Raw genomic sequence first — 61,945 nt, forward strand, 5'->3', positions numbered from 1 at the left:
GGAATCGCAGTGATCCTGGACTTCTCTCCCAGTATAAACTGAAACGATGTGTCATAACTACTGAAAAAAGTATAGCCACGTTATACCCATTGCTGTAAGTACCGAGCACTGTTTAATGCCAATACAAGCAAAATTCCAGACACTCTGTGGTTGTTAAATACAGCATATCTGGATCAGGTAAACCAGTCTCAGGGCCCACGACATCCGGGTACAAACACACACAATGAGCCCGATCACAGAGCCTGGCATTAGACAGAATCAGCTCTATAAGCTTAGTATTCTTGTTTGCAAAATAACACTTATTTCAAAGAAAGCAGTAATGCTATATTTACACTCTCTGCATGTTGTAATATTTTCATGTGTTTGCGACAGGCACGTAGCCTAACTTACAGACTTACACAGTCATTTGTGAGGAATACACAGGACAATTTCACCAGCCAGGTTCGAATCCAGTAATCGAACATTTAAGTAAATGTCTAAAACAAATGTCTAGATGTCTGAAACATTTCTGATTCTCTTTGTAACGTCTGACTGTTTGTACTTTCTGTCTCTTGTCGCCATCACCTGGTACCATCACCACGAATATGATAAACATGTGGACACATGTTGATGACAGTTGGCGGTGGATAGAAGCAGCTCGATATGCGATTGTTTTGTTTGTTATTTAACCCCACATTAGGCAATATTGTAAGTAATCGAATATGGAAAAAACAATTTAGTGATCAACAGCAAGAGAGTCGATAAACGTAACTAGAATGCGACATGTATCAACCAAGTCAGCGATCCTGACCATCCGATCCCGTACTCCCCTTTCACCACAACCACTGGTTGCTAAAGATTAATTCTATCCTCTTCACGGGTACTGATATATAACAACACATATCGCTTAAACACTACATCCCCGACTATTCCATTAGCTACCTGTTTTGAAGATGTGTTTGACAGGATTTTGGTCAGGAAAGAAATGACCGAATGAAGAAAATACCTATGAACAGAAAATAAAAATTTACCGGAGTGTTGAATATCTGTGCGAGTTAGTTAAGCGGTTGAGTTGACGTGACTGTGTCAAATATAGTTGCTTTGAAAGAACGAACATGCCTTAGCTCACAACAGGTGTACTATCCTGTCAGAGACAAGTCGAATAGCTATACATCTCCGTGCAAAATATATAGATGACCGTATAACACAGTTAGACACTCGTGGGGCTTCTGTTGGAATGTCTATATGAATACACGAGACGTCTATTAATACACATTTTTCGTTCATCCAGAAATGGGTTATCTCGGACGAATTCGCTGAGGACGGTAACGCCCAGACAGAGAGGGGGGGCATTGTATTTGTGTTTGCGAGGTATTCTTAGTTTCAAAACACCATTTCGTCCTGATGCCAGATAATATCGCTATACAACCTATATTGTCGGGATAGATTTGGTTATCACACGCAGCCTTAATAAAGGCGGATTGTTGTTATCTGTATTGTAAAACTGTATTCATCCGTTCCCTCATTTCCTGAAGTTTGTATACGTTTGGCGTGACAGTGCATCCTTTGGACAGTGCTAAGCCATCATTTGATTAGATGTATCTGTCATTGAATACATTTGGTGTAACTTTTCTCTTCATGTTTCAAATGAAAAAAAAAACAAAACACGTGAAGATGGTTTTACAAGAGATACATATAAACCATACCATATGTAAATGCACATTCTAACCTGTTTTCATAACTTACATATTGGGACAAAGAATGTCTGAAATTATTATTCGAAACATTGCCTTTTATTGAAAGATTATCCTTTATTGTAAATTTTATTAAAATATTATTATTGTAAACATATTATTATAGCTTCATTGCTGTTTAGCAAAATGAACTTAATTGATTAGTACGTGTGAGGTGTGTGTTATGAAACTCGTTCCTTTGAGGCCATATTTTATTCTTAGTAAATGGTTCAGAATGCATGGCGTGGTCATTCGCTCTCTAAAACCGTCATTCATTAACACGAACATGAAGTGACAGTCACGTGTCGATGCTTTATGCCTTTCAGATACAAGTGTCTTTTGAATTAAAATTTAAGCACCAATTACCTTCATGAAGACCTGTTTATTTTCAAAGGATATAAAAAGTAATTGGATTTCCGTATTTTCGTGAGAAATTGCCAATAACTGCTTTTTGTACGTCAATACCGCTTTTCCATATTTTACAGTTTTCAGGAAACTAACTTAAGCAGAAAATCTGACAGCTGCTTCAGATACGAGAGGTGAAAGTTCAGATGCACGAACTGCGGCTATTTGGATATTATTTTATACCTTTTTTATGAAACAAAACAGGAATACACCGTGAATAATACGAGTGGTCAAGGCAGTGTCATGATGGCCAAATGGACCAGTCGCGTGACCAGTGTCCAGCTTCGGCCAGCACTGAAGCGAGATAATGAAGCGAGCGGGTTGTAGAAAACTTAGTATGTTGAGTACAATCATTGAAAGAAGGTATTGGAGACAGGGGAAGAATAGCTGTGAGAGGATCCAAACAACACTACATGAATATTTCATTAAAACCGACAATAGAATATCAAGGTTGGACCTCTGTCAAGTATTATCGAATAAATTATCTAAAGTCGTATCCAACCATGGCTTAATAGGGCTACTGGTGGCACTACCCTGAGTTGTGCTTCAGCGATTCTTTTGACGAACAATAAGAATCAGACTTCCTAACGAACAAAAACCAACATGACAGTCCCGTTTCCAAAGCCCTCAAAAAGTGAACTGGAGCGTGGACACGGGGTGTCATTTTGGACGCAACCCCTGGAGATTGGGCTGCGCCTGGGTGAAAGGGGGCCGAGGGGTTATTAACTGAGGGAGGTAATTTGTGTCAACAAGAGGACAAAAAGGAGATTCCAAGTAAGGCGAAATCAACTGGGATTATCTCGCATGGTATCATTATGGCTCGGCTTTTTTGGTTGAGGAAAATTGCTTATTCTGAAATGTTGGGCTTTGTAAACATATTTGAGGCTTTAGAAAAAATGGGCAGGTCAACGGGTGTCATAGCTTGTTTTTCAGGTGGTGATTTTCAACGTGTTTATTATCTTGTATACCAAGATAGGTAATAAGTAGGAAAACACCTAAACAAGGATACGGATTGACCCAGTGCATGAAACCGCTGGACAATGACCGTGAAGACACTCTTGATGCGATTGAGTTATTTACTAAGACATCACTAACTTTATTTAAGATCAAAAGATAACCACCTTGTATTTTTCTTCTTTGAAGCTATACGCGGTATAATGGTGTCATAGGAATCTGGTTTGAGAAGCATGGAGGTGCGTGGTGGCTGCATGGCCCATTGCTCTTTGCCTTCTCTGGAACGTCATCTCAGAAAGGTCATTGAATCAGCTGCATTACTACACGTATCGCGCGATCATTCTAGGTCAGTAATTCGAGTCTGTTAGATAGGCGCGTAACACATTTTTAGAATGTTTTTCAATTGTGGCACATATCGTATTTTGATTTTCATAATTTGTAATACAATTCTTTTGGTAGATATTACATGTGTACGAACGTTATTAACAATATTCTATGTTTTGCTTTATGGTCAAGAACGCAACCAATCTATAATGAAAGTACAGTATTCCCAGAAATTATTGAGAAAATCTTTGTTTTTTTTTCTAATGATGCTAAGAGTGGAAAAAGGGCTTTCACTATGCACTAAGCATACTAAATAAGGGAGACAACTCTTGAAGGCTTAGAAGGCAGCTCATTACGTCAATAGTTATCTCCCTTGTCTGAGCAGACGGCTTCCAGTGTTGACATGGCAGAATTTACAGCAAGAGAGAAAAGAAAGCTCATTCTAGATGATTTTGAAAGGGGTGAGGCTGATGCTAAAGTGTTAGCTTGTAGACATGGTATTCCTCTGTCTACAGTATACAGAACTTTGAAGAATATTCAAACAGGAACCGGGATAAAGCACAAAGCAGGGGCAGGTCGGCCTAAGAAATTCAGTGTTGTGGATCGCCGAAGACTTGGGCAGATTGTGAGTAGGGGCAAATTGAAAAGTGTTGAGAACATCAGAAATGAAATGATTAGCAGAGGAAGTCCTCAGGTATGCAATGAAACAGTCAGGCAGGAATTACAGAGACTTAATTGGGTGAAAAAACGTGGAATTCCCTCGCCGTTGATGAAAGATGCACAAAAGGAAAAACGTTTAAACTGTTGTCGGGCTCATGAAAATCAAGATTGGGATAATGTTTTCTTTTCGGATAAAAGTTCTGTTTGGCTTTTCCCTAATTGTGTGAAAATTTGGACCAAAGATACTGTCAAACCTATCTACCAGCGACCAAAACATAGCCCGAAGTTTCACATGTGGGGTGGCATATCGGCTCGCTGAGTGACGCCATTGTGTGTTTTCACGGGAAACTTGATAAAAGAAAGATACGTTGACATTCTAAATGGTCACCTTCTTCCGACAGCACAAACATTGTATGAAGATGATTGGATTTTCCAACATGATAATGACCCAAAACACTGCGCGCTACACAAAACAGTGGTTGTCGGGCGAAAATGTTCAAGTTTTAGACTGGCCCAGTTACAGCCCAGACCTAAACCCAATTGAGAATGTGTGGGGAGTCATGAAGGACAGAATAAACCAAAAGGGACTGAGAAATATTGAAGATATGAAGGCCGAGGTGGTCCAATATTGGGATACCCTGTCACACGATTACCTACAAACTTTGATGGGTAGTGTGCCTAGGCGTATTCAGGCATGCATTGCTGAGCGAGGAGGTCGAACAAAGTACTAAAACAAGATTGAGACTGTAAAAGGATGATGTTTTAACATGTTTATGTAAGTAAAACGCCAGAAGTTAATAAGCGTAATGAGTTACATGACGCAACATGATTCTCAATAATTTCTGGGAATACTATACATGTAAAGACAGGACACACTGTATGAATATATTGTGAAGTCACATTCATTGGTACAATTTAAATTTTCTGTAGTCCAAATGCACAACAGGGCAGCATATTTTTGCAGGCTGGCTATTTCGTTTCCTGTACATAAAAATAGGCGATCTTGAGATCGCAGAATAATGTACTTCTGACTATATCGACAGGATCTCTCCATGAATGACCATTAAACAGTGATGACAATAGGTGTCAACGAAACAGTGTGTATATCCCGCCCCACAGGCGGCACCCGAGATAAGCATATACAAACTATATTCAGATTTTCGGGCCGCCAGAAAAGGGACTTGCATCGGACTTCATTTGGTCACTGATGCGACAAATATGCAAATGTTCTCTACGCGTCTGTCATAAGCTCCTTTCTGAGCCTGAATCACTAGTGAAAATACACCCAGTAATAATCATATGACTCTCATTGTAGTATGTTTCGTTGTCAAACGATTGTAGTGAGTGTGTGAGTTAGGTTTCATCCCGCTATTCCAGCAATATGATGGCCGGGAAGGCCAGGAATTAGCTTCTCACATTGTATCCATGTAGGGAATCGAACTCGAGTCTTCAGCGTGACGAGTGAATGATGTAACCTCTAGGCTACCTCACCGCCCTGCTCAACTGCACCCCGAATGTTATGAAATGTACTGACCAAAGCCTGAAGCTACTGGAATATTGCAATTGTTGCACGAGTATTATGGCCATACAGACAAAAAACAAACATGGATTCCTTCGATAAAAAATACGTGCCACTATGATATGTTTAAAATGACGCATGACGTATATCTGTTATTGCACAAATTTCTGGCACAGGCGGGTGGGTATTCACTGAAAATCTACGACCAAGTAGTTCGGGATCCGTTGACCGTAGGCTCCAACCCACCATTGACCATTGAGGAGTAAACGCTCAGATCCAGTCACAAGTGTCTCTCCGATAGCACTAATTGTCCAATAGTTGCGCGGTTGCGCGGTTGCGTACATGAGCAACCGGACCTACTACCAAAACCGATGAGTGAGTGGGTTTTACGCCACTATTAGCAATATCCCAGAAATTGTACCACGGGGAACATCAAAATTGAGCTTCACAGATTGTATCCATTTGGGTAGTCAAACCTGATTCTTCGGCCTGACGAGCGAACGCTTTAACCACTAGGCTACCCCTCCGGTCCCCTGAAGTCAATGAAACAAAATCAGCCACGTCATACATTCTGACCACCACACCCACTTACGTGGGCTCCAGTTACTGAGGACTAATTTGGAATCCACAGTGATCTACTTCAGTCAATACATGGATCACTGACGCATAATTTGGTTGGTTGGTTAGTTGCTTTTATGACGCTGGTCAAGGCAATATGCTAGCGATGTAGCGGCGCTATGTGAATAACGGAATCTGAACGAGGCAATCCAGTGAGCAACAACATGAGCATCGATATAGGAAATTAGAATACGATGACGTAAGCGAGTCTGACCATGCAATCCCGTTAGCGGCCTTTTACCACATGCCTGGGTTGCCGAAGACCACAAGCCTGGGTTGCTGAAGACCACAAGCCTGGGTTGCTGAAGACCACAGACTAAATCTAACCAGGTTCTTCACGGGTTATTGACGTAATAAGTGGACGCCAGCATTTTCATCTATGACCCCACTGCAAATTGAAGGTCAGATGCTGGATTTGAACCAGTAACGATCGTGATATGAAGGGCCGGGCCAGTCTTCGACTTAATGGCCCCGAAACATGCACAAACACACGTACGTCCTTAACCCTACTTCACCTCACGTCAACGTCTGCAACGTTTGTGTAAACAGCACTGGATACACGGAAGAGCGACACATAACTTATCACAAAAACAGCCGATAAACAATGCTATGTTGATGCTTACATTCCATGATCAACTCCCAGAAAGATGTATGCATGCACACTGGAAAATCTAAATAAAACCACTGACCTAAAACACTGACAATGCCTCTGCTGGTGTTTTTCTTTCTGTTATAAGTAATGACGTAACATACTTGGTATGCACATGAACTTAGAGAGAGCTATAGCTGAAAATGACAAAGGATTGTGCACGCAGAACATAATACAAGAAGATAAGAATCCACCACTGTAGATCGAGCATTGTTCATTTGTGAACGTAGTTTGTTATGAAAAACACTTCCTCGTGAGGTCCTCTGAGAATGGGCTCTAAAATATCCTGACGACTTGAAATGTTTGATTGACAGATTAAAGAGAAAGGGATGTAAATTACAGGGTAGATGCCTCATCGAACGCGATCAAAGCGATATATATATTTCACATGTTAAGATTCACACGAAGAGAATCTATCATAACTCAAAAACAACCCTTGGCTCCGAACCATGGGAATTACTCTCCAAATACTCTCTTCATACTTTTGCTTGTTATATGTGTTATCTTTGTATCCGTACAGAGCATCCAGCTTCATTTCAAGGGGAGATCATTTTCAAAAGAGGCATCTTATCGCTTTATTTTTTGCAATAAACAAGATTAGGATGTTGTCGAGATCTTGCCTCAGTCCTGAGCTGTAAAGCCTGCAAAAGTGCTGTTGTACTCATCACGTGAAAATCAGGACGCACTTCAACCCTTACAATACAATAATTCACAGTCCCGTATTATCAGATGGACAAGATAGTTTTGTGTAAAGTTTGTTGGGTTAAATTTGACAAGCACCTCGCGCTTTGCCCAGAGTTACGATTACATTTCAGACTTCTTTATCAGACACTCTGATCGGAACTATATCTCATAATTTATGAAAACGGATTTGCCTAGGTCAGTCCTGAAATCCCCGTTTGACTGCCGCCAAAAGATGGCAAATACACATTGCCTGATCAACACAATGGCTTTTTACTAGATAGTGGGGTCATCTTTACGGTGTCCCCCTATGTTGCATATTGTGTTCCATTCACACAGGAAGTATATGATACGAACACAGTGTTTTTCAGCTGGTGCATGCGTGTTTGCGGGTATATCTAAAAGGCATCTGTAAACTAAAGCGGACAGTGCATTTAAGAAGGGATCTGCACGAGATCAAGGTGGAGTTAGCATTCTCCTTCTGATGAAGGCGAGATACTCTTTGCATATGAGATACCCCATCTACTACGTATTCTACTGCTACTACTACTAATAATTCTGCTACAATTCTACATCATCATCATCATCATCATCATCAAAAACAACAACAACAACAACAACAACTACTACTACTACTACTACTACTACTACTACTACTACTACTACTAGTACTACTACTACAACAACTCCTGAGGAGCCCAATAAAGGATATTGGGTTGCTGGGATCGAATGTGGTTAAATAAATATTCCGCAAAGAGGCAAAACGTTACTTGCTTTATTTAAGTGTTTTATGAATAGCAGTCGAACTCGCCGTCTGCTTCTACCAGTTGAGAAACATTTCTTTGTCCCTAGAGGCGATTCTATGTCACCAATGTTTAAGCCTTTTGCTTAACAAAATAAAGATTATCATTTAGTACCTCCTTAGCCCAGATTCACAACACACTTTACTAATCTCCACACAGTAAAGACTGAGTGAATGAGTTAAATCGCATCGGCAATATTTTAGCCATAATAGCGACGAGATCACATCTGCACATATCCACATTTCACTGAAATGGATTGATCATATACATATGCCCAAAGTTATCTATTGTCAGTAGTTTGGACAGATATGTAGTCTGTGTATGAACATCTCAATACCCTGGGTGGAGCTCAGGAGTGTCAAAAGTTTCTGTCGTTTTAGGAAACGTATTGGTCTGACGTGTTATCGTTCCAAACCAAAACGGGCAATGATCCGCAAGTCGAGTGCACAACGACACTAGGGATGGTAAATACGAGAATGTCCTAACGCATTTCCTGTGTCAACGAAGCACCGTTTCTGCCCAGCTGCCATGTTATCAAGACACTGTAATATTGCTGACTGCCAATATGCCAAGACAGGCCTGATGGTGACCAGTGACCCATCTCTATCAAACGTTCACGACTGAAGGGACCACTGCTTTGACCTTTGCTTTACAGAGCCTCTGAGTCCTCACGTCAACAAGTTACGTTTCACGCCGCACTCATCAATATTCGCGGTATATGGCTGGAAACGATCATGTCCTGACCAGACAATCAAAATACTCAACAATATGAGCATCGAAGTTGTATCTTTCACCTCGCCAGTGATCATACATGACATTGACCACTTCGGCTTCACTCCTTCATCCAGCCGACACGATGTCGTATACATTAAACACTGGCGATTAAACCTAATGCATTCAAATTGTATTTCCCCTTGCCCAATGATTACTATCAATCATGATCTCAAGTAAAAGTCTTTCTTGTGTACTTTCGGGGATATTACGGACGCTTCGTCTATTTGCATCATGCCGGTCAATAATGAACGTCATCCAGGGTCAGGATCCAAGAAGAATTCGGTTTGTGTTTAAATAACCGACCGTAGACCTGACAGTGGGGGTTTGAGGAGTGGGGTGGAGCCTGGTGGTTACTTCGTTCGATTCCCCACATGCAGGAGAATGAAGCATTTCTAGTGTCCCTTGGCGTCATATTGCTTGAATAATGATTTTAGAGGCGTAAACCTCACTCATTATCAAGTGGACCTTAACCTGTTGAAATCTTCACTCGCTTTGCTGAATTGACCAAGGAGGCGATACCTTCCGATCATACGGTATCCCGATATTGCTATCTAAGGAGAAGACGACACAGAATTGTCTAGACAGAGCTGAGGGATACTTTCACATTCTTACGCCCACTCTGTCCGCCATTTGACAAGGTAATGTCTACCTGTCGACTAATGAAATATGTATTGTGAGTCATCGTCCTCGGTCAATAGTTCTTTTCGCGGGTCCATAAAAACAGTTACTGACCTCATCACCAGTCTATAATTGTACATCGCCGCCGAGTACAATAACCAATGGGAGAATACAATAAACAGTGACGGAGTAGAATAATAAGTTTGTATAAGTAAGACACTCAGGGACGGAATAAATAAAAAGTGTTGAAATACATATTAACCATTTACCAAGTACAAATAATCAGTGACGAAGTACAATAATCAGCGTCTGAATACAATAACCAGTTTTGGAGTACAACAGCGAGTGTTGAAGTACAATAATCAGTCTCTGAGAACAATAATCCAATAATCAGTGTTGAATTAAAAAAATCAGAATATAGTAACAAGTGTCAGAGAACAATGGTCAGTGGCTAAATGCATTCACCAGTGTCGGAGTACAATAAACAGTGTCGGAATGTAATAATCAGTGTCGGAGTAAAATAATCAGTGTTGGAATACAATAATCAGTGTCTGGATACAATAATCTGTGTCGGAATACAATAACCAATGTCAGCGTACTATAATCAGTACAATAACCAGTGCGGGAGTGCAATCGTTAGCGTCTAAATGTAACGAAGAGTGCCAATGATCTGTTTTGGAGTATAATAAACACTGCCGTCATTGTGGGTAGCCCACAAGGTTTGATTCCATACATGATTCCGATAAGTGAAAACCATCTCACCTATCATTTTTAGAAGGATAAAGTTTTGAGAGGTATTTTAGTTAGAGTGAGTGAGGTAATATTTCGCATCACATTGGCATTACTGGAGCCATATCGTGACGAGAACAATATAATCTATATCAATAGTAAAATCACTAAATTGAGTCAAATCAGTCATCGAAGGACAGCAGTAACACTAGACTTTAACAGATATGAACATCAAACTAGCATATAAAATTAAAACATCCTAATTAAAAAATGTAATTAGAACTCGCCTTGGGACAGAAGAGAATGTTTGACATAATATTATATAAATACACACACGACCTATAATCGGGAGTCTTTTAAACATGTTTATGCGTTGATCCTCCTCTCGGGGGAAGGTAAATAACCCTAAGATATGATTCCCATTTCCTTCGGTTCAGATCACACATTGATGAACTTTAATCTTTCAGCACCAATCATCCATGAAGTTCGAAATGTGACTCGCCATTCATGAGTTTGTAGAAAGTACCCATAAATGTCAGATGTATCCATCAAACTCCTATAAACATAATATTCAATATCCGACAGGTGCTTTGTCTTCTCAGTTACCCTATATAAAGAGAATGTTTATAGGAGAGGCAAAACGTGTAAACATTTTTTAAATTGCCAAGGTAATAGAAATGGCATGTGCAGCTGAGAATAGAACTAAAAGACGTAGGAGCAGGAATAAGTTGGGCAAAGGTTTTCAGCTAGTACATTTTGTGCCTACTTCTTCAGGGCGTTCAATGAAGTAACTGAGTGAGCGAGTGTAGTTTTTCGCCGCACGTAGCAATATTTCAGTTACATGTCGGAAGTTTGTAAATAATCGAGTCTGCACCAGAAAATCCAGTGATCCAAATCATGAGCATCGATCTGCGCAACTGGGATCTCATGACATGTGCCAACCAAGTCAGCGAACATGACCACCCGTTCCCATCAGTCACCTCTTACAATGCAGTAAGTGACATATTTTGTAGCTATAGACATGTTATTACGCGTATCTTGTGTCGTAATGAAAACGTGTCCTCTACAGTGGTAAACTCCGTCAAAATGAATGTGAGTGAGTGAGTGAGTGAGTGATACTGATATCATCAGTGTCAATCTCCAGCACTACCAGCGTGCTTGACTACCATCCATTTAATTTCCCGGATCCACCTTAACTCACTGCAGTCCGGCTTAAGGTAGCCTTGTGGCTAAAGCGTTCTTTTGCCACTCAGGCCTGAAATTATAATCTCATAGACAATCATAGTTGATTCTGTAATAGAGCATTCTGTTGAAACTATTTATACTATTCAGAAACATATACCAGACAGGAAAAAAATCAGGGCTGTATAACGGGCACACACTGCGAATTCTCCAAAAGTCAGAGGGACCCGTTGACGTTGACGTCAATTTAGCTTGGTTGTGTTTGTGCGAAATAACCATTAAAAGCCTGTAACTACCTTCACCTATGTTTTTCTGTTTTTTTAAGAGTGCATGTAATTTTGCTTCAACGTTCAAGTGGCTTTGGAACAATATATACTATGCTTCGCACATTATCTTAAAATAATATAAGTACACCATTTTGTAAATTGATTTGGAAACGTTATACCGTGCAGAATAGAGCATAGAATATGTACTGTGATTCTATCACTATTGTCATCAATAAAACAATATTCACCTTGCAGTGCTCGAGTTAATGAGTTAAGTCACCTGGGCAATATTCCAATCATATATTGACTAAAACAAAGTATACATTTATAATGATTATAAATGAAACTATTTACGCCAGCCAACGGAGACTAAAACAGATTACCCTATATATATATATAAACCCAAAAAAAAAGAAAAGAAAAAAGAATCGCATAGATAATAGTTTTCCATGTAACTTTTCGAATTTGAATCATCGGTGTCTATGTAATCAGTATATATATGGTGAACGTTGTCTGCAAACATTTCCGAGTTTAAATCCATAATATTGTCACTGAGGACAACTCGCCAAAACGCACCAAAATCTGTGTTCCTCTATAAATGCAATAAATTGTGAACGGGATGCGCCACCGTCATTGGACCCATCTGTAAATAAGGTTTTGTATGTATTATATTTGTTTTTAATTAGAAGAAATTCTTGTTTATATTGTAATTCATTAGTTTCAGATTTTTAAAATAGTGTTGTTTGAACAAGGTACTGTGCCTATGTGAGTCAGTCCATCCAGCTGTGAATGGGTACCTGGTTCGGAAGAGAAAGCCACAAATACCTCGGTGCACCTAGAGGCAGCACGATTTGTATAATCCCAAGTGAGTTGAGATTGATGGGCCGTGGAGACTGACATCCAATGATCGAGGGAAAGCACTAGTTTGCAAGAAGCAAGCACTAGTTGCCTGGATATATGCGCTATAGAAATATCCTATATTGATGAAAGGTAGACTTCTGGCCTAACCAACTGCCAAAGAAGGAGACGAAAAAAGAAGGAGATATATTTTTTAGCTCAATGTCGGCAGCGGAAATGAACAGAGGGGATTGAAAACACAGTTATATACAGGATCAGATTTGTTAGAATATACTTTTGTAAGATATTGTAAAGATAATTTGATACGACGATGTTTTAAAGATGGCTCATCCGCGACGACGTTATGGCTGTCGATAGGACAGGTCCTGAAAGATCAAAGGAAACGTCATGGACCTTGGAGGTGGACTGAATCAAGAAGATGAAGGTGGCTTTTGCAGGCTGCACCATTTTGAACGGATCAGTGCAGTCTGTTCAGTTGGAGGAGGGTCACCTCCCCACTTCTCCCAAAGTACTCTCAATATATCGAATTTTATTTTTTAAAATGTTTTATATCTGGTCGAAAAGTCAAATGTTGATCAAAAATCATCCCAGGAACTTGGCAACTTTTACTGTTGTAATAGGAGTACCTTCCAAATATAATACCGGGTCATTGTGACGATTACACCGTTTCGTAAGCATCATTTATTAATTTTATTCAAATACAACTGTAATGGTATGCATGTTTTTACCGCAACAGGAAACATTAAATAAGGTTTCATCGATTGAATCGTTTTAACCTGTGATAGACCATTTATCTAAATACTAAACAGTGTGACGGACAGTATGCTTTCTTACGGCACACACTGATCCTGATTGTAATGCTATGACAGGATTGAACCCACACGGACTCGAAATTACCTGTCATATAAAAACTTACACATAAACTGAGGCAAACGGCCTTTCAAACCAAACCAAAATTTTTCAGAGGTCCAAATATCCTTAGAAATGTTTAAGAGGGTCTCTAAACGTGATTCCAGGTAAGTGTGCCAGCAGCTGATAATGTATGTTATAAGCTCCTATAGCAGTATCGTGAACTTTTTAAAGAGCGGTATGAAACTCATGAATAGAAAATATTTCATTGCAGTCTCCCCATTATCTGAAGTGAAATTAATAGTTTTCTTTTCCTCCTGCTGTTTATATTTTTGAAATTGAGGTACATAATTCGACCAGGAAGAGTTTTGGGCTAAGGTTTCTCCAAATTTATTTGCAAATTCCAGATTTACTAGTTAATAATTTGTCTCCGGCATTGTCTCCTGAAATGTTCTTCGGACACGTCGATTTCCCCAAGCGATCCATATCTGTTGAATAATAGAATTTATCTTCTGACCCTTCTGTTTTTTCAAGAATCTGCCTTTCTTAGTTTTGATTTAACGAGACCTCTGAGACTTTAACGGTGATTTTGCATATAGTTCTTGATAGATATGCTTGTATTTGAAGATGTACCAGGAAGTGACCCTAATGCTTGGGTAGATGTAACGGCCGAGAAAAGTTTAGGAGAAACGTTTTACCTATTGTAAGTTTGTTTGACAACTTGCAGAACTAATGTTTTGCGTGAATTTTATTTTATTGATTTTCATTTGCTGTTTCCATATGGGACTTTCCTGCGCAGTTTCTTTGACATTACTGTCACAATCTTCTGTTGTGTGTGTGTACCACAGTGAACTCGCACAACAGACAATGTGTAAGTTTTCCGACATGTCAGTGACAACACCCCCCTCCCTCCAAAAAACAAAACAAAAAACAACTCCCCCCAAAAAAACCCCAAACAAACAAACAAAAAACAACAAAATACAAGAAAAGAAAAAGAAAAAAAAAACAAACCCCAAAACCCCCCCAAAAAACAAACACCAACCAGACAAAAAAATCTAACAAACAAAAAACAAACAACCCCCCCCAAACAAAAACAAAACAGAACAAAAAAAAACGAAAACAAAACAAAACAGCAAAAAAAAACCAAAAAAAAAACCAAACCAAACCAAAACAAAACATAGAACGTGGATCGTGGCTGTAACCAGTTTGTATAAGCAGTCTGAGGTCGTTGTCATCAGGTTAGTGTTTAGACTTCAACTTCAGAACTCCCCATCTACCACTGCGTTTCACAATGCTACATACTCAAACAGGAATTAAATAACTAAACATTAACAATTAGATTTACAACCAGACTGGCCCATCAACCACTGCCTTCTCAGCATACGACTCCAGGCAATACATGAAATATGTAACTGAAATTCTGTGATCAAAGAATTCTGCCAGGACTAAAAAAAACCCATGTTATAAATTTCAAGAATTTTGTAAAATAGTACAAAAGTTGTAGCACAGGGCTTGGCGTGATAAGCCGATAGATTGAACGGTGGTCATTTTATCCACCCGTCTTGGTGAAGTAAGGGCCAAAATCTTAAATAACTTCCAGAGGCCCGTACCATGTGGGGTTAACATGTTGTTCTATACGAGATGCAAAAGGTGATTCTGAAGGAAATTCTATCTGAATATACTACACACTATCCCATTATTCGGTAAAAGACAATGTTGTGGTGTCCCTTTAAATACTACCACTTTCATTGTCAATATATGTATTTGCAAAAAACCCCGCTTCATATTGTACCCATTCTTAACAACTGACATAACATGGCTTGACAAGTTCACTGTATTATAAGGCATGTACATTGGTATTATGGATTCGATAAAGGACTTACATATAACCAATTTTGATATTGTTTTCTAGGTCTATGGAATCTAATATTCAGCAATATCCGACATTCTACGGCAGACTCGGGCATATCCTGATTAGAAATGGTCTTCAGCAAGCATACATGTCGTCAGAGGCCACTAACGGTATTGGGTGGTCAAGCTCGCTGACTTAGTTGTCATATGTCATCCTTTCCAAGTTATGCAGATTGATGCTCCTGCTGTTGTTTGAAGACCAATTCTAACCCGTATGTTCACAGGTCTCGTTTCTCATGTCAGCATTACATAATCATCGTATCAACAACGCTTCCCGACCACAGCACATAGACGCACACGTTTTTGATAACAAAATACTGATATGATGCAAGGTATTTATTTGCAGAGATAATTACAGGTAATATCCTGCTTGCTTCTTGTTAGCTTCTAGATTTTGTATCGTTTGCATGGAGTGACGGCATCTTTGGCCCAAGTCAGGGTATCGTTTTCGTAGATGCTCCTGACATGATCAGGGCCAGAAGAGACCAGCTTCGCTGTAATCTGATCTACTTGCGATGTCACTGTCACTACAAATACGTCAGCTTTTGATGTCAAATGACTGTAAGATGATTCAATACTCGCCCCACCGTTGACTTTTCCATCGGTGAAAATCAAGACAACGTTGTTCGCATCTGGACGATCACCATTGGAGGGTGTGAAGACATCAGATGCTGCCAGATTAACACCATCACCTAGGACAGTGCGTCCTCCAGTACCATGTTGTGCATCCATAGCTGTTAGCACGTCAGATTCGTTTGTGTACCTATTCAAGTGGAACCCAATTTGCGCCTCTTTCGATACTGACATAAAGGCGACATTTGTACCTTGCGGGCGTACGTCAAGGCCGCTGACAACCTCTAACCCAAATTGTTTCATCTTCAAAAAATCCTGTTTTATTACTGAGGATGATACGTCCTCTATGATAAGAAGATCCAGAGGGTATGGTGTGCATTCTAAAATAAATCAAAACGAAACATTATTATTTTGTTTAATAATGTGTCAAATACCTCGGGAAATAAATCGGGAAACGGTATTTTACACGAAGCATTCGTTTGGCCAAAGATTCGTAATACCAGGCTTGTCACTGTCCAGTGACTGTTGCGCCTTTCTCGCCCATTGGAGTCTCACATGACTGATCTCAGGAGCAAAGCTGCGTGGCAGATTTGAAATGAATTATCTAGTATCTTTATACGAAGTCATTACTGACACACGGTACACATGTATGCAAGCAGCAGAATATTCCAAACAGTTTAGGTTCACCCATGATGGTAATACAACTTGAGATGAAAGTGTCTGCGTTCCGACTTCCTGAATTGTGTCTTAATCTATTTCTTTGATATATTGATACAGGAAAACATAGACGTTTGCTTAGAAGGTTTGACAATGAGTGAACCCGGAGTGATATTGTCTGGCATAAAACATGTTCCACCAATAGTCGGACTTATTACTGATTCGCGCCCTTTAACGCGATGTTTCAAGATCTTCAGTTAATGATATATTTTACTGTATGTTTCATAACAGCAATCAAGTGACAGGTACCCCGAGTTCTGAATTTAGTATGCATAGTTTAATTGATAGATGTGTGTGGTGTTCCGAGAGGGATTACCTCCGAAAGAGGGATTAAATGATGTAAGAGTTCAAGAACACATCTAAACAATTACAGAGAGTTTAACTTGTGACATCATGATAGCATAATATTACGTTAGTCGTGTAGAGATATTGAGAGAGATATTTCTCATCCATGGTACTGTCTTCAGACAACTTTGAAGAACGTCCATGTAAGAACATACCAAAGCAGTAAGTTGCTCTATGATGGACGTTGAAGATTCCATAGAGCGTCTCGTTATTTCTTTCACAGGTCATTGTTTCCATGATGAATGCTAAATAACAACGGCCAGGGATTCTATATGTCACGCAGATAAGCATGAGATCTCCCTCAGTCGCTGCAAGTAAAAACAATCTATCTTATTACACAGTTTTGAAAACTTGTGCGATGGGTGCCATTACGGGATATGAATGACCATAGTAATTCCCGCGCCATCCGTTCCAGATCTTGAAAGTGAAAGCAGGTCGTGAGCATGTGTTTATTAATCAAATTGTGGACCCGTGAAGGTCCTGGGGTAGAATAGGCCTTCAGCAACCTATGCTTACCATATCAAGGGACTGTGCTTGTCGTAAGAGGCGACTAACGGGATCGGATGGTCAGGTTCGCTGACTTGGTTGACACATGTCATCGGTTCCCAATTGCGCACATCGATGCTCATGGTGTTGATCACTTGATTGCCTGGTCCAGATTCTATTATTTACAGACCGCCGCCACATGGCTGGAATATTGCTGAGTGCGGCTTAAAACTAAACTCACTCACTCACTGTTATTACACTTCAATAAAATGGTGTTTTCCTTGTTTTCCTCTTTCAACAGAAGCATGACAACATCAGTCTCAAAGATGATTCTATTCAGCTATTGATATTGAATACATATAACAACATTAAGAAGTATCTCGTTGATCTGTTTATAATTCGAAATGAGACAAATACTTGTCTACATGTTATATGTGGGATCTTTTTGGATTGTGTTCTATCCAGTTCGAGTAGAGTAAGTAATAAGGGCTCGAACTAGAATCTGTACTTTACTGAGGGAGCGTTAACACGTCAACGTTTTGCTAACGTTTCTCTAGAGTCGAAAGATAGGGTTTCCCATTTCGGATACATAGATGTATCATCTGAGAAAAACATATTCCTTATTTTTTCTCTATCTCAGTATATATATCCATTGTCTAAGTGTTCTTAAGCGAGGTCTATTAAAATTAACAAATTCTAATACACTTCACGTTGAATTGGCTTGTATTTAGTTGCTGATGACACAGTAAATGTAAAATCATACATACATTTAATTTATGCCTTGTTGTGGGTATTGTTATCAATCTAACATAAGTATCAACTCACAAAAATAGTGAGTTAAACTTTAAAGTCACATTGCCAATATCGTGACTAAAATATGTTGAAAATTCACCATTTGTACATGTAAATTATAAAATCTGCCAATGAAGGACAGTAAAACCAACTGGACCAGTTACGACCAACCAGTTAAGAAGTAAAACTAGCATCTCTATAATTTAATTTCAAATGCGGACAAGACATTATAAAATAGATCGCCAAGAACTGATAGTAGATCACCATACTAGGGACCATGGGTACTTACAGTACATTTGCTTCCTGTAGCCGTAGCTGGACACTTCAACTGTTAGCAAATTAGACACGTCTAGCCAAACATTAACAACACACATATCCTACGATCAAAAGCTGCAGAAAGATTGAAGGTACTTTGAATGTTTAGGGACTTACTTACCTTCTCAGTAGGATAAAAAGCTTACAGTACTTAGATAGATAGACAGGATATATGTATAGAATAATACAGACCTTTATTATATAAAGCCGAATCTGACCCACATCCAGACCTTGGATCCGTAGTAGGCATCTTCCATCCTTGGGGTGCTGCATACCAGCCCGGAGCAATTTTATCGCTGTAACTGTCAGGCAGTTTGTTACTTGGGGACCTGAGGTCCATGCTGGGCAACATTTTGTAGTTCTGGCACGGATCTTCAAGCAAAATGTATTCATCATAAACAATTCGTTGCTAAACCCATCATATTATGGTAGAGAAGATATATTATCACATTATAGAAATAGATTAACTGTAATTGATATATTTTAATTTTAACTGAATCAGATATATTGTAATCACAAAAGTTTATAAAATATGAAGGTTTTAGGTATATATAGTTATAGTATATAGTTTTTAATATGTTGCCATGAATAACCCATGAAGAGTCGAGAAGAAGGAGCAACCAATATTGTTCATGACATTATCATCGAAATGCATGCTATTTTGTAATCATTACTTAAGACTTATGGAGGAATTGTTACTCACCTCCTTGACATGTAGGACCTGAATATCCTGGAGCACATATACATCGATGGCCGTACCGTTCGTTAATACATGTGCCTCCGTTCAGACATGTATTGAAAACGCAGAAATTCGGTTCTGAAAAACAAATATTACATCACTTGATCTGTATGACAGTAGGCATAGCATGTCTGATGATCCTGAAGTTAAGAAGCGTTGGGCGCGGACAGTCCTTTGGTGGGTGACCGCGATTGACTGCTTGACTCCTCAGAGTTTCTAGCATTTCACTCCTGCCCTAGAGCGAAGCACATGTGACACAAGTAGTCCCACCTTAGGCAACACACTCCGGCGATGACTTAGCATAACATCACTGCCACAGGCAAATTTGCATATTACGTCACCGGACTTTTTTCTTGTTTTGTAAACAAATGCGCATTTTCATTAATATGCATTATGCAGGAATGGTTACAGCAGTGCACCACATGAGTGGATTATCCGATCTTGGAGGAGAGTTCATTGGTCGGATGAAAGCCCGTTTATGTTACACATGGTTCATAGCTGGATAAGGCGTCCACGAGGATCCACCCACCATATGTATTATAACATCCAGCGAGAAATTTCATTCGGTGGATCTGTGACGGCCTGGGGTTGTTGTTCTTATGATCGTAAGCTCGATCCTGTCCAAATCCAAGGCAAACACGTACAAGGTAATCATGGATGATAATGCCCGGTCACACAGTATAAACGCAGTAAGGGATTATCTTCAAGGTAATGCCACTGACACTCTTCCTTGACCGGCGAGAAGTACCGACCCGAATCTCAATGGACAATTATGGGATATCATAGGCCGTACGGTGCGAGTATAGGACCCAAATGTTCAAAATCAAGAGTCTGTCCAAGAGGAATGGAACAATATTCCTCAAATGCAAATCAGAAGACTGATTACCAGCATGAGTGAGTGAGTGAGTGAGTTTGGTTTTACGCCGCTTTTAGCAATATTCCAGCGATATCACGGCGGGGGACACCAGAAAATGGGCCTCACACATTGTACCCATGCGGGGAATCGAACACGGGTCTTCGGCGTGACGAGCGAACGCTTTAACCACTAGGCTACCCCACCGCCCCGATTACCAGCATGAGGAATGCGAGTTGGGGTTATACCTGATACTGACACCCATTTTTGTGAACAAGGACAGATGAATTTGTAGGTGGTTTCACCACCCTTGTGCTAATGAACAGTTGACTGGTTATTGTACAACAGCAAACTTTCTATGCTACTGACTTTGTTCAGAAATACCTCCATCGAAACGTTAATAAAACATGAACTATTCTATTCATGTCTTTGTTTGCCATCTGTATTACGCTTTTACTGTCACATACAAGCAGATTTTACATTTTACCTGGACTACATGTAGCAAATACTGATTACCAGTAATGTTCATCTCAACTATGACAGTAACTTCTGATGGTGCTTAACTTTTTTGAGCGGGTGTCAGTATGTGCAATTGCTATTATTGTCAACACTATTTCTTAAAAGTTGTATAATCTTCATTTTTCTATACAACTTTCTTAACAGAATGGAAAAACACACCAGGCCTTAAAATTTCATTGTTACGAATTCGATACCTTCTCTTACAAATGGTACATATTTTTATTCAAATTGACAATATGGAAAATATGTGTATAATATAAAACACCTGCCATCAAAAGACAGTAAAACAACTAGAATATCACAATTAGAATTAAAACTAGCATGTAAAGTTAAAACTAACAGCACTATTTGGACAATACAACATAAAATCAGGCTATATATAGACGTGCGTGAGAGTGATATTGGTAGACTGTCAGAGATTTCAATCCAGTGGGTTCTTGGAATATTCACAAGTCCCAGATGATAACCACATGAATAACTCATGTTCTTAATAATAATAAATAATAATAAGAAGAGTACTTATACGACGCCTCATCCACATCACTAAGGGACATGCTCTAAGCGCATAACATACTGATCATCATTACCATTACCCCGGATAACCCAAGCAGCAGAAGTCTTCAATGCTGACAATGTATGGGTATCTAGGAGCATCGATCGTCGACATTTCTGGGTAGCAGGACTGCTGAAGGCGACCTTGGGTACCACCACCACCAACACGTCACAGACGGGCGCGTATCAGATGGTCTAGACATAAATGTAAGCAGATTCAATTTGTCCTCACATGACGGTCGGCAAAGGATTTACCGTCGCTGTGGAGAGCAAATCACTGTTGCCACGCATAGCCGGTTTTGCAGAAGGTCGGTCATGGTTTGGGCAGGGATAACTCCTACTGAACGTACGCCATCCGACGTGATCGACGGTTATCTCAGCGGACAGCGTTATCGGGACGAAATTCTGGCTCCTAACGCCGTGCCATTCCTGCAAGCTATGCATGCTTTTTTATGATCGACTCACTTTACTATAAGACGACAGCGCTCGGCCTCACTGGGCCAGGATTGTCACCGATTTCCGTAGGCAACATGGTGTAGAGCGGATGTTGTGGTCAACATGCTCGTCAGATATCAACTGAATTAAGTATTCCTGGCATGAAGTAGGTCGACGTGTGTACACACATCACCCAACACTTGTGGATATCCCATGACACCGGAGAGCTCTAGTCGAGTGAGTGAGTGAGTTTAGTTTTACGCTGCACTCAGCAATATTAGAGCTATATGGCGGCGGTCTGTAAATAATCGAGTCTGGACCAGACAATCCAGTGATCAACAACATGAGCATCGATGTGCGCAATTGGGAACCGATGACATATGCCAACCAAGTCAGCAAGCCTGATCACCCGATCCCGTTAGTCGCCTCTTACGACAAGCATAGTCGCAGAGTTCTAGTCGATGAGCGGAAGGTATGAGTGTGTTCAAATTTATAGTCAGTTTGGTATAATTTCAGTCGTAATAGGTCATATGAAATATTTGAAATAATTTATGCTGGCATCTAATAAAATCTATCTGCGAAGGACAGTAAAAGAACTGGACTATCACAGTTAAAAATCATATATAACTAGTATGTGACTTACAAGTATATAATATTTAGGACATTACAACATAAATGGGTTATAGATCGACAGCAACGGATGGTAGATCGCCTTACTGGGGACCATGGGGATTTTCTGTGTCTTTGCTACCTGAAATAATATTTACCTATTTAAATTTACCTCATAATTCTATTTCCTTTAAAAAGCAATTAGTAAACGATTATTAACATTACAAGAAAACTTTAATTGTCTTGACAATGAAATAGTTATCCTTTGTGATGGAAAACTTGACCTCCTGGACAACTTAAGCCAGTGAGTGAGCTAATATTCAACGTCACCTTGGCAATATTTCACTCATATCATGACGAGAACAATTAACACTGAAATGGAACATACGTGTATTATAAAAACCTGTAGGCAAATGATAGTGAAACAACTAGGATATCACAATCAGATTTACAACTAGCAAGGAAAGTTAAATCTAATATCACTATTTGGACAATACAATATGAAAACAGGCTATAGATCGCCAACAACTGAAGGTTGATCACCAGACTAGGCACCATGGGTACTTACAGTACCTTTGCTACCTGCATGGACCCTAGTTGGATTTACACCATCCCTTCAACCACTAGCGACTGTAAGAAATTTTAGCCAAAATTAAAATAGCAAGAATACTAAAAGCCTGGAAAGTTTACATTGACTTGAAAGTTTTGGGATTTACGTACCCTTGATAACTTTAGTTGGCGTGCCAAAGTCCATATGTGGTTTGTATTTACTGCACAACTTGATGCAGTTAGTTTTCGATTGAGAAAAGTTAAAGCCGTTTTAAAGCCGTTTTTCAACCTACAGGAAATATTAAAATCATACACAAAAAGTGCTCCATCGACTGAATCCCAGTTGAAACACTGGCTAAACTGCTGATTTTAAAAACAGATTTTACAACATATTTACTGTGACAGGCAAAATCCTCGCTCGAGCAACACCCTGATCCTGATTGTAATGATCAGACAGGGTTGAAGCCACCCGGACTTGAAATTGCTTGTCTCTTTAATATTGTGATATAAACAGAGGCAAACGGCCTTTCAAACCAAAATCATGTAAATCCTTCAAACTGCCATGGTTCCAGGTGGTATCATAAGCTTTCTTGAGATCAAACAAAAGTGATACAGCATGTTGTTTATTTACTATAGCATTGTGATCAATGCTATAGTATTGGTACCACGATTTTTTACCTGAAACCATGCTGGATATTTGTTACAAGGTTCATGGTTTCAAGATACCACGTTAATCTACTATTCACCATGCGTTCCGCGGTTTCACTGACACAGCTAGTTAAAGACGTCGACGAATCTGTAAGATCCCCGAGAGGTTTTGGTATTGGGACTACACTGGTATTACGATTTGAGGGAGGAAAGTCTACAGACGTAGTGCTTCAGTACCTAACAATGTATATTATCACCATCCGTTGCAGTGTTATGAGCTTGCTCAAGAGCAGTATGCACCTCATGTAATGAAAAGACTTCTCTATAATCTTCACCATTATTTGTTTCGAAACTATTCCATGTCTTTTCCTGTTGTTTCTAATATTTCTGAAACTCAGACACATGATTTGCCGATGATGTATTCTTGGCAATAGTTTCGCCAGTTGTATTTGCAATTTTAGACTTATCAGTAATTTTGACTTACTTTGGACTTTTGCGTGCGTGAATTAATTTTGGAGACATAGTTCCTCCAAACAGCTCTATTGACAGCAGGTTGGTTGCTTGATGTAGGAATTCGAGTAATAATAAAGCTCCTGTTTAATGCGTTTAATGTTTTTAATTTTACCTGCTATGTCTTGGATACTTTGGATATTACAAACGGATTCAGTTACGAGTCTGAGAAATTAGAAAATCAACGGATTTTGAGTAAGTAATTATTCCATCAAATCGGGAGATTGCCTTCTGGACATAGGACTCTAAGCTAAATACTAAATTGGATTAGTACTATCAAAATACAAATATACTGTCATGAAGCCGAGACAAATGACATTTTTTTTCTAATAATTTAAAAAATTAGCATGACCAACCCATTGATAGAACCGGACTCATTCTACCACCTGTTTAGGTAAAGTGAGGTTCAAAGTGGTGTGTTGAGCAAAGGGACGCTGTTCCTGGAATCAAGCACCAGGACCCGTCCTCCGACGACTCAGGGGCGCTACACAGGGCAAACAGGTTGGTGGGCCAAATATAACCCACAAATGGGTGTTGACGAGATTTTAGCATTATGCTGCACCCACCACTAGGAGTGACGGGTGCCCGTCCTTTTTTGCTGAATCCACATTGAATATTTGTTTCAGGTTGATTGCTTTCTATCTTCCAAGGTAATCTTTTATTTACCATTCGTTCTATGGTTTTACAAACACAACTCGTTCACAATTAGAGATTGGTCTGCAATTAGACGGATTAGTATGGTCCCGCTCAGGCTCTGGCATAGGGACTACAAGATCATTATGCCATGAAGCCCTCTGTTTCTGTTTCAAGACCAGCTGACTGCATCCAGGGAACAGTGTCCAATACCGGTTTTGAACGCCATCATGCCCTGGAGCTGTATAGATTTGAACTTGTTAGGCAATTTGATGGGACGTAACAAATAAATGACATGGTTATTTTCTCGTGCATGGCATGATTCAGATAATGAACCCATGATGCCTTAATGTTACAGTCGCTATGCACAGACTACACCTGTTTCCAGAACCTTTCATTGGCGTCAATGGGAGTCCGTTAGCATGTCCACCACCACCCTTTGTTTTGAGTTTCCTGTATAAACGCTTATCATTTTTTTCTAATGACTTACTTTGTTTCATAAATTTGTTCTTTTCCCATTTTTTCCCATCCAGTCCAAGTCTTTAATTCAGCCTTAAGGCAATCGACCATTTGGATAAATACCTTTCCTGTCGTTGTGTTGTACGGAAGTTTGAATCGTCTCCAAATTAACTATAAGGCATTGGGTTACCTTACGATCTTATTTTAAGGCACACTTTTATGCAGGAAATGTTTCTTTTAGTTTCATGAAGTTTTCTAGAAACTATTTTTTAAATTATAATTAGATGTATTTTTCTGGAACATGTGAGAGGTTCGAGCGGCAGCAGAAACATAACAATTAACTTCATAACACGAACAGAACCTCTGAGAGAGATAGCTTCATTACGTAAATCAATTTCAGTTTTGGGAAAAGTCACATTTTGTACCTTTCCGAAGGTATATCACAAGTGTCCCAGTAAATGGAATAAAACAAAAAGTATGCGGATCTTCGGATGCACCTAAAATGTTTCCATCAGAAAGAGGAAAAAGATCGAAACGGACGTCCACTGGAGGTTTTGAGTTTGCAACCACTGGACCATTCTTTTCATGCAAAGGTTCCTGACTTGAAGCAGTTGTGGGTTCAACTTGCTCAAGGCGCATGTGAGTCTTAGGTCACCTGAGCTAGCTTCGGGGATGTTTTTCTCCGCCACGTAAGCATGCGATAGCATACAATTTATGGAGTAAACAATCTGTATGGTAGTAAAAATACCATGTATTGAAATAAGTTAGTACACTTCAATATTTGTAGTAAACAACACCAAACACAACATGCGATAATGGAATAAGCAAGTCACAGGGGTTACCAAGTAATGAATTGCAATCAGAAACTTATACAAGAAACTTATGAGACATAATATCCACAATTGTATCCAGTTAACAAAACTTGAGGTTTCACTTTTGACATATTCTACCGAAATTTACTTCACATAATAGAATTAATCAAAACATACTTACGGAAACAGAAGACACTATCTTCAACATCAGTTCTCAGGGAATAGAATTCTTCACCTCCGCATAAAGCGGTTTGTAGTTCCATTTCCTTGGCACATGTGCTGGTCTCATTCTGGACGCATACGACTGACATGGTCGCTGTAAGTTCTACAACAGAAAAAGAGTCATTTACAGGAAATCCCATGACAAAGTTTGATTTGTTTGTTTATCAGTATACCTTGTTTGTTTGCTTACAGCCGCACTGATCTGTATTCCAGCTATTTGGCGGCGGTCTGTAAATAATTGAGTCAGGATATGACAATACTGTTATCAACATCATGAACATCGATCTACGCAATTGAAACCCGACTGACTACCCGACGCCGGTAGTCGCCTCTTACAATACGCCTGGGTGGCTGAAGACCAATTCTTACACGAATCTTAGTTGGTGGGTATTGTTTGGTAAGTACTTATTACTTGCAATATTTATGTCACTTCGACCCCCACCTTGCTTCCGTGGAAGAAGTCGTTATGTTACAAGTTGTGTCATGCAAAATCCTTTTGGCCATTATTCAAGTACATATTTAACTAATAGTAAAAACTAGCTTTGATTTTCTAACTTGATGAAAAGAAACCATAATCTCAATAACTCTAACGGACTTTGGCGGCGCACACAAGCAACCAATTTTATCACAAACTACGGGGTCCGGTGGAAATCTGTGCATAGTGACACCAACACCCGACCCCATGGAGCAGTTGACGCTAACACAACAATTCGGCATGTCTTTGGTGACGTCGAGAAATCAGCAAAATGACGAGCTTCCTACACATTTCGTATACAACTAACTGGAAATCGTTCAGTCAGTGACGTCACTTCCGGTTCTCTGGCGAGTTACGTAACCTGTCTGTGGTTTCGTTTGCGGGCGAGAAAGAAACTAAATATCACTATTATTATTATCACGAACCACAAGTTTTTTTTGTTTTTTGTTTAAAAAGTTGTGTTCCGTTTATGACTAACCAGAAGCCTTTCATATGCACTGGTAAAAAGTATACCAAAAATTGAGTTTTCTTTAACTTTCCACGCTAGCTTTAAGTCCATTTGTTACATTCTAGTTTTTTTACTGTCATTCGTTGACAGGTTTTTATGATATACATATATTCCACTTTAGTGTTAAATGTTCTCGTCACAATATGGCTGAAATATTGCCAATTTGACGTTAAATAATAACTCACTCACTCCAAGTGCCAAACAAGTCGATTGTTTATCATGCGTTCCATGGTTTTGCAAAGACAGCTAGTTAATGAAATGGGTCAATAATTGGAAGGATCAGTCGGATCACGTCCAGGTTTCGGGATGAGAACAATTTTTGCATCACACCACGACGAAGGGAAATTTTCACATGCGCAGATGTTATCAACAATATAAAATAGCGTCTCCAAACGTGAGTCTGACAAGTGCTTCAGAAGTTGATAATGTATACCATCAGCTCCAAAAGCTATCGTGAGACTAATCAACAGCAATATAAAGTTCATGTATCGGAAAGGGCTCATTGTAGTCCTCCCCATTATCTGAATTTAAATTAACAGATTTCCTTTCTTGCTTTTTAATATTTTTGGAATCCGGGAACATAATTAGATGAGGAAGAATGTTTGGCAAAGTATATTTGCAATATCTGATTTATCAGTCAATAATTTTCCCCATCTTTTAGACGGTGGATGCTAGATTCAGAGCCCTTACCCTTCATTTTCTGGATTATATTCCACACCTTAGATATCGGCTTGCGAGAATCAGTTTTGGCGTTTACTTTGCTTGACTTAGCATTCAGTTTTCTAAATTGTGGACCACAGGAAAAAGTGGAAGTGGCTCGCCGCGGGTGCCAAGTATTCATGGAAAGATGACCATACCATTGGCACGTGTTAAAGACACAAGTGAAGAGCTAGTCAACGATTATCTTGAAAAGGAACATGTAAACGTATGGAACAACTCTAAATAGAAATTTACATCATATACTTTTTTGGTATTAATGGAAACTTGGAGCTGCTGCAATATTGCTAGAAGAGATTTTTGTGTTTTGGAACTTTGATGTCATCCGTCATGGCTTACAGGAGAGGTTATGTCACTGTGTATCTTCATGATCAGATCAAAGTCCTGATCCCCCGCAATCCAACAAACCAAGTCACCTATATACATCAGCGTACCATATGGTTGAAACAAGAAGTGCAGGATATGGTTACCTTTCCTCCAGATTGGGTATCGCCCACCGCACTTATTAAGTCCAGGAGGATATTCCAGCAGATGTCCACGATCAGATGCAATATAGTAACCTGACTTAAGACCACTGTCATCAATGCCAGAACCCTGACCAAAAAAGGGCCATCGCTGTTCAATGTTGTTGAGGTATCTTAGAGGGGGACAGAAGGCTGAAAAATGTGGATGTAAAATACTGAATAATTTTTGTATATATACTGTAACATGACATAGTTGTGAATGACATTGACTTTCCGCTAATTCGTGATTTGAATTATGTGGGTGAGTTAAGATTTGAAGTCACATCGACAATATTTCATCCGTGACTAAAACAAGTTTTAAATACATGATAAATACAAAGTTCGATTACAAAGAAACCAGAAAGCCTGTCCACAAAGGACAGTTAAAACACCAGATCACAGACATGAATACAAAACTACTAGTTCCTAAATCTTGTAAGCTGCTTCTATTAACACAATACAACATAAAACAGGCTATATATCGCCAACAACTGAACGTAGATCACCGTCGGGACAGCGCTTTTGCTGCCTGCAAGTACCCTAGCTAGATATACACCATCCCTTCGGTCGATGGCGATTGCAATACAGTTTAGCCAAATACAAAACAACATATATTCTATAATTTAAATCGCACAGCATGAAAATGAATGAATGAATACCGATAACTGCATGGATTGATGGAAATTTCCAAAGCACAGGTTGCATACAGAGCAACATTTACTCACTCGGTAGTGCGGAACACAATGGCAGCATGCAAATAGTGAGGAGGAATCTTGCCACCATTTTCTGCAAAAAAGCAAAACTAGTCTCGTTAATAACGTTCATAGGAAGGATATAGTTAAAATGATCTCAGCCCGGTGAGTGCGTGAGTGAGTTTAAATTCAACGTCACAGCGGCAATATTTCAGCCATATCGTGACGAGGACATTTAACACTGGGAAGGAATATATGTACATTATAAAAAGCTGCCAATGATGGACAGTAAAAATACTAGATTATCACAGCTATAAACATAAAACTAGCAGGAAAAACTAAAACGCAGTAATAAACGAAGACGATACAATATAAAACACGTGTTATGAATCGCCAACAACACTGAAGGTAGATCTCGATACTAGGGAACATGGGGAGTTACAGTACCTTTGCTACCTGCATAGATTCTAGCTGGATTTACACCATCCCATCAGCTGCTGGCTTTTGTGGGAAATGTCAGCCAATATTAAAACAAGAAGAATACTACGTTTAAAAGGCCTGGTAAGTTTTAATTTTACTTCGAATGTTTTGGAACTTACGTACCCTCTCAGGAGGACAATAATTTTACAATACTTCAGCCCCCTTTGAGGGTACAGCCACTAACAATCTCAGTCACTAAACAACCAATAATAAACTAATTAATTATTTACAAGTCATTTAATAAATCTGATTCTTTTAAAAACGCAATGATTAAATGATAACTGACATTATTAAAAAGATCCATCATAGTTCGGGATTTGATTTGAAATATGTATCGCTTGTGATGAAATATTCAACACAGTCAAGCAAGACATGCTATATCGTGAGTCTTTCCTCACACGGGATACAAAACGGAGGATCCTCACCTGTTAGCAAATATGCACGGGTATATCTTGTATGGCCAATACGACATCGTCGCATGATGACCTCCTCAAATGTGGACCGACAACCCAAGTAGGTGCAACCAATATAGGGTTTCATAGCATGTAATTTATTGATACCTACTTGAGTGTCCCATCTGATCACGGATAAACGTTCTAATGCTAGCTTTGTAATCTGAATATGGAATAAGAAGTGGTGTCACAGATTTGTTGAATGCAACTTTTCGAGCAAGATCGTCCATCGTATTCCCAGAAATACCAACGTGGCTGGGTAACGAACAAAAGACGATGTCGCACTGGCCAGTAGCAAGATCTTTATTTAAAAGTGGATGTTTACATGATCAATTTTTAATCGCCTGAAGACGAGAAAGAGAGTCTGAATAGATTATGCATGTATATTGTTTACGTTTAGGGTGTCATTGAATACATTTAAGGGCTGTTAATACAGCATTTGCTTCAGGTGTTAAAATAGAGCTGTTATCTGGTAATCTAGAAGATTTTGTTCTGGATCCAGTGACAGTGACACAAGCTCCTGCGCCACCATCCTTGGACCCATTTGTAAATAATGATTTGTAATTGCCATATTTACTTTTTAATTGACTATATTCCTGTTTATATTGTAACTAGTTAGTTTCTGCTTTTTAAATTATTAAATCAAACAGCCAGGGAGGAGGAGAAGAAAGAAAGTCGGACAGGAGCTATGTTTTCCAGGTCAATGCCAGCAGCAGCAATAAATGGTTTTATTCTGAGCCCAAGAGGCGGAACAAGAGACGACTTTTTGTTATGCAAATCCTCATGGAGAGGATTGAAGACACAGATATATGCGGGGTTAGATTCGTTAGAGTATAGAGTTTTGTGATATTGCAAATTGTAGAATCATGAAATTTGTTCCTCAGTGTACTTGGAAACCATAGTTTTGTCAGAGTCTGTTTATGTAATACGTTTATGTATATAATGTATATCATATACAAGCATACTCGTACACACACACACACACACACACACACACACACACGCACACACACACACATACATGTATATATACACACAGATATATAGAGTATATATATTCGTGTGTACATATGTACATGTGTGTATCTATCTATCTATCTATCTATCTAGATAGATAGATAGATACACACACTTGTACATATGTATATATCTTGCGTTTATATAGTCGAGAAACATTTAAATTAAAGACTTCACAAGCAAACTATATTGACGTTTACTTTACATGAACTGTTGTTGTTGGACATTTTATACTAGTTTCTGGTATGCATCGCCGTAGCAACCATAACACTCAAACATGCAACTGGGGTATGAAAAAGATGATAACATTTTCGGAACATTTTACTCCTGTTATGTAGATAATAGATGAAAACGGGCTTTATCCCTCAATGGTCATAAACAATGATAGTAACTTACGTTTCTGAGGCTGAACTCTCCGTCTTCGGGTCACGACTGTTCACGACATTCAAAGCCTTATTTGTATATATATATATGTTCGTTTTCCAATTAAAGTATGGACTTACTGAAACGTCCATTTAACAAAGAATACCATGATCACGATCTCTCTATGTCTGAGAACGTTAGAATACGCTCAATGTGAGAACATCGATTATTAGTAATTACATTTTATTCGGCGGTGTCATTTAGCACTAAATTTTCATAATTTTTGCAGTCTTGTGCACATGGTTTAATAATATGTTAAACGAGACGGATAGCTTTCGGTTCTAATATGAACAAGTAGATATTCTTTAACCTTGTTGTCATGTGAAGATGGCAATAATCAATCTTTTGATGCTTATTAATTAATATAAAATATTGTGGTATACCACTGTAATATTACCCTAAGGGATTGCACTAAAGTTCCAGTCACACTACGCTGGTAGCAGCTGACTTGTAACATTGAAGGAAGTTGATCTGAGTACGTGTACAGTTTGCATATTTATTGCAAGATGGGTAACTTTTTCATCAAATATATGGATAGGTCATATATTGTGATGATGGACAGGCCAGAAGAGCTGCTATACCAACTCTTCACCTCGTACAACAACTACAAAACTGCAACAGTAAGTGACGTTTCCGCGTGGGGTGGGTTGATTGCACCCGTGTCTTCATCGTGACGAGCGAACGCTTTAACTACTAGGCTACCCCACCGCCCCAAACTGTAATAAACGTAATTAACGGAAAATATATTTCAGTGACGTCATTCGGCACTCTGACTGTACTTCTGAATTAGATGTTGGAACTGATAAACATTCGTTATATTTTGTTAACGCAAATGTTAAACCACATAACTTAGTCAAGCACCTAATTCCTTGCAAAAAAGTCAGCCGCCGAGCCCGCTCAGCCACAGCGACTTCTACTTTGTGTGCTGGCGGTTAGGTGCCTGACTCTGAGGGTGCGGGTTCGAATCCCGGATGGAACTCTACCAAAAAAGTACTAGAATTTGTACTGTATTAGAAAGTGAAATCCCAAATATGACATATGTTGTCACTGTACCTGTCACTGTACCACTTGTAAACCCTATGTTGGTTATTCGGTGGCCGTCACTGTATCACTGGCATAACTGTGTTGGCTGCACTACGAACGTGCCTATATCACTGTCATTCCTATCGCGATTTTAATGAGTTTGGCTTTTCATGGTAAATGATATGATGGGCAGCAGGTCATTTTGGCTAATGTAGCAAAATCTACTCTTATATTGTATATTTCATTAAAGCGAGCGAGTGAGTGAGTTTAGTTTTACACTGCACTAAGCCATATTCCACCTGTATGGCGGCGGTCTGGACCAGACAGTCCAGTGATCAACAGTATGAGCATCAATTGGGAACCGATGACATGTATGTCAACCAAATACGCGATTCTGGCTACCCGATCCCGTTAGTCACCTCTTGCGACAAACATGGTCGCCTTTTGTATATCTAATTAAAGATATATAGCATCATTAATAGGAGTGACACCTTTTTATTGAAAATTGCCACATTTTTTAAAAAAAACTACGAGATATCTTTGAAAGACCTGCCTCTATCTCTGTGACGCTGATCTTTATGCTGGTGCGACCTTTTTATAATTTGTGTAAGCATCTGTACGCTTTTGTTTCACAAAACAACACGACGTGCGTGAATGAGTGAGTGACCATTTGCACCGCTATTAGCAATATTCCAGTAATATCACGATTCGATCGGGTTCATCAGAAATATGCTTTATCGGGCTTAGACCAGGTGATAATGAAGGCCAGGGCAAGACACAGACTGTATGTGAAGTAGCATTGTTATGTAAGAACGACTTCCGCCGTCGGTTCATAATCGGAAACATACCATGACACAGGCCCCGTCCAGTTGAATCAAATAGGGGCAAAATATTCAACAGCGGTAAGAACGCTATTTTCCATCTAGCTTGTGAAGAAGAAATCGTGATTCATCACTGAACCAGACTAGCCTACATTTTCTAAGGTTTCAGTTCCGGACTCTACGAAACCAACGCAAGCGATTGCAAGTCTCTCAAAACAGTTGCCACAATTTTTGGTCGAATCCCCACTTCACGTAATCGATTCCTGACAGTTTAGTCGGAAATTCGTCTCAAACTAGAGATGTGTTGTGCATTCTCCACGGCTGTGGCAAGACAATGACGCAAGTGAGCAGCCCGAATGTTGCGGTCCTAGGCTGGGTGGTATCTCGCTTTTCAGGCGATCTTGGGAGGAACTGGTCTGGAGGAAATGATCCCCAGCTTCAAGGCGATTCAGTTCGATTGGCGGCACTCAGTCGTGGCACGGTCAGTACTGGACACGTCTTTCGTTTTATAGTGATCAATACTGTACTCTTTTCCGCTCACTTGCATGGGCATTTTGCTGTAAATGTTTTGACGACTATTTGTTCAATCGTTTCTAAAACAAACGGGAAAGCAAGTTTTGCCATGACTGCCGTTTATTTTTCTTAAATGTGCGCCGAGCCTTGGCCGAGCCAAGAATTCTTAAATTGACTCAAATTATAAACAGTTAGATGGAGTATTTTTCTGCATTTTCTTCTCTCCGCACTAACTTGTTTGCAATCAATGTTAAAGCATGGTTTACAAATGTGTGGAATGCATTCATCAGCTATGATATTTAGTTCATCAGAAAAGGTTTGAATAGGATCAGGAACATTTAGCAATAAGTTAGTTTGCAACCTTTCAGTGTATACTGTTCGAAACGGAGACCAATCGACTTTTGTAAAATTCCACCTTGATGATGGTGGCGGAAAACTAAGTAAGAATAGGCTGGATTTGTGTATCGAATAGAACAACTGAGGTGGAACCATTCCTAATCCATTAGTCACAGCGAAAATGAGCAAAAGAGCCCTTTTATCTCCCAGTGAGAGATTGAAAGCAGACTTCTTTACATCCATTGCACTGCTAAAGAGCAAACCAAGTTATTTATAATCTTTAGTTTAGAAATACGTTTTCCTTTGTAAAACCAGATTTTGCAGTGAGAGTCCAGCTCGTCGAAATATAACAATTTTAGTTTAGTTTTGTTCACATTAATAGTTAGACCACATTCGGCTAAAAATATTAATTTGATTTTGTAAATCAACAACTGTATCAGAGACTAATACCCACAGTTCAGATCCACATCACGGATTTCCTCGGTGCTGTAACTACGTATATATGATCTGGTAGATCTGGTAGATGGTAACCTATTCTAAAATCTGGTAAATGGGAACCTATTCTAAAATCTAATCTGAGCTCAGTTGATATTGATCAAATTCCGAATTATCAATATTCCAGTTACTTTGGAAGAATAATAAAGATGATGAAAACGGTGCCCCAATTGTAGTTTTGCCTGTTGACTCTGCAAGATACCAAAACAGCCTCAGGGTCACAAGTGAGAAGTACCAAGGGCAGATAATCCTTCAATAGGTGAAGTATAATTATTTCTAAAAAGTAAAAACGATAGAAGACATTGATATGACGTGTTCATTCATGAAACATTCCATACACATGTAATAGTTTAAATGGTACGATCTACAGCTGATGTTTTAACATTTTTAACGTTTGTATGACAGAGGACGGAAATGTCTTTGACAGGAGATTCATGGCAGAATGCACATGCAAGTTATGACAATGATGTGCAGTGACAATGACAATAACCGTCAAACTTCTGTCAACACTTATGATATGTTTGTCGACACACTGGAAGTGGTGACACTAAATTTTACCTCACTCACTACTGGAAATGGGAAAATGACTGCTGACAACCCTAACATACCCCAATGTAAAATGTCCTCAACTGGAGAACCACAGTCTGCAGCTGCACGTCATGTCAACACACGACAGAGCTTAACAAGTCGTTTATGGTATCGGTATATTTTCTTTCAGCACATGATTTGCCAAGAAGTGCCAGAACAAGATTCGCCTCCCTTCTTATATCCCATCTACATAATTGACATGTTACTGCTACGGCGCCTGCATGCCATGTTTCCAATGTGAGCAAAAATATCGGACCACACAGTATGTACCATGTTCGGAAGTGGGAAATAAACCAAGAACACATCCATCTCTGTCTTGAGACGTTTGCATGGACGACAACACAGGCGCTGAAGCGACACCGTGCAGGGACGTTTGGTTGGTTTGTTTGGTGTTTAACGCCGCACTGATCAATATTCCAGTTATATGGCTTCGATTTGTAAATAATCGAATCCAGACCAGAGAATCCTGTGATCAGTATCGTGAGTATGGATCTACACAGTTGGGATACAATGGTATGTGTTAACCAAGTCAGCAAGTCAGATCACTAGGAACCCGTCGGTCGTCTCTTAGACAAGCGTGGGTTATCGAAACTCTCCTCGTTACTCGCATCTCCATGAGAACGGACAGTCACGGACTCTGACGATTCCGTTTCTCTAATATATCAAGATTACTTGTTGAAAGTTGAAACGAAAGACGGCGTGTCTAACGATTCAAAATGAACAGTTTACAATGAACTACGTGGACAGATTCTGTGGCGGAAGTATGATGGCGTCGGGAGGTATACCACGTGTGTATTCAACACTCTAAGAAGTGGGTACATTCCTATGCCATGCGATGTATTCCATACTGTAAGAACCGTGTATATTGCTATCCCACGTGACGTATTCCATACTGTAAGAGGTGGGTACATTGCTATGCCATACTATGTATTCCATACTGTAGAACTGAACACATTTCTATGCCATCTGATACATTCCATACTGTAAGAACTCTTATACATAGCTATGTTGTATGTTGTACTCCATATTGTACACCTTACCTATAGGGAAATAAAAACATAAGGACTTAAAAAAATGATGGTGTCGGGAGATCCGACTAGGTGCTGTTAGTTAAGAGTCACCCAAAAGTATATTACTGTCTCCGCATGCCGCATTCTTTTGATTATCAAGAGATAGCCCTGTTTCAGTGTGACAAAGTTACACGGCTACAACTGTCAAAATTCAAACGTCAGGATCTTATTGTGTTGATGGTGATCTTCACGCATAACGAGTTCACTTCACAGACTTTTTATTTATTTCGGATCCACCATGATTAATAATAATAAGTACATTACTCTATTATATTTTCCGTTATTGGTTTTAAAATTATGATATAATGTGTGTTGTATTGTTAATATTGTATTGTTAATATTGCGCTTGGGTGTCTGTAGTCTAGGGCTGTATGCCAGAAGCTCAGAAAACTGGTATAATTATTGACTTGCACAGCATTGCGGTAGTCGAACAGGCCACAGGAACTTGGCAGAGGGATGATTCCTTCTTCACTTAGATACATCTTAAATCGGATCATTATCTGGTTGTTGTCTTTGCGTGTATGAGACGTGAATGATGCATGGTTATGGTGTGTGGGACACTGAAGGCCGAGTAGACGTAGTTCCATTTGCTGACTATACCTTCCATTTGCTGACTATACCAGCTGTGGTCACCTCACCAGGAGTGTCATAATACAACTGAGACATAACTCTGTGTACATATCCACATTTACTCACTCAGTATGTGGAACGTTTATGAAAAGGATGCATACCCTAGTATACATCATTTTTTGAAAACGAGTGTCACTGTCTGTCATAAAATAACCATAAATTCCATGGTAAAGCAATGATGAGAATCGGATTGTCTGCTGACTTGCTTTCTGGTGTATGTACTCTATTGATCCACTTCGCACAGCAGTTTCTTCCATAAACATGGGGACATCATCCGTGTCAGTGACATATGTCACGATATTGACATGTTGGAACAAGAGTGTATACCGGGGAGTACATGATATCAATGTATCAGCGGCCCGAACACCTACATCTTCCTACTTTGTCAATGGGATGCTTCAATCTTCCAACGGCTGATGCTTCTGGCATGACCCTTGCTTACGCTGGTATCATCAACTGGCATCATCACTGAGTTAAACTGAAACATCTTAAAGGCTATTTTTTTCTTTTACACCGAACGGAATTTGTTATGATTGTAGTTAAGACCTTTGAGTGAGTTAGTGAGTTAAGATTTAACGTCACATCGGTAAGTCTTCCGCCATATCGTGATGATAATAAAATGGATATTTAGATAAGCAATATGTATATAATATAAAACCTGTCGTCAAAGGAGAGAAAAACAACTCGACCACCACAGACATAAAAAAAATCAAACTAGTATATATCTCTAAAACAGGATTTCAAATTAGGACAGTAAAAAACAGGCACCATCACCAGCAATCGCAGGTAGATCACCATCTAGGGGGTTAAGACCTTGTATTCTCTTGCGCGTCTATGTTTTATATACGAACTGACAATGACAGTGCTAGTGTCCTTTACTCAACAATTCCCCCTAGATTTTACTTCTTCATAAGCCGTGCTCGTGGATTCCATCAAAGCAAAATACCAGTAAAGTCTTACGATTTACTCATGACAGACATACTGAACACGCACAAGTCCATACCATCGTCCCTATCAATATATATAATATGTAATTACTAATAAAATAACATGGTAATCATACACACAACATGGACAAACATGCATCATTTGAAATGACAAACAACAGTAAAACACACTGAAATATGCCAAACGACATCCACAGCGTACATTACACCACGAAGATTTCTTGTCAGTGGTACGTTTAAAAGATTCCACGTAAATGGGGATAATATTGTACACCTCCTCACTTCCTGAATATGCCGATATGTAATACAAACATGTACGTCATGCGAAACTCAACTGGGTCCCACTGGGTTATCTATCCCTTGATATTCCGATGCACCGTTAGTGGATGATGTCACAACAGACTGTATGTCTGACAGCAAAATTATCTCACGGTAAGGTCTGTAATCAGTAGGGGCAGTAGGCGTAGATCTGTTCCTCTGCTGTTGGGTGTTAGGACTGGATTTTTCCGCGCAGCAGCAGTATATTGTGATAAACATAGCCGCGACACCGCCAAATATACCTCCAAGTAGGGCGCCGAGCAACCAGAACGATTCAGCTGAATAAAAATGAAAATGAAAATGAAATGGCGAAAACACCCCTCCTCCGCCTCGCGCGCGCAACCCCACACTCCCAGACTTGATGTTCTGGCACGACGGGAAAGTGTGTATCTATTTGGTTTAGGGCTGTTTCAAATTAGTGTGGATTGCACGCTACTTTTAGCATGTTAAGGTGTGAAAACCAGCGTTAAGTTATATTCCTCGTGGGTCATCGAATCCGGGTCCCCCCAGACGAGCGAACGCTTTAACCTCTGGGCTACCCCATTGCATTCTCATATGAATGAATAAAAACTGAAAAACATACGTTCAGATGCAGGTTCGGCGGCTGTAACCGACAACTTAAATCCTCTGAGGGAAGTCGAACCATCAGAGTGGAATTGGACCTTCAGTGTTTGCCCTGTGATCTGGATATTTGGTCCATCTCTTCCACACCATCGACCCATCGAACTCGTGCCTATTAACAGAATATACAACATGTCAGAACATTATGATAATCACACAAATGGCACCAGCTAATGTTACACACATTTGTTATGAGATACATTGCTTTGAAAAAGTATCTAATTTGTTCTATTGTGGGGATGATAATTTTTCTTTACTATCAAATGTTCCTCAATTACATTAACTATTATTATCGTAAAAGTACAAATCAAATGTGGATAATCCCACATAAGAAGAGGACAGACCATAATACAGCGCAAACGCAAATATTGCTGTTACACAAGACGCGTGTCTATTGTGACATCAACGTGGACAACATATCCTCATCACAGCGGGGGAAAAACTCGAAGCCACGTAGGTAGCTGATGGTTTCGACATTGGTTATGAGGGGTTAAATTTGATTTAGGTAAATGTGTCTTTTACCCAGTTCTAGGATAACCATGAGTAATTGCAAGTCATTACCATTAAAGAGCTCTACATAATCACAGGAACACGTGCTGTCGTACTCAATGTTGAAATAGACCACTTCAACATGGATTACATATCCCTCAATGGATGTACTGATTGTCCACTCACAGTCCGTATTGCTAAAATTCAAATGGACATTAGTATCAGTTGTGAGTTCCGCATGTACATAAGGCAATAAGAGAAATTCACCACAGACGGCATGGGAAAGAAAACAAATTGTAGTATGAACATGAAAGGAATTGTGTATTTCTTTCTGTTCCTTAGGGTGTGACTCCAAAAACTAACATGCAAACTGTATGACTGTGCGTACGGAGAAAAACGAAAGGTTCATAACATTGTCTTTGTAGTGATAGCAACAACCATTGCGGTGTTGTCCCGCAGGTTTTTACCTTTGTGTTGCCGTGTTTATCCTAAAAGGTGTGTCGTGTACTTACTCGGGATATGACAGGGGATAATTCGGTGATTCAATATATTTCGTCTTATAGCGTAATGTTTCATGTTTGAAACATCCTGAAACAAGGAAGGTATATTTGTGTTATCAAAGGGATCTGCAACATTGGGATGGTGATAGGTTTATGTGATGATGTGTGAGTATGCAGTAATACCGCTTTTAGCAATATTTTGGCCTTATCGCAGCAGGGAACAACCGAAATGGACTATTTAAGGAATCGGACCCGTGACGTGAAAAGCTTAAACCACACCACCGCTATCTGCTGATGTTCTAGGAGACACGGGTCGGCTTTTTATTTGGAGGGATAGGATAGCAACCGTTCATAACAAATGCATATGTCATTCTTACCGTTTCCGTTTGAAAATAGTCAATTTATTTTCATATATACGAGGCGTGGCTGAAAAGTTCTAAGCCTCACTGTAAAAAAAGTTACAAAGTCCACGTTTGTAATTTATTTTTCTACATAGTCCCCTTCCAAGTTCACACACTTTTACCAGCGATGCTGCAAGGCCCGAATCCCGGTCAGGAAGAAATCTTCTTCAGCTACCCTAAAAAAATCAGTCACAGCGGAAATGACGTCATCATTACTTGCATAATGGCGACCGGCGAGTTCCTTTTTCATTTTGGGGAACAGGTGGAAGTCAGAAGGAGCCAAATCAGGTGAATAAGGAGGATGGTCAATGAGTTCAAAGCCACAATCGCGGATTGTTGACCACCGATTTGTGAACAGGCGCATAGTCTTGGTGGAAGAGGACACCTTTAGCGATCATCCCTCGTCGTTTGGCTTTGATTGCTTCTCGCAACTGGTTCAGTAGATCAGCATAGTATCTGCCGTTGATAGTTTGACCTTTTTCAAGATAATCAATGAGCAGAATACCCCTGGAATCCCAAAAGACTGATGCCATCACCTTTCCAGCTGAAGGAACAGACTAGGCTTTCTTCGGAGCTTTTGAATCAGGATGCTTCCACTGTTTTGACTGTAGTTTTGTTTCTGGTTGAAAGTGATGTATCCAGGTCTCATCCATGGTTACAAATCGTGCCACAAAATCAAATCAAAACGACGCAAATTTCAAGGGACGTCTGGAACCTGACACGTTTCTGTTCTGCTGTCAAGAGCTTTGGCACCCATCTTGCAGAAACTTTAGTCATTCCTAATTCGTTGGTGATAATATGCTCAACCCTCTCATGAGAGATGCCCACTACACTAGCAATATGTCGAGTAGTCAATCGTCGATCATCCATCAACATATCGAGCACTCGCATGATGTTTTCAGGAGTGGTTGCTGTTGAAGGCCTTCCTGAGCGTGGGTCATCATCAAGGCTTTGTCTGCCACGCTTAAATTCTGCAGCCCACTTCTTTACTGTGGAAAATGAAGGAGCATCATCCCCTAGAGTGGAGACCATGTCAGCATGTATCTGTGTTGGGGACATCCCTTTCTTTTGCAAGTACTTGATGACTGCCCTGTATTCAGTTTTGTCCATTTCTGATGATTTCAGAGGGTAGGTTTACCAAAAGAGCTGTAGTTGAGATAAAACTATTAGTACGTTTGTAGTTCTTGTGTCTATGATTCACTAAATGATTGTCCTCATTGGTGGCAAACACCTGTCTCTACCTTGTGGGGAAAAACCACTCAGGCTGAAAACTTTTCAGTCAACCCTCGTACTGACGTGACTTAATATAACATCGATGTGTTTCTTCAGAGAATTACATGTTTGCTTTCGTAAAACAACATATCATGGCCAATATCATACATAGCCTTACATATGTCACTTTATTAGACATTTCATTGAGGTAACAGCTTTCTGGACCATATTTATGCAAACCAATAGCTTAGTGACAATGGTACAATCAATTGTATTATTTTTACACATAATAAACTTCCAAAAAGGTTTAGTGAAATTCAAGTTTAATTTTATTCAGAGCTGTTTTTATGTTGATGTATAAAGATTCTTCAAATGATTTGAAAGCAATATGTTTAAATACGTTAGTTCATGAAAGGCAAAACGCATACACATCAGTATAAGATTAAGCACCTTTCGTCACCGCAGTGTATTTCAGAGAAAAACCCTTGTCGGTGACAGAACTGTCGGTGCGGAATGTGATGGTCATCACGTTGCTGGAACTGACGATATAGCCGGGGACGTCACCACAGTATGTGGCGTAAGACGTGGAACCTTGAAAAATACAAAGAATTAATGTGTTGTCGAGCAAAAGAAATGCGTACGGTAGAAATATACTAAATATACTTGAGTTGAGTTTAGTTTCACTCAGCAATATTCAAACTGTATAGAGTCATGGCCACACAATCCAGTGATCAACAGCATAAACATCGATCTGCGGAAGTGGGAACCGATTACATGTGTCAACTTAGCCTGCGAGTCTGACCACTCGATCCCGTTAGTCGCCTCTAACGACAACCATAGTTGCCTTTTGTGGCAACCGGGTCTTAACCCTATTGAACATATGTGAGACGAATTTGATCGTTGTGACCCTCAGACACAGATACAGACGTTTCCTGCTCTGTTTGTGGAATTGAGGGAAGAGTGCCAACTCATTCCCAGGCACTTCATCCGGAATCTGGTCCAGTCTATGGGACCTGATGTCAAGCAACCATTGATCTTAATGGTGGCCACACAAGATACTGACTGGTTTTCTTCATGACCCCCCTGTATTACTGAACCTTAAGGGTAAAAATTTGCAGCTATGCGCTTCTTTTTTGAGTAGTATAATTATTGATCAGTGATAATCCTATTCAATTCGAAGGAAAACATGACTAAAGGTATTCCGGAGTAATTTAGTTAAAAGGAACATGGTACTTACCGGCTCTGAAGAGCACGTAGTCTTTAGAGCAGGATGAATCGTATTCCAGAGAAATAGTCAGAACTTTAACCTTTACTTTATATCCAAATGGTGCTGAGATTGTCCACTCGCAAGACACGTTGCTTTTAAGAAAGACGTAAAATGATTAGATGACATGTAAATGTGAGGGCGGCAAGTGAGTTTGCTCACAGAACTACACGCGCCTGTTCCATGGCCGCAACTTTCGGCTGTTTGGCGGTCATATTTTTACACCATTTTCGATCAATATTTGGAGTGTTCTTCCTCATAATAATAGACAATACCAACACCCTAACTATGAGTGTGGCAGGACGTAATGCATAAAGACCTTGTATATTCCGAAACAGGGAAGGGGATAAATAGCATCCATTCTCTTGCCTATGGGTACGCCCGTCGTGATGACTTCATGCAAGAAACCCTCATAACGTCAGGATTATCTTAGGTCGTCACGTTGTAGCATTATGAAGATGCAGGATCAGGACAGAACACAGGTGTCACAGGAGTCACCGTATTCACATGCCAGTAATGAAAGCGGATTTTCTTACAACGATGATGTTTATATCTGCTTACTTATCGTAGTGGGGGTCTGGATACCCAGGATATGACAGATATTCCCATGAGTCTTTCCTGACGCTGAGCAACGAACTGCCACAAACAGAAGATCTCCCTGTATAAACACAATTGGAAGCGATGGAGGTACAAATAGTAAAGTTTGATATAGCTGTTTGTCTTTTTAAACAGTTGGTTTTAAATTTAAATACAGAATAGCTAGGGGAGATCATCCAAAATACATTTTGATTGAAAATCGATATATTCTTTTCTGTAGACTCCCTACACCTGCATAATTGAGTGTGTCTTGTGTACTGATGTAAATAGCATTTAAAGTTTGTTTCGCAACACCAACTGTAAACATGAGGTTAAAGTGTGTAATTGACAATTTTGTCCGCATTGCCTGAACAAGGGATCAAGTAAACTGTATGCTCTTTGGTAAATGCCAGCCTCAGGCACCATAAAATACCCCAATCACTAACGTCCCCTCCCCCCCCCCCCCCGAAACCCAGCCCACCCCACATTCTACTTACCCAGTGAATGAGTTAATATTTAACGTCACAGCGGCAACATTGCAGCCACGTCGTGACGAGAATAGTGAACACAGAAAGTGTCATATCATAACAACCTACCAACGATCGCGATGGACAACAAAAGAACTATAATATTACACCATCCCTTCAGCTGCTGGCGATTGTAAGAAACGTTAGCCACAATTATAATACAAGAATACTACGTCTAAAAATCCTGGTAAGTTTAAATTTTCCTCGAAGGTTTTGGGACTTACGTACCCTCTCAGGAGGACAATACTTTTGCAATGTTTTAACACCCCCTTTGAGGGTACAGCCACTTACAACCTCAGTTATTTTCTCTAAACTTCCAATAATATTATCATATATATGATATATACAGGATATGTTTTAATGGCCTGAAGGCAAGAAAGTGAGTCTGAATAGATTATATATTGTTTAAGTTTAGGGTGTTAACATGGCGTTTGCTTCGGATGTAAAAATAGAACTGATTTTCGGTAATATAGAAGATATTGTTCTGGATATTGCTATTGCGCCATCATCCTTGGACCTCTCTGTAAATAAGGATTTGTAATTGCAATATTTAGCTTTAATTGATTATTCTCTCGTTCATATTGTAATTTGTTCGTTTCTGACTTTTTATAAATGTAGCTAATGATAGGTCGACCTGTGCCATAACCATTTGCCAAAGAGGGGAAGAAATTACACATTCCTAGGCCTCTTACACCCAACTGATAAATGGTTGAGCAACTAAACATAATTATCTTACCTGTAAATGTTTTATGAAAATTCCCAGCTATGTACCTCAGATAAAAACCATCTCCCGTCTTAGCGCCGTCGGTATGGAAGCTGATATTCATGTGGTTTCTGGAGCTGATGTGTTTTACATAATTGACAACACCGCAGTATTTACCCATTCGAGGAGTGTAAAACCATGAACCTTGAGGAAAGATATTTACACAGGTGGTGTTATCAGTTCTGGGGCATTTACAGATGCATGCCAGTATTCAAGTGAGGCTCCTGCTATAGAACATATTTGGAATAACTGTGATAAACTGCACGTGCCAGTTATTACACGTGATGTCCCAAAGTTCTTTCAGATAATAATGATAATAAAGAAACATCTAGAGCGAAAACCATTGAATTTGATCTGGCGGTCATTAGCTTGCTCACCCCGAAATAATGACGAAATATATTCTTTGGGATTTATGACTAAAACTGAAAGTTCAGGTGTTGTCTCAGAAGTAACAAGAAACCTAATCGGGACGAAGAGCACGGTGATTATGTACGTTTGTACAATGGGCTTACCGTCCCTGATGAGAAGGTAGTCCCTTGAACATCGCGGCGAAAATTCCAAAGACAAAGATATAATTTCAACCTTAATTTCATATCCAGCGGGCGCTCTAAGTTTCCACTCGCAGTTTACATTGCTGAAAATTGAATTTATATAGATAAGTTGGTATTATACAAACTTGTAACACGTGATTTCTTCATTTGTTTAATTTTGAAATATATTAAAGCCCATGTATGTGTACAGTCAAAGTATTGACATGTGTAAATAGGACCTTTGGCTTCTAAATGGCTTTTGGTATAAGGAAAATGTTACTATATTTATGGAAGAATCATAACGGCTGTGCCTGTGAATGAAAAGACCCATTTAAATGAGAAATGTTTCTTACAAGTCACATGCGTAGTTATACTAACTGCCAGCATCTAAGTCACGTTTACAGGGAAAAGTCGTTGGTCACCAAGTGTTCAATTCTGCGTATGGGTTACGTGTGAAGTGTTGTTTACCACATGGTACGTAGCTAACCTTTATTCATTTGTCAAGAAAGTAGGCACCTACTTGTCATAGCCCGGATATCCAGGAGACATCAAGACATTCGATTCGATAGAAGATGCAGAAAGTTCTGTCAATCCACAGGGGCTAGCTGTAACAGTAGAGCAAACCAAGTGAAATAACATTTTGAAAATAATTCACAGTTAATAAGAATGTCAACTGACGATGTTCCGATGACCAAGAGGGAATGGATGGGATGAAAGGATTGACTTTAAGATCCTTTCTTTAGTCTACAAGTCTTTTCAAAACACTGCCCCTGTCTATCTTCCGGACATGTTTGCCCACTACAAGCCCTCTAGAAATCTCCGATCAGCTGACCAACTGCTCTTGACTGTACCAGTATATAAACTGAAATCTATTGGGGCTCGATCCTTCTCACATGCAGCTGCCTCATTATGGAACTCTCTCCCATTTAACCTCAAGAGTGCACCTACGCTATCTTTGTTTAAATCTGGACTGAAAACGTACCTCTTCAAACGCTACCACTAACTGTATCCACTGTTGTCCGCCCTGTGCATATGCATAGATGTCATACGCGCTTTGAGCATGTCCCTCAGTGATGTGGAACTAGCGCTTTATAAATACCCTTATCATTATTATGATATCATCACAGTTTAGAGTAAATACAGTATCTTCAGGTGAGAACTGATGGGTTGTTCGGATGTTCAACCCGATGATTCAGAATCTTTAATTTGAGAGATCCTGTTATTTGGAACAGGGTACAAACTAAAGTCCCCCCATAATAGGTTTTGTGGAAATTATGTTTTTCTGATCCTCGATATTGTGCATACAAAAAGTTAAAAGCAGTTGCTAAGGCTATTACCAGATGTGTACTGCAAACGAAATCCTCCTCCTGTGACAGAACTGTCTGAGTGAAATATGATGGCCATATGGTTACTGGAGCTGACGATGGGAGTATACGTTTGTTCACAAATCTTTGCCAGTTGGCGAGCATCCGCTGTCGTACCTTAAACGGAAATGTATTATTTGTGCATCTTTCATTAATTGGTGAATGCAGTTTATGTATACGATGCTTTGAATTCAGGTACATGTGATGTTTGTGAGAACAGATCACTCGATTTGGAAATAAGGCTTGGTGACAATAAGGTTGTTTTATGGCAATAGGGCTGCCCTGTGACAAGAGAGAGTGAGTGAGTGAGTTAAAGGTTTACATCGCATCGGCAATATTACACCTATTTTGCGATGAAAACAAACTAGGATAGCACACACACACACACACACATACACACACACACACACAAACACACACACATATATATAATCGCAATGGCAATCGCAAAACTGAATGACCATGTTCTGTAAGGTACTCATCAAACTTAAAGACAGGTGTGGTTTTATTTGAATTTATGATGTCATACAGAACAGGTTTGGTTGTTTTTTCTGGATACGATACTGCTTTATTTTGCAACCATTCCATCATGTCCCCCTTCTTACTGTTAGATGTTGGTACCTTTGTATTAGGTACTTGAAAGCCATGATATGTGTCCCTGTGGTATGGGAAGCATTTACCCATGTTTCGTGCAAATATACAGGCTCGTAACCCTCTGTACGTTTCTTTCGAATTTTGCGTAAGTACTGGTTTCTTAGTTGAACAATATCAGACCTCTCGCACAGTGCACGTCTATTTTCTGAGCCTACTTTTTTGTAACGGAAACCAAATTTGTGAAGCAACTTCCATAACTGATATTTTGAAATGAGTTAAGAATGATTTGTCTCCATATGCTTTTTCAGAATACGCAGAGAGACAAAGGTATTTTGTTTATCTAGAGACTTAATGGCGTTTCTAACCAGCTGTTGTTGAAATGAATCGACTTTCTCACATCGTGTGGGTTTTGAGACGGTCCCCTCAGTTGTGTCTGTGCAGGTTGAATCGGTACAGTTTTTCAAGATAGTTTTTAACTTTCCTTCCGTCACCCCAACAGCACGTGCAGTTCGTAAACGATACTTGAGGCCTACCCCATTCGCCTTCGTTTTTAAAAAAGTTAAATATTTTGCAAATAACTGACTTAGCGTCGTGTGATAATCACATTGTTTCAGGTACTAATAATCGTCAGAATAAGCTCGGCAGCTACAGGTGCAATGGTAGTTGAATTCCATAAATGAAGTACTCAGATGTACAGGTCCTGCGTCGCAGATGTAGTCACGTGACGTGCAACGGCAGATTGAGACTCCTCAGCCTCCAAATGAACTATGACAATATTTCCATTTACAGCGGCGAGTCTCGACATAAAGTTATTCTTTCACGTAGCTAAAATGCCAGTGACGCATTCAAAGCAAAAAGGACTTATGTAGTCGGTGTCATTGCACACAATTTCTCAGAACTGCACGTGAACTGAAAATAAATTTCTGCACTGTGCATTCGTTCCATGATCACAAAATAGTATTATGACAGCGATATTAAAACAAAAAAAATGAAAAACGTTCTTTGAAATTTCATATATCAGTATCATCTATGTGTCTCTTTTAGGGAGGTTATATGTAAGTTGTGATCATGAAATTATCCAGATTACGTTCTTGTTTTACTTGTTACAATGTCTCATGACAAAGAGCTGGAACTGTTTCCCGCAATACCAAGAGGAATACTACATGCATCCATGCTTTACCTACCATCTTTAAACAGCAGATAATCATCAATGCACGATGACCCATTTTCGAAATCAAGAAAAAGAATTTTCACCGTGATGTTTCTTCCTATCGGTGCATTTATAGTCCACTGACAGTCCAATTCACTGCAAGGAAAAGGAAAAGTAATCTGAAACAGATATACTTGCGTCATCCATTTCGGATTTATCCACGTGATAAAAAGCTTATTCAAATTTCTGGAAATTATTAAGGCGAGACGTATCTACAAGTGCATACATCTTTTGATAAGTCGAACTGTAACCAAGTTTTTACTTACTTTGTGTAGTTGTTTGGACAGCCAGGGGAGACAATCATCACTGGACTGAAATCTGCGGCAAGCGTAAAGTTGCACGTTGCTGCTGACAGTGGAGAACAGCGGCAATTGCACATTTTATGTTAATGACGAACAGTAAAAACACTAGGATATCACGGATAATTTCAACCTAACACGTAATCATAAAACGATATTATGAAAGAAGATAATACAAAGAACATGCTTTGGATCACCAGCAACTAAAGGTAAGGATCACCATACTTGGATCTATGGGGACTTAAATTACTTTTACGATCTGCATGCTTTGCGAAAGTGAGGTAAATAAAAGAGTAATAGTAAATCTAATCAGTGGACATGAAACATATAATTCACAAGGAGATCAGAACTTTAATTGCCTTTCTGGAGAGCTATACATTTACATCATAATTTAACTGGTAAAAGCATACACACCCGGTATAGCTTTGTATAGCATTTTGAATCCTTTGTAGTTTCTCGAGGAATCAGTTTGTAGACGAACACTCAAGCTGTCCTCAGCACTGTTAAACACAGGTCTTTGGTTACCACAGAATGTGCCAAGTTGGTAAGAACCTATAATAAAACATCATATTATCAACAATGTCAGAAAACCTTTGTTATCATTTAAAATTGACGAAGACCAACAACTGTCGCGCGAGAAAACTTACCACACCATGCTTTTCATATTAAAGTTTCCATTTGGCTATTCCTTTACACTCAGGGATGACATGAAATCCTTTCATTGGTAATCTTGTGAATTAAGTTTTGGATTTTTACCAGAGAACGAGTGTGTTAAAATGGGCGACGAAACTCAAAGTAGCAACATAATTATTCATCGTTGTGGAACAAATGGGAAATGACGCTTCAATGAAAATGACCGATGGGGAGGTATTGGAACTACGCACCTCCAACGCTCGCCCAGACCAGTAACCCCTACAGTCCTGGCAACAAATGTGGATTCGCGTCTGTGGCATCCGTATACGTCCATGTTGAGGCAGACAACATTGGGGGGAGTTAGCGTAGGATGTTTCTATATACCAAGGAGTTATATTTACTTCGTCACCGAGCTTACAGCAGGTCCCATGGACGTTACATTCTTGACGAGTATGCATCGGTGATTGCGGTGAACTTGAATGCTGTGAAGCACCGAGTCGTTTTGAAAATAACCCATTTACTGTTTTATCGATGTTTCTCCAGTCGTACAGCGGTATCTTAATAAGAGCAATATGAAAGTAGAAACGGATTCGGGATTGGGGATCCAAATCTGAACTTTTTGTTCACATTCCGGATTTTTCTTTCCTAGATTCATCATTGCAGTATGTGTATGTATGTATGTGTGTGTGTGTGTGTGCGTGCGCGCGTGCGTGCGCGCGCGCGTGTATGTAGGTAAGTATGTAGGTAGGTAGGTAGGTAGGCAGGCAGGTAGGTAGGTTGGTACGTACAAAATGTAAAAATACATTACAGGTGTTAAGTCATAAGTACAAACAGAATGCTTATTTTCTCTAACATGTATCTTCAGAGAGATCGTAGCAGTTACAGTATGGCGTCATTACATATACATTATAAAGTGGTTTTAACGTATCTATGAAGTAGTGTTTTCTTAAAATTCATTTTAGTTTGTCTGAATTTTGAACTTGATAAAAAAGGAAATGTTATTAATGTAATATCATTTCCTCTGGCACAGACATCTAGATGTTCACTCAGTGGGATACATCAGGTTTCAGGTCACTTTATTTGTTTTTTATGGACACGAACCCGGGCTCTCAAATTTTCTCATTGAGCAATATACTGTTCATTACAGCCTGTGCGTGTTATGACATATATACTCTTCCAGAAAGAAACGCATAATGAAAAATGCAATGTCATGTGGCCATGTATTAAACGTGATTCATTTTACAAAAGGGTTTGTGACTCCTATGGTGTTTATGTCTGTAAACATCACAGCAAAACGCACCATCTGCAAAATACCCGACGGCTTATTTAAAAGCATGATTTTCAATACCGGCTTGTAGTGTCACAGAATACACAATTCACATGCAATGCACGTAAACGTTGGGGATCAAATAGTCTCAACGATGGGTATAAAAGGTAGGTCGCAGTCTGTCGATTATTCATTGCATTTGGAATATTGTTGACGAACGCAACATGCCACGTCTAAGTGAAGCCAATCGTCATATCGCCATTGTTCTCCCTGAACCTGGCCAATCTCAACGTGCAGTTGCCCAGCGCATGAATGGTCACCAAAGCACCGTTTCACAGCTCTGGAAGAGATATCGCCGGCAAAAGTCGGCAGCAGATGCCCCTCGTATAGGGCGACCTCGAGCGACCACTGCGGCACAGGATCACTACATCCGGGTACATCACCTGCGCCATCGATCAGCTATGGCGACCAGTACCGCTCGCTCATCAAATACCCGATTTGAGGAGGCTTTCTGCACAGACTGTGAGAAACAGGTTGAGAGAGGCTGGTTTGCGTGCCAGAAGACCTTATTTTGGCCGTATGCTTCCACTGTAACATCGTCGACATCGAGTTCAATGGTGCACCAACGTTCAGGCCTTGAACCCTATCGAACTGGCGTAGAATCTGGTTCAGAGATGAATCACGATTTCTGTTGGAACGACACACAGCACGTCACACTATAGACTTTCTCCAGAACCACACCATCAATGTGCTCCCTAGTCCTCCGGATCACCGGACTTAAACCCGATCGTACATCTGTGGGATGCCCTGGACAAACTGGTGCGACGCCGTAACCCTCAGCCACAGACACTTCAGCACAGGCACTACAGACAGAGTGGGATGCAATTGGGCAACACTTGATTCTGAGACTTATTTGTTCGATTCCGAAGCGATGCCTTGCAATTCTGGTTGCCCACTGGGGTCACACTAGGTATTGACTTCAGTGCCACCACATGTCTCTATGTGACACTCAAACTGACTTTCCTCGACTTGGTGCCAAAGACGGATAAGTCTGCATTCCCAGTGGCAACTTCGCTTTTGGAAGAACAGTCAGAGTTCTGTTTTACATAGAAATTTGCATCCATTTTTCTCGGATGACTGGATCAAGTGAACAACGGTGCAAACTCAGATTGTCCATTTCAAGTCCTGCTTTTTAACTGGACGAACGACAGTTTCCGGCCACGTAGTACTTCACCACCTCGGTATTTGGTAACTGGTTTGAACGCAAATGAAGAAAGCATGTATTTACAAACCCTAACATAACTCTGGCTTGACAATGGTATTATATTTAAGACTCCAACGGTATAAGAATCCAAACGTCGCATCGTATACACTAAAAGAATGTGTTACCCATAAAGAATCATACGATCTTATAACTCACCATACTTCTAAAATGCCAATCAAACAGGTCGTCTCTATGCACACACACAATGAACCGTCAGTGTATCGGCAAATGAACCAGGCAATGAAAAGACTTCGATACACTAGAGTGCACACACACTCGCACTGACTGGGTTCGGTCACACAGATGTTTCCTTTCGATGGAAGTAAATCCAATTACACAATATTGCACATTTGATTCCCAATCGTACAAGTAAAATTTCGTTATTTGTTATTTTGTTCACAATCAGCAATGTATATTATACGTCATGAACAAGTGATAATTGTGTTTCAGTTATGTGTGAGCTTTTAGTTGCACGTTACCTTTAAAAGACATAGAAGTACTAGATTTGATAAACGGATTGTAAAAAGAGAAATATTTTATCATTGGTAGTTTAGATGAATAAGTGAAATGGTTAGTGGCTGTATCATCAATAGGTGTAGAACTACTGCATAATGTTTGTCCTCCTGAGGGGGTACGTAAGTCCCAAAGCATTCAAGGTAAATTTAAACCTACTACTAGTTTTAATCGTGGCATATATATTCAGATTCGGGACTCAAATGCCGAAACCCGAATGCAAAGAAGTCAAACTTGAGGTTCAAATATGTAAAACTGTACTTTGGTTGTTTATGTTGATACCCAGGTTCACAAGGAGCACCTAGTACATTTGAAGGGGTGAGATAATGTATATTGACACTGTTGGTCATAATTCCTAATCTGAACAAAATATTCAGATTCGGAATTTGAATCCCAAATCTGAAAAAATATTATGGAAAACTGCAGTTTGGTTGTTTATATTTTTAATGTACCCAGGATCACAAGGACCACCTGGTACATTAAAGGGAGTGAAATAATGTATATTGACACTGTTCGTCAAAATAGCGAATCAGATTAATTTGTAAATGTATGTATGTATGTATGTATGTATGTATGTATGTATGTATGTATGTATGTATGTATGTATGTATGTATGTATGTATGTATGTATGTATGTATGTATGTATGTATGCATGCATGTATGTATTCATTCATACAGACGCGCACGCACACACGCTCATACATACATACATACATATTTCAGATTTAGCATTTGTGTGTGTGTGTGTGTGTGTGTGTGTGTGTGTGTCCGTATGTATGTGTAATCTGATTCGAAATTCGAAAATGCATACATACATATTTTAGATTTGGGATTTGAATCCCGAATCTGAAAAAAATTATTCAGATTCGAAATCCGAATCCCCATTTCCGAATTCCGAATCCGTTTCTACCTTCATGCTTTCAGAAATGCCGCCAAATGTTGTCATCAACGTTCAGTGGTCTGAGTGAAGTGAAGGTGCCAGGCCAGCATTAATTCACAAAGCCATGGCCAAATGCAGTGTTCTTAAGGACAGTTGGTCGCTACTGTACCTTATAACATTTGTCTTTCATGGTACTGTAAAATTTAACACTGATTGTGTTTATTGTTTGAGTATCATTATACTTTTTGCCTCTGAGTATACACTTATTAAATGGAGACCTTTGCAGAGACATTAACTAAAATATTTGTTAGAGAAAAAGTATCTCAGTCTGAAGACATGAAGTGATCAACTGACCGTCTTTGACATTAGAAACATTCATGTGCACGTCTGTACTCACTGTATTGACCGTATTGTCCGTCATAGACAGTGACATTGTCCGTGTCACAAGGTTCATGAGATGAGGCGTTCTGAATTACCGAATCCATGGTATCCAATTGAATAGTTTGGTTTTGATGTTCTGTTGTAATAGTCCAGATACAAGTCTGACTCCTGCAAACAGACCCATTTACTGGTAAGAGCTACACATAAATGATTCAAACTATGCATGAAGTAAAACAGTCTTGAAAGGTTATACTAATAAATCCCACACCTCTTTCTCTCGTGATTTATTTAACTTTATGAACTGTGCAACAAATAAAAGAAACTGTAGTGCTTCTATTAGCCTATACAGTAATAAAGTTACTCACTGGAAGTAGGAGTTTGGGTATCCTGGCGACATGAATGTCTTTCCAACAGACGTTGCTACGAGATCTACACCGCAGATTCCGGTACCTGTTACAAGGGTAAAATGTGATGATTTTGATGCCTTTGTTGATCCCCGATCTAGAACCTATTGGTTCATACCCATACAAGCGACTTGTCAAAATAAAAGTGGACAAAAATAATCAACTTTATAATTTACGGTATATCTAGTAACGAATTTATATTTACGCTGTAGTATCAAGCTCTTGAGATTTCTCACCATTTTTCTCATAGTACCTAATTAGAAAACCACTCCTGGTGTCAGTGCTATCAGTCTTGAACACTGCATGGAAATGTTGGTCTTCTTGAGTGAGAATAATCCTTCTGCTTATTCCACATGTTCTATGGGATGTGGCTATGCTTTTGTTACCTGGACAGACAAAGTGTCATGAATAATTTTTTTGAGAACGTTGGAATGTTTATAAATAGTGATTGATATAACCACGACAATGCGAAATGTGTTTCCGTATCAGTAACCCTGTGTGGAGAATGCTTAAACTTTCACAAATATTCAATTATTTTCCTTCCTTGAAGCACCACAGGAAATAATTTTAAGTTTACAGAGTAGTTTTAATTCTAATTGTGATATTCTAGGTTTTATTCTGCCACTTGGCGACAGGTTTTTATATCATACACACATTTCATTTCAATATCAAATATGTTGACATGATATGGCTAACATATTGTCATGTCATGTGACCTTAAATCTTAACTCACTCACAGAAGCACCACAGTGATCATATAGTTAAACTGGAGAAATAGCTCCAATAATGTGAAAAGTATGACAATTTAATTATATTCAATAAATAATTGATATATAGCAGATAATTGAAGTTTTTAATGTACTATTTTATTAAAACTATTTTACCATTATGTATGGCGTATATGGTAAGGACATCATATACACAGGTAGAGGTGTATTCGATATTAGAATACACCATTTCGAGCACAACCCTGTAGCCACTTGTTTCAGGATAGATGTCCCAATAACAGTTTTCATTGCTGTAAAATAATATATTGTTAAACTGAACAACATTTCACGCGTAAATCTGAACAAACAAAAGTGAAATTCATGTCAAATATCAGTTTATAAAATCATTCTACAGTGCCTACAAATCAAGGAGAAACACATCACAATAAACATTCATCATCATACATTTTTAGGATATATATTACTACACATCCTGTTGAGGTGATCAGTCATAAGACGTTTCTAAATACTTTCCCATTCACACACACAGTGCTTACATATCAAGGAAAAACATATTACAATAAGCATTCTTAATAGACATGAAGTTTGGGGCAGTTCATGAGCACTTATTCTTGCGAGCAGAATATTCATAGAATGAACAGGAATGTTTCTACATACTTTCCGTAGTGCTGTGGGTAGTTAGGAGACGTGAAATTCAGCGGTTCCCTCTGGGCATGGAGCGTGATATTACACGCACCTGTAAAAACACGGTTGCTGTCTTACATGCTTGTTTATGGCTTCTCGTTGTTACCTTGAAACAATGAACGATATCAGTATGGGACCAGCTATGGAGGCTGGTCAATCTTTACTTGATGGACCCTGAGGTGATCAACGTCTGTTCCGCAGACAATGGAACTGTTGCCACGATACTGAATGACTTGCATATGTCTATTTCACACCATCCGTACATTTCATTAAAAACCTAACACACTTGTACACCGCTTGAGTACATAGTTAGGGGTATTACGGGTATTCAGATAGCTCTGTTATTGCTACTCGGATGTGCATATAGCCACCCTCACCACGGACCTGCCACCTCAGATATAGGCATTGTACATACTAATGGTTTGTTGTCTGTCTGACAGAGTAGATCTAGTTTAAAGAGAACTACGTGATTATGACGTTATATATATATATCTGAAACATGGTTACATGGTTACACCGCTGTATATGTATATCTCATATATGCACCAGTATTTGATTATTGCGATTAAGTTTGGAATAAATGTTCAATGACACAACAATTAAAGTTAGAACAACTTCATTTACATGTCTAAAGAATCCTATGTGAATCATATATAAAGTAATTTAACTTTATATTGAAACCGGTTTTTCATCATTTTGCGATCGACACAAACTTCACATGGCGTGTGTTTTTTATGAATCAAGAAGCTTGCAGCAAAGGGATCCAAAGCAATGTTTTGTCTTTCAAAAGGTCTAAAAATCATAATATTTCGTTGGACTGTTTACTTAAAGCATCTGATGCTATGATAGCCCCTATTCTTTTGTACGGCTGTCAAACTTCGGCATATGAAAATTTAAACGTAATTGAAAAACCAAATTTCTGATATTGGTTTGCGGTTTGTGGAATTCTATCCCTACATTCATGGTATATGGAGAACTTGGAAGATTTCCTCTATATGTCACAGCGGCTAAGTGTAATATCTGTTATTCCCATAAACCCTATATCCTGGAATGCAGCAGAAATGGTCAAAACTGGCAAAAAAATGATGCATGTGTACACAGTTTCTTTGAGAAGAGAGATTTTGATTTTGATCCCTGGATGCATCATGTCCAGATCTTTATTATATAAATGTAGCTTTTCTTTCGTATTCCATAACCCTGCAAGCGTACCATGCCAATGGCTGCTTTCACAAGAAGAAAAGATCAATTCAATCAAAGTTGGAAAGCTAATATTTAAAATAGCCTAACCCTAACCTAAGGTATTTAAATAATACATATTATATATATACATATATATATATATATCCCCTATTTGAAAACTTTCTTCCCTTCCCAACTTATATTTACTCTACTGTTTTCAAATACATGACGTGTAATCACAACCACCCGGTAGAAACTGGTTGTTGTCATGGTTTTCCTTGAGAAAACAGAACATGTAAACTTGGCAATTCATCGGCAATAGTCAATGAACTTCATTATTTATTTAAATGTGAAGCCCTTACAGATTTTAGATTGAAATGTTTATGCACTGGACATATGTATTGTCACAATTTATGAATATTTAATATAAATTCAAAAGAAATTGGAAATCTATCACGTCTGTCTTCTAGTAATAGATAAACGTCTAATAGTATGAACGTCTTCTAGTGCTAGATAATTAGTTCTTAATTTAGAACATTTAGAACATTACTATGTTCTACTTGTCATTTTGTCATGTTGGTTTAAATGTATATAAATGAAGTACGCGTGACTTTCTCTTGTACCACAAAATGGGGTTATGTCACAATAATCTGAATTTGAACTTGAGCTTTACATGGACATAAACCATCCAGCCCACACCTCACCAACAAGAGCGTAAGTACATCCTGAATCGAAGCTCATACCTGAGTCCGTCTTTATCAAGTCAGCTAAATGTGAACAAGACATAGCCTAAAATAACTGAACCGGTTTGTTTAATATAAACGTTTAACTTAATAGAACACCGCAATGTATTGAAATATTTTGCGTGCAGAGTAGCACTCTACACGGATGAGAAACCAGGACTATTTTGTTGTTGATAGTGTGCACCTATGTCACCGGTCAACACACAATGTAGGCAAGGTTTCTCATTGTCATTTAAACTCAGATCGTCTATATTTCCCGTTTTCTTGGGATTGAAATTATAAGGTTATTGATGTTGATATAGATACCATGGGCTTCCATACGACGTTGGAAGGAATGGAATGCCTAATGTTCAAGTCAAAAGACTTATCAAACTGAATATTTTGAAAATGTGCACATCGTGGTTAAGTTCACCAGAAGTAAAATTAGTTGTGGCATCTTACGCTGTGTCAGCCTGAAGCAGCCTCCCATCAAGATGAAACAACTTATCTCTCTAATGCCAGTATATGTAGAAGTGGTCATCCATGATTTGACAAATTACGTCCGCACTAATGTAAACTGACTGGCTCGTCACTTGATTTTCAAAGCGATAAACAATTAAATAACACAAATAATTTTTAAATGTTACGTAATGGCCACATCAGTAAAAAATTAATTTGTTGTAGCATTCGTGACAATCTTAAACAATGGAAATATATCAATTCTTTTATAAGGGCATCATTTTCCCCGTGTAGCAAAATGAGTGGCGCATTTATTTTGAAAAATTGTTAAATTCGGGACAATAATTCCCTTTTCAGGTGAAATTGACTTGGACTTATCTGAGCATGATTTCCATTGTAGCAGTTGAAAAACTACCAGATTAGGTTTTTAACTTTTCTGGAGGGGTCAGATAAAATATGTTGTCTTTGATGTAATAAAGCTGGAGTTTGAAACGAAATGCCCTCCGGATTACTTTAACATTTTACAACAAAAATATTGACGAAGTTAATGAATGTGTTGACACACTGACCACTCTATTCTTCCGTATTTGTGTAAGGCAGTCATATACCCTCTACACAAGAAGCGAACTATATTTGCTTAAGCAAACTATAGTACTCTAAACATGAAAATTAGAACTATATGTTATAACATCTATCTTCATTTTATATCATTTGTGTTGATTGTTTTCATAGTAATGATAATGTTTCATATATTTCCATGCATATTTGAGAGATCGTCATCTATGTATAATCCACTGATTTTCAGAAGCCCAAGCTCATGGGATCGGGTGATCAGGCTTGCTGACTTGGTTGACACATGCCTTTGTATCCCAGTGAAGGTGATCATGATGTTGATCACTGGACTGTCTGGTCCAGATAGGACTTCTTTCACACCGCCGACATATAGCTGGAATATTGGTATATAGTCAATGAAAGGGAAAGTGTTCACCGTCATACAAAGCGAGGGACTGGACTCAAGGAAACTATGTTATCAATGAAAACAAATTTTCAGCATGTACCAGCTATCAGTTGCATTTGAGGAATAGCGTTAGGATTGCATGACTAATTTTGTACGAAATATGGACCCCTGCTGATGCTGTTGGTCCAGACTCGATTATTTTAGAGAGTGCGGCATAAAACTTAACAAACTCAGTCACTCACTCACTTGCATGAAATAGGAAATCTGCCATATACGGTTGGGGGTTGAACGACGGGAGGCTACGGTTAGTAATTAATTTATTTGTCTTTATTTGTTTTGTTTAGTAATGTTTAAGTTAACACTAGTACAGCTGGTTAAACAGGATTATATGCGAATATGAAGGCCAGTTTTGATAAGAAATATACCTAAGGTTTTGTAGGTATGGGTGTTTTTCAGCAGACTTGGAGTTGTTCGTATTGTTAGGTGTGTTTCCTCTCAGGCCTTGAGCCACAAAAAATAAAACCTATTCTTTTCCAGTTTGCCTGTGACCTCGCCTTGAGTTGCATATATCGCTTTTTAAATGGCAAGGAACTGATTTTCGCATCCAAAGATATCATTTAGTAAATATCATCAAACTCTATTCAACTAGACTTTATAGGTTTTATTCAGCCGTCAACAACTGTATCGAATGATAATGTGATGTAAAACATAGTTACACTTATGCATTTCCTATTGGCGTCTGCCTTTACCGACCCCAGCACGATCAGTCCTGTGCCTTAACATTACGCAATTGTGTCCGCCATTTTGTCTAGATAGGCAACACTCTGTTTCTTCGTTTTCTTGTTTACGAGTGCGCTATTGAACAAATGATATTGCCAAACACAAAACATTTCCCGGGACAATCTCAGCTTTATAACACATATGTCTGTCTACCATTCAAAACTTCTGTTACCTGTACTGACCGAAGGTGTAGTTTCTTATGCTAAATATAGACCCTATAGAAATACATCGGGTAATATATAAAATATATATCAGAACGAATACACATCACACTCACCTGAGACCAGCGGTCCATACAACAACACACATATTCCAACGAAACAAGGTATGTTCATAACAGCGTCCTGTCTTCGTCGAGAGCTCTCATGCAATGTAACACCCATAAAATTATTCCTTTGTATACAGGACACCAGGCAGGTTACGTCCCAGTGAAACAGATTGCAACATACTTATACGGATGTGACACCCAACAGAGCACACAAGCCTAAAACACGACGAAGATGATGATAGGATATTTATATAGCGCACATATCCACGCAGTAGTGTATGCTCAAGGCGCTGGTATTTTTCCCTCGATTCACGGGACGTCAATCTCAACAGCACATCGTGTTTCAATCTCAACTCCCTGGGGAGTATACAACCCTTGCTGCCACTAGGCGCACCGAGGTTATTGTGGCTCTCTCACAACGAGATACCCAGTTGACAGCTGGGTGGACAGGGACACATAGTCACAGCACTTTGTCCAAGTTTACTGCACGTTGCTGTACCCGCAACTAGGTGTATGCACGTGTTCTTGTGGCCACCATCTGGTCATATACCAATGGATTCGTGGGTTCTTTTAAGTGCACAGGGTTGTGTACTGTACACTAGGGGTTGTGACAACACCGAAAGAGTCTACACACAAAGTTGACGTCAAGGTTTTTACACCCGGTCACAGGTGGGCTCTATCCCGAAACCGAAACCTCGCAGGATCACTAGCCTGGCGCCTTAGCCAGCTCGCCCACCATGTCCCCAAGTAGTAGTAGTAGTATTGTGTAATAGTTGCTTGCTTTTCAAGATTTTGAGTTTTACTGGATATGTTTGCCTTAATAACCGATGACTGGATTTATACTATCGGGATTAACTGAAAGAAAAAGAGAATGGCCACGCATCGTGGCGTAATGTGTGAAATTGAACGATGTTTGGTTTGCGAGAGATTATGAAATAGAGTAAGAAATAAGATTATGTGATCAGGACGTTAGCACTAATATCAGATATACAACTTGCATTTAGCAAGGCTTGGTATTATTATCAGATACAGGTTTTCAACATCACTAAACGCAGTCACTTGATAACTTGCAATTGTTTGTGTGAGTTAACCGGTCCTGAGTTACATCGGTTTTGATATTATCCCGACAGTATGACAAGGTCGACCACTGGGAGTTGTATGCATACGTTACTGAGTCGTGGGCACAGGTCTTGTTCGAGCCTATTCACTTTCTACTTGGTACCCTTCGCCATTGATACAAAAGTAAGACGTATTTATGTGTGTCGGAACTTTGGATCATGCCTCGTTATTAGGGAGTGGTAAATTATAACATAATTCCAGATTATCGTCTAAAACAGGCACACACACGAAAGATGGAGGCAAATGGTTTCTTACAAGACGCGCGTGTGTGTAAGCTATCAATAAACTGTACTGATAACATATGCCATGTGAACGTTTAATCTTGTAAACTTGCCATGCAGGATAAAGTCTTCAAACAGTTGAAGAAAACAGGTACACGCACATAGATAATTCATGCGTTTATAACAGTTTGGGGCAATATTCATGTGGATGGTCAAATGCTTAAACATGATTATAACCATTAGACAAAGCCTTGCCTGACAAGCAAAATACAGTTATCACAAGCATTACACATACGGTGGATTACCTTGAGGGCAGCCAAGTTTTAAACGTGTTGTTTTGAATCGGTTCAAATTGTTCAACGCAAATCCAAATGCGAAATCCATGTTTCTCTAATACATGTAGTTTGGAAGAGAAAGCTCACTGTGTAAACACGGTGCAACATTGATCTGTTTTGTATGATGGGTGATTACATATTAAAGACTTCATACCGAAAGGGGCAACACTGCAATATACATTTTGAACAAGACGACGACGAAGAGGAAGAACTTCGCCATATCGTAAATCCTGAGATGGCAGACTTTTCCTTGATGGGTTCCATATGCACGCCGCATTTATCGTCACCGAAAATGTATTGTTAGCGTGATGGTCAGAGTAGCTACCAAGTTCAGGAATCTTACTTTTCATGTTGAAATGTCATTTTGTCTCTGAGATGTAGCGTCATGTATGTTTTTTTCCACTGGAGGAGACATACTGGCCATCATATCATCGTCAAAATATCTACCCGTGAAGGTCCTGGGGTAGAATAGGCCTTCAGCAACCCATGCTTACCATAAAAGGCGGCTATG

At 39.3% G+C, this 61,945-nt stretch overlaps 2 protein-coding genes across 5 annotated transcripts; both read right to left on the reverse strand.

Annotated features, from left to right (window-relative positions):
* Nucleotides 1-15,833: 15,833 nt before the first annotated feature.
* On the reverse strand, nt 15,834-29,266 carry LOC137271946 (uncharacterized). Its single transcript, XM_067804328.1, has 7 exons — nt 29,209-29,266; nt 28,451-28,636; nt 26,240-26,383; nt 19,444-19,557; nt 18,933-19,112; nt 17,303-17,455; nt 15,834-16,465 (listed from the first exon to the last, which is right to left on the reverse strand). Exons 1-7 carry the CDS (start codon nt 29,264-29,266, stop codon nt 15,900-15,902), a joined length of 1,401 nt encoding a protein of 466 aa, XP_067660429.1. The 3' UTR covers nt 15,834-15,899.
* Nucleotides 29,267-37,062: 7,796 nt separating this feature from the next.
* On the reverse strand, nt 37,063-59,956 carry LOC137274119 (cubilin-like). 4 transcript variants are annotated; one of them, XM_067807123.1, is made up of 20 exons: nt 59,769-59,956; nt 55,367-55,445; nt 54,866-54,999; nt 54,218-54,367; nt 53,943-54,027; nt 53,594-53,745; nt 49,053-49,190; nt 48,606-48,684; nt 48,314-48,435; nt 46,509-46,652; nt 45,692-45,776; nt 45,154-45,275; nt 44,615-44,785; nt 43,337-43,433; nt 42,749-42,870; nt 41,962-42,102; nt 39,911-39,986; nt 39,471-39,595; nt 38,872-39,021; nt 37,063-38,566 (listed from the first exon to the last, which is right to left on the reverse strand). In XM_067807123.1, the coding sequence occupies exons 1-20, from the start codon at nt 59,872-59,874 to the stop codon at nt 38,301-38,303; spliced, it is 2,544 nt and encodes an 847-aa protein (XP_067663224.1). In that variant the 5' UTR covers nt 59,875-59,956; the 3' UTR covers nt 37,063-38,300. The 4 variants fall into 4 exon arrangements, 3 of the variants coding, with proteins under 3 accessions (XP_067663224.1, XP_067663223.1, XP_067663225.1); XM_067807122.1 differs by having other exon boundaries at nt 48,606-48,687; XR_010956171.1 differs by lacking the exon at nt 39,911-39,986 and having other exon boundaries at nt 48,606-48,687.
* Nucleotides 59,957-61,945: the final 1,989 nt, after the last annotated feature.

The sequence above is a fragment of the Haliotis asinina genome, chromosome 2 (genome assembly GCF_037392515.1).
Source record: "Haliotis asinina isolate JCU_RB_2024 chromosome 2, JCU_Hal_asi_v2, whole genome shotgun sequence".
Classification (NCBI taxonomy): domain Eukaryota; kingdom Metazoa; phylum Mollusca; class Gastropoda; order Lepetellida; family Haliotidae; genus Haliotis; species Haliotis asinina.

Excerpts from the sequence above, each read along its gene's own strand:
- LOC137271946 (XM_067804328.1), bottom strand. The coding sequence starts at position 29,266 with ATGGTGGCAAGATTCCTCCTCACTATTTGCATGCTGCCATTGTGTTCC. Across the intron at positions 19,558-26,239 it reads AGATAGTGTCTTCTGTTTCC|AACCGAATTTCTGCGTTTTC; the intron begins GTAAGTATGTTT and ends TTTGTTTTTCAG. Across the intron at positions 17,456-18,932 it reads TTCGGCTTTATATAATAAAG|CGACTGAGGGAGATCTCATG; the intron begins GTCTGTATTATT and ends TTTTACTTGCAG.
- LOC137274119 (XM_067807122.1), bottom strand. The coding sequence starts at position 59,874 with ATGGGTGTTACATTGCATGAGAGCTCTCGACGAAGACAGGACGCTGTT. Across the intron at positions 48,688-49,052 it reads GCTATACAAAGCTATACCGG|CAGCAACGTGCAACTTTACG; the intron begins GTGTGTATGCTT and ends CTCCACTGTCAG. Across the intron at positions 39,022-39,470 it reads TTATGTAGAGCTCTTTAATG|GCACGAGTTCGATGGGTCGA; the intron begins GTAATGACTTGC and ends TTCTGTTAATAG.